Raw genomic sequence first — 72,089 nt, forward strand, 5'->3', positions numbered from 1 at the left:
CACGGCCATCTGCTGACAATTGCCCAAACAGTTAATACTTTACCTGTCCACACTCTGTATGCGTCCCGGCACTGTGCACTGCAGCTTCAGAGCTGCCTGTCTGAGCTCACCGGCCGCCCAGCCAATCACTGGCCGGGATCGCAGTGGCCAGTGATTGGCTGAGGGGCCTGTCGGCTCAGACAGGCTGCTCTGAAGCTGCGGAATGCATACAGGGCACAGCAGACCGGAAGCGTGGACAGGTAAAGTAACCATGTCCGTGCAACCCTTGCTAAACGAGTTTTAACCCGTGTAATAGGCCCAATAATTGAGTGGCAATCTAGCAGATCGGCGCTCATTTACAGTATTGATCGGGCCTTTATTGACCCGTGTAATAGGACCCTCACTAGTAGACATCTATTGAGAGCTTTCAGGCAGGGAAATGGGGGAACACTGCTATAAAAGGTATAGTAAAAAGATTCATATATTCTCTATAACCATTGCAAGTAGAAACAAAGAGAAGTTTTCGTTTTGTTTGGATGCACTGGACTAGGAAAACATGGCAACAACACAGATAATGGGGGGGTACTGCCAGTCCTGAACACATGTTCTTCCATGATCAGTCATGTCTTTGTATTCTGAGCCGACTACCTATATTGTAATGCTGCTAAACTTTACCCTAAAGTCCATCTTCCCCGAAGTACTAATTTGGGAACAGCAGGCCAGAGATACAACAATCCCTTTTATGTCAGACCGGGCAGACGGTTTTCTTTGTGACTCATCTCTGAATATTCCTAGAATACTAGTGATTTAGCCCCTTAAGGACACATATTTGGCTGACATACCGTGGGAGCCGCATCTGAATGGAGTCAAAGCCACAAACATTTACTGGTCAGGGATGAGGCCGTGTAACCTCAGCGGGGCTCATCTTACAGACAAAATAAAAATATTTCTGTGAGGAATTTCTAATGCATCTGTCAGAGCTTCAAATGAATGTTTCTTGCACAGAATTCCTCTTGTAACTGGAGCAGAAGTTTATGCCCCAGAGCTGTTATTTCTGCTACAATCTAGTACAGGAGGATGCAACCACTGTCAGTCATTCTGAAGGTTATAAAAAGTTGTCATACAGTCATGTAAGCACAAACTTTCTCCCTCCTTTAAAGTCATGCTAAGGTGGTTTCCAGTAGCATAGCTATCATGGAGCCAGACCATGCAACTGCTTCGGGGCCCATGCGGCAGGGAGGCCCAGGCTCCTCCGGTGAAACATGGTCTGGCTCCAATGATAGGTTAAAATCCAAAATTTAAAGTTCTGTAGTGTAATTTGCCAAAATAGAGCGTCCGCGCAGGGCCCTTGCGCTGACTAATCTATCAATTGGGATCGTGGCTCACATATAATAGAGTAGGTATCCTTGTAATATTTGGATGTTGTCTTAAGTGTTCCCAAACTCTCTATCCTTTCTTATTTGGGACAGGGTGGTGATAGTTGCAATATTGCAGTATTGTTTCAATATTTTAATAGGACTTGATTTACAGTATATGCCCTTGTCCATTTGAAGGATATACTGTGTCCAACATGTGGGGCTTAGTTCAATAGATCCCACTTTGTGTGCACATATCAAAGTGGTGATTTGTTATATCTCACATATGCAATACGATGCGGTAAATACTTGCATAATATTATAAACAAACTGTGTTGGTGGATATTCCACCTCTCACCAAACATCCAGTGATCAGCAGCCGTATAGGAAAGGGATCAGTTGTATCGCTGTATTGCTTTCCGATCTCCGCTGTTCTCACTTGCCGGGGTGTATAGGAGGCTGTCACTGTGTCCGCATGGTGTAGAGCGCGCGCTCGTTTGATTCTCTAATAACGGTCCCTACGAGTGCAGGGTGGAGGCTGTGAGAGTATGTAGATATGAGCCAGAATATCTTTATCAGCTTAGTTATCCTTTTCAGACATGTTTCTGGAGTATGCTCACTCCTATCCTCAGTGAAGAATGGATAACTGTGGGCTGATTATTTACAGTACACTACTACAAACAACAAGATGGAGGAGGGCTTATTGATGGGAGAGACCAAAAGGAGATAACAGTTCTGAGCCTGTTACTAGAGACAGATTTTCCCTGACAACAGGCAGTGGACAGGAGAGAGAGACACTTAGTAGCACTTAGTTTTACAGTTATTTTTGGCGGGTAAGAAGTCAATTTTGCTTACTGAAGTAATTTAAAAATATGTTAGGAATCACAAGAAGGGACGTTGTTTGAAACTACATTTAGGGGCACGTATATCTTTTTTTTTTTTTTTTTTAATATGCATGCCTCTTGATAAATCCAGTGTGTAGCTGGTGAAATAATCAACGCCACTTCGGAGGCGGTGTAGATTTTTAACCTGTTTTTCCCTTATTCCGGGCAAAAAATGTGATACATTTTCCCATGCTCCCTCTCTGCCCATATGCCACAAAGGGTGCAAAATTAAGAGAAAAAAAGGGGCAGTCTTTGTGCATGGGGGTCCTTGAGCAAAAATTTGCTCTTTAATAAATGTGCCCATTAAAGTGTATCTGTCGTTATAAAAAAAATGTCATTTCATAGAGACCTGTCAAAAGTTTGGATTGTTCAGGGTCTGAGTACTCAGACCCGTACCAATTGGGAAAGAGATTGGGGAGAGGACCGCAGCTGCAGCAAGTTATAAATCTGACGGTACGGGTCTGAGCACATAGACCCAGACCGATCAAAACTTTTGACATGCCTCTATGAAATGTCAAAATTTTTTTATAACGACAGGTACACTTTAATGTTTGTTTTTTTATGGTGCAACTTGGCTGTCACTTATTGAGGGTCTATAATTGTCACTGTTATTCGAGGCCCTGCAACTATAAACTGCAGATGATCATTAAAGCATTTCAATAAATCTAAAGCTGCATACCACTTTTATCGAGTTAAAGGGTTATTCCCATCTGCCCAAAATTCAACTCTGCACCACCACATCACCGCTCACTTTCTGGTTTGGCGCCGGGGGTTCAAGGACGGGAAGTATTGGTGCTGAATCAGCTCGGCATTGCTGTGTCTCACTGTAGTTACACATGACTCCAGGGACAATACAAGCCACGCCAATAGCTGATACCTTGACTTTGCGGTCCTTAAAGATGTAACTCCAGGTGATGGCTGCAATGATCAGCATGTGTACCAGCCATAGGCTCTTACTGTTCCGTGTATTGGCCGTTAGCCGGTCAATAATCATTATGATTTTTTGCGTATGAGTGGATTATAATGATAATGGACCAGTGTATGTGGCAACAATTGGGGTAATGCAGCCTCCTTCTCTATTCTGCCCCATCTGCCAATGGACATGGAGGAACACTGTTGCACACCCGCTGGGATGCAGGGCCTCCTGATAACCCGCAGGTATTGTATGTGTTCTATTTAAAGGGGTATTATGGATACAGATTTTTTTTTTTAAATGTTGCTAGGAATGCACTAAAAATAAAAAAAAATATGCCTCTTGCCACAAGAAGCCACTCTTGTGTGCTTGCAAAGCCCAAAGACAGAGGGAGAAGCCGGATAAGGGCACCGTTGCAGCTGGTGAGTATGATTTTTTCCCCCCTTTTCCGTTTTTACAGTCAGGAAGCCCTGATGGCACTGAAGCCCCTGAGAAGCTTCCTGAACGTAAAATAGGTCACAGAAGTGAGAAGGGGGCCTACAGAAAAAAGGAATGTAATACCACCACCTAGTGTTCATAAGTGGTACTACACTTTTAGATTTAAAAGCAAATTTAGTTATTAAAAACATAACAATCATGATCTGATGCCAGATTTAGCTTATATAACACATATCTTTATTTATTTTCAGGGGTAACAAAAAATAATTTAAAGAGAACATCCTGACAGTTCTCTATCCTCTCCATCCCGTTCAGTGTCATATACCTATCCAACACATTCTTTGTGTCTACAGTAACGTTGCATCGTGATGATGTCATTCTCACTCTCCGGCCAGTCCAGGCTCCACGTCTACAGTCTGGCCGCTTGTTCTCATGCAGGAAATGACACTGTCCTGTACTATACATAGCAATATAAACTCTGTCAGAAGTTATACAAAGATTATCCATGGATACAGAAAAATAATATTTCCAACGACCTGATAGAAAATGAATGGAAAAGTACTGACCGTAGCTTAAAGTGCACACAAATATATCATAACTTAAAGTCATCTGAAGGTCCTGCTTCTGCACGAGCTGGCGGCTACATGGTGGATGCTGGGCAGATTCTGGGTGAAGCCAACTTGCACAACCCGGCTACTGTACAATCTCATGGGCAATGGACTGCTATGTGCAAATGACAGACACAACACTTGAAGGAACACTAAATGTAAAGGACAAAGCTTGTTGAAGTATAGCTTATCCATAAGACTGCTAGTATCATACACAGATATGTATGTAAATGTCTCTAGAGACTCAGTCCTGGAGATATGGGATATACAGTACTTATCATGGGGGCTTCTATACATTAGCTTCAACCAAGGCTTTAGCTTTAGTGTCCCTGTAAAGAGGATTTGTGGCATCTTCAGCTGTCATCATCCCTGTCTCGCTGGTGCTCCAGTAATTTCTGTGTCCCAACCCCCTCTCCCCAAATATCTAACTATCAGTGCCATTATTATTTTCAGCACCCAATTAACTGCTCAGGTCTACACCCTATTGACAACCAAGTCTATGGGCTTGTTGCAGTCTATGGGAACAGTTCTGAAACTGAGAGCTATTCCAACTGAGAATCCAGCAGTGGTGACCGTAACATTTCGTAACTTTGCAGTCCTTAGACTGTTAAGTCTGTGGCCACCATTGCTTGTCAATAGGGCATGAGCCTGAGCCCCCTCCCATTGAGTGGTAGTAACCTCCCGATCAACAGTCTAGGTATGTGCACACTGAGGAAATCGGGATGGATGACCTGCCGCAGATTCTGCAGCTCCCCCCCCCCCGCTCGCATCTCCGCCAGTTTTATAGACTCCATTCTATGGTCAGGCAGATTCCGCTGTCCAACCTGAAGAATAAACAGGTCCATTCCTTGGGCGGATGGCGGGATCTGCTTTGGCTGTCCAGGCATGATGGGAGTTGTGGTTTTGCAACAGCTGGAGGGCCGCAGTTTGCAGACCCATGGTCTAGTGTATAGAGCATTAAACCCATTTTTGACAATCTTTTCCAAACGGGTTACTACAGCCAAGACCAAGCAGAAGATGTATTGAATATATTTATGTATTGAATGAAGTTTAAAGTAAAGTTTAGGTGGTCTACTGCCCCCTATACATAGCTAACAGCTTCTTACTGTCTAGCAGATTGTATGTAAAGGACTTAGTTATAGGGGTTGTCCCTCCATTGCACTATATCCACGAAGGCTACTCTGTAAATAAGTATAAATGTCTGGTTGTGTGGTTCTCCTCGGGATGGCGGTCTTTATTCCTACTGGTCTTCCACTGACGTACCATAAGATCAGCCTATCGTGCATTGCGGAACGTGTGAGAAAGACTCTATGGAAGACTCTATTGCAAGTTGCTTCTTTATCTTATCGTATTACTGTAGTTATGTTAGCAATGGCCTATGTGGAAATGGGATGGGAATGGGAAATGGAGTTGATCTGCCCTTACATGCTGTAATGTAATGTAATGCATTGCTGTGAGTGATGTCGGTGAAGGACCTCAAAAATGAAAATGGTGATCATGTGACCCTGCCCCCTGAAAAAACAGCTAAGAAATGTAAGCCTCAGATAAAGCTTTTGCTTTGGCTGTCCATTATTGGAAATGTAGTTTGGCAACAGTCGGGGGGCCGAAGTTTCCCCATCCCTGTCCTAATTAATGGCACAGATAGCTGGTAAATGGGGGAAGGGATAGGAATTACTGGAGTGCTGTGTAAGGGCGTCCCTCCCCTCACACATCAGGGACTGTATTGGGATGTCTGTTTCAGAAAATTATAGAACCTGTCCTATTTCTGTCTGGAATTCTGTCACGGATCCCCCGATAGACATCTACGGGAGTGTCCGGGAATTCCAGACGCTTTCCTAATGCCAGAATTTTTTCTTCCTAATCAGAAAATCCTGATGGTTTCCTGAACGTAAATAGTGATTACTGTCAGGATATCCTTATGGTTTCCTGAAGTCCCCTGATCAGGATTTCTTTACAGTAAAAACTGTGAAGGAGGCCTAACCTTGGACTTTTTTGAAGACACCACAAGTCTTAATATCTTCAAACACCGGTTTAAAAAACAAATTACACCTTACTTTCCATTAGTAGTGACTAGGGGGGGTGCATTAACTGCTGAACCTATAGAATTCTGAACATTACTGGATAAAGTAGATAATACAGAAATTATCATAATTTAAAAGCTTTTTCTGGAATTAAAGAAAAATATGACTTTTTTTCTTCCAGAGCTGCTCTTTTTACAGCACATCTCTAGTGAAGGTAAAAGGGTTGTCCAGGCTTAGAAAAACATGCCACTTTCTCCCAGAAACAGCACCTTCCCTGTCCTCAGTTTGGGTGTGGGTTTACAGCTCAGTTCTATTTAAGTGAATGAGCTGAATTGCAATACCACTTACAACCTGAGGAAAGGGGTGGGGTTATTTTTGCAAGAAAGTAGCCGTGCTTTTAAAAAAAAATCCTGGATAACCCCTTTCATGGGGCTGAGTTACAATACCACACATAAACTGTGGAAGGGTATGGTGCTATTTTTTTTAAATTTAAATAAAACGATCACCCCAGAATATAACTTACTAATATAGTATTATCAGCAATAGTACTGCCTTCAGTGTGGTTTTGTCTGATTTAACCTTGAAGGAAGTTGTGTAGATCTTTAATTTATGTGTATTGTCTCTAGCTCCTCCCTTTCTCTCGAAACAAAGCATCATTCTCTGCTGTCTCTGAGCTGCCATCTGAGTGATATCATCACCTCTGACCAGTCTCTTTAGCCTACATCACTATCTCCCTGTCATATACATACAACTATATATATCTTTATTGGGATATTTAGGGAAGAATGGGTTGTGTTTATAGGTTGCTGCCTTGAGCTGAACAGTGCCACAAGCAGAGGAGCAGCCAGGGAATTAACACAGCAGGTGCTGATTTACTGACAGGGTTGGAGGACTTCCACTGAGAGCTGAGGGAAAGCATTCTGGGAATTGTAGTACTGAGCAACTGCTCAACTAGGAACTAGTGAGAGGACATGTTAGGAGAGAGGATTACATGCTTGGTGGTTTCAGAACTGGTAAAGACAGGTAAGCAATGCTATATAATTTGAATGTCAGAGTACCCCTTTAATCTTGTGGATCAGTTATATCCCAATGGCCCCATTCAGAATGGCACTGACATCTAGTACTACCAACGTCTTCTTGTCTTGATGCCTCGTCTTGGTTGGGTTGCATGGTAGTGTTAGCGTGAAGTTGCATTGGTTACATAGTTAAGGACTCCATTTGCTAGTGGACCACTTGGATTTCCAGCATCGTGCTGCAGGGACAAGGCTATAGAGGGTGCAAAGGTAGTAGTCAAGGGGGTCCTAACTTCCCTTGGCCACATAAGAAGACACTATTTTTATAAAGCAGGGGCCTTGTTTTAAATTTGCATTGAGACACTGGGAAATGTCAGATTGTGGTGACATGATTTTAGTGGACCTGCTCAGCTGTGTTACAAAAACAAGGCCTAATATCAGAGATTGATTCAATTCATATATAACATGGGTTGTCACCCTTAAAAAATGAGCTACTTGCTTGAGACTATACGGGTCAGATGTATGATAGCCCTACCTATGTACATATATAAATTGCCTATATATAGAGACAACAGGATGTCCCGGACACAAAGGGCCAAAGTTCTCCAGGTCCTCCCTGCAACAAGCTCCATACATAGTTTTCGTACAACCAGATCAGACCAACCCGAAGACTGATCTACAGGTTATGGTGACTTATGGGCAGTAATGTTATACCACAGGCATAGAGCAAGGATCAAAGTTGAGGTTACCAGATGTCAAGGGTCTGAGTAGTGGTGGCATGGGTAGAAGGGAGATGCTTGGTAAGGCTACAGCTGTAGAAGGGTTCACGTAAAACCAGTAATGAATATTCTGCCTATATCTAGGAGAACATTTAGAAGCCACCTGGACAGATCGATGCTCTGTAGAACCAAGGCATGTGGAATCTTTGCAAAAGACCAAGGAAAGTTTTGAGCAGCTGGATAATAAATCCTGGTGACTGTCTGACCTGCCGATTGCGTCTCCTAAAACATCATCTCCAGTCAGTAGTACACAAGGATGAGTGTGATATAATGTCCACCAACTTAGATGTCCACCATAGATGGACTAGACAGTTGCCCCAATCTTTGCTTACACTTATCCTTCAAAAGAGGACCAATTTCTTGTAGCAGTGTTGACTGTATTCAACCAATCTACTTGCAAATCCTTCTTGACAAAAAGGGGCTTCCAAGAATGTCTGAGGGTGTTTTTGGAGGTCTTTCAATATAGTCCCTTACCTTCTTCAATCAACCTCAGGCATGGTTCGTTCTTGAAGCTTATCTGGCCATGCCGATGTTTTTGTACTGACACATAAGGAGATGTTTGAAGGTCTTTTTGAAGGTAGCATTACACAAAGCATAACAAGCTGGGTTTATGGTACTGTTTACATAGCAGAGCCAGTAGCCTATGTACCACACAGTTTCTGGGATACATGTTTCGCAGAAAGTGTTTATCAAGACCATCACATTGTAAGGCGTCCAGGTGAGAATAAAAGCCAGCAGTATAGCAAAGATGGTCCTGGTGACTTTCTTCTCCCTTGCCGCCATCTGTCTTTTTTTCCTCACTTGATTGCGGGCTATGCTAGCAAATTTCCTTGCTACGTTGCCTGGACGAGAGTTGGGCAGGGCTGAGTCTTGGTGCAAAGGTATAGAACATTCAGGAACTATCTCGATGGCTGTCACACACTCATTGCCTGTCTGTTTGGTCACAATTTTAATTTTAGACCACTTGGAAGCAGCACTGACCCTCGGATGCAATTCTTGCAAGCTTTGAGTAGGAGCCAAGACAACCCCGGAAGATGGATCATTCGCTTGCTTTTCCTGTGGGTGGTTGGTCATGCTAGCGGAACTAGACTCATTTGAGGTCTCTTTTTCTTCTACTGATTGAAGGTTGGTCAATGACTTCTCTAGTTTGCCATTTCTCACCCCATTCTCCCCTTCCACCTTTCCTTCTACTGCCTCTGACTTAGGAAGGCTCTTTGTCTGCTTGATGAGGGGGCTTTTCATAGAGCTTATCGGTTTACTCTTCTTCTCCGGTTTGGTTACTGGACAATGTCGACGGACTCTGCTTCTGCTGGCCAATGAAATGTGAATATAGAGAATGGTCATGATAATGACAGGAAGATAGAAGGCAGCAATGGCTGTGCCAAATGTAACTGCAGGGTTGGAAAGAAACTGAATGTAGCATTCTCTATCTTCCACTGTCCTCTCTCCTACAATAAATTGCCAAAACAAGATGGCGGGTGCCCACAGTGCAAAGGAAAGTAGCCAGGCCGCTGCAATCATCAACCCTGCCATCTTGGTGGTTCTTCGAGCTGGGTAGGTCAATGGTTTGGTTACACAGAAATATCGATCAAAGCTGATGATCAGAAGGTTCATCACAGAGGCATTACTGACCACATAATCCAAAGCCAGCCATAAGTCACACACAATGGGCCCAAGTGGCCAGTAGCCCTTTATAATGTACACAGAGTAGAGATTCATGGAGAATACACCAATGATGAGGTCGGCACAGGCCAGGCTAAAGAGAAAATAGTTGTTGACTGTCTGTAGCTGGCGGTTCACTTTGATGGAGAGCATCACCAAGATGTTACCCACCACCGTGACTAAGCTGAGAGAACCCGTCACCGTTGCAATGAAGATCATCTCCATTGTTTGATACTGGCCAAATACTTTCTCAGTGGTATTGGAAGGCTGGGTGGGAAGGCTTGTGGAATTCTCCCAGGTGTCGTTTTCCATTCTGACTGGCCAACGAGGGGTGGATAAGTTGTAGAAAAGCTCTAGAGGAAGAAAAAGAAAGAGAGAAAAGTTATAATAAAATGTCACCAATATCGCTAGTGGGAGATATCTACTCAAAGACACGGAGAATACTGTCAGCAAACTCAATTAGGATGCTGTGGAGAAGGTCCAACATATCCCCTGCTCCTTGTATAATGGCTTTCAGAGATGACGGGGCCGAGCGTCTTGGGTCATTGTTATTAGTTAATTAGTGTGTCATTTTAATGAGCGCCACACAGTAACTTTACTCCCAAACCGCTGAAGCAGAGCTATTTCTGTACAAAGTGGCTGCAAAGCTTCGATCTAGGCAGGCTTTAGATTTATCAAGCTTTCTTAACTTGCCGTCTTTGCAATCGTTCTTTATAGCGCAGCTTATTCATGACAGAAATAGTACAAAGAGACGTGTTCAGCACCAACTTACAATAAGCTGAGGGCTACACAGTGCCTACAGCCATCTGCTCAGAGCCTATCATAACCTTTGCTATTGGGGCATGATGGGAGTTGTAGTTTTGCAATAGCTGGAAACCAACAAAATGGGGAACACTGGTCTACACCGGCTATCGGATGGGAGTGCATATTCAATAATGGCAACGGGAAAGATCTTGTTACTTGACTGACTGTAAAGAATGAGAAAATCATGGCTGCTTTCTTCCAGAAAAAGTTCCACGCCCATCCAAAGTAATACTGAAGCTCGATTGAAGTTAATGCGGTTGAGCTGCAATACCACACACAACCCGTGGGCAGGTGTGGCACTGTTTTTAAAAGAAAATGACCATGTTTTAATAATCCTGAATAACCCCCTTAACTTGGCCATACAGGTTAAAGAGATGTTAAATAAACCCACGGACACTGCTATCTCATGTATACGAAGCCTCCCAGACAGGAAAGAAGAATCAGCAAGTTGGTGGATTAATCTGCGTCCCAGCTGACTATGATGAAGCAGAGAGCCACTGGATCCCTAACCTGGCTGTAGTAGACCTATAGTAGATCTATCTACCTACCACCCTCCCATGTGCCTTGTGTAATACTGGTCTCCTCCGAGGGGTCTTTAGGCCCCTTCATACTCCAGGGCCTGCCTGCTACCTCTGCACCTGCTATAGAGGCTCCTGTCATCAGCAATTGATCAATATGGTGTGTCCCTTTATATAAGTTACATATAAGTTTTTGGTTTCAAAAACTGGTTACAGACAACAAGGCAATTTCCATCCCTGACCCTCACTGGCTTTCGAGTAGCTGCATATTATAATACAATTTTTAAAGCCGTGCCCACCACAAAGCATATTTGCACCATATGTTTGAATCCCTTCATGATGTCCTTTGTTTTTTTGTCATTGTGCATCATCTGCATCGACCATTTTGTGACATTTTAAAGAAACAGAAGTGCCAGTAGTTACGCAATTTCATCAATGAACATGTAACGTGTAGTGTACCAAATAGCCTCCAGGTGGCAGCATAAAACCACTAAAGGAGCAACATTTTAATGAACGTTTTTCTGCAAATTTCTCGCAAATCTTTCTGTGTGATGTCTCATCTATATGCATGCTAGACTTGTTAGACTAAACCATAACATTTCTATTTTCTGGGATTCAATGAATGCGCGCCACATGGCGACTCCTGTTTGCTCAAGAATATATCAGATCCCTCAGGTCTCACAAAATCCATTTAAAGTAACCCTACCAAATAAGATTCACCCCAAGGGGGGACTGGACCGTAATTACAGCAAGAAATAAGTTTAACATGTATTCTTTGGTAACATATATGGCTATATACATGGGGTTGGGTGTTGTCCTTGTATACTGGATGTAGACATCATGTAGTGTCACCATAAGGCACAGTCACGCTATAGATGTGAGAGTCTACCTGTACTGAAGGCTTCTTCTTATAATGTATTAATACTGTACACTGCACATTACACAGCGCTTTACATAATGGGGCAGATAACAGAATTATATTCTAATTACACACAGAAAAAAACTTACCATACTAAAAAATGTGGTAGTAACATCAATTTTCTAAATATTAAATATAAAGATATAGGCTGCTGGATTATGTGGGGAAGTGTCTTATATCTGAGTAACTCGATTTTACAGTACTTTTGCTTAAGCCAGTTTTCAGCTACAGCGGTCCTGGGGGCGCTGTTTCATTACTGTCTATGAAAAGCAATAGCTAATTCAGTGGTCAAAAGTGGTACTGCACAAGCTTGCAATTTAAAGCGCTACAAAAACATGGCCACTTTCCCCCTACTATTGTTCATTGGGGAGGGGACATGTTAGTGTTACTCTTCAGGTCAGTATAATACCCGATTTATAGTCTTTTTGTTTTCTTTTACCAAGGCTTTGAGTAGCCATATTCTGAGCCCCGTAACTAGGTGTCTGGGGGCTCACTTTTTTGTGTGTATTTTTTTTTGTTATCATTTAGTGGTGGATGGGCCTTTTTAGGCCCCCTTCACATATATCTGTATGTCTGCCTCCGTTTACCTCCAGCGCAGTAGCAAAGTGCCAGAGGAAAACTGATTTTTCAACTCATCCCATTCATTTAAATGGCACAGTTCATATGGCATATAAGTCCCTGCGCTTCAATCTGGATGCCGGATCACCAGACAGGACAAGGTGTCTTGCAGTGTACTGTCCTGACCAACAACTGATGGCTTATGAAAAAACGACAGAAAAGCCTGATGACAACCGATGCATTTCTACCAGCAGTTTCTAATAAAACAAGGGAGCCGGGTGCTGCATACATGTGCTCTGGTCATAAGACCTTTAGCTTTGTAGCATTCACTTATGGGATCAAAAAAGTTATATCTTATTTTGTTTATTAGTGGGGGTATTGAATATTTATTAAGTGTACTATGCAATTGCTTAATGGCTTATACTAGGTATGAGGAACCTGTGGCCCTATGATTCCCAACAACGGCAATTGACGTTGTGCAACAGCTGGAGGGCCACAGTAGGTGTGCTCCTATACAGTCTGACCAATCATTGTTGGCAATGTAAGACGGCAGCAGTACACACTAGTAACACTAGTGTAGCACAAAGGTTCAGAGACATTTCCAGGAGGAGTAACAGAGGTATAGCACATCAGCTGAAGGAAGACATGCAAGTGATAGGAAATTCATGCAGTAATTTATACTGCAATATATCTGCACTATAAGGCTATGTTCACACTATGTAAAATAACTGCCGTTGTTTTCACCGGCTGGACTTTTGCGGCCGTAGAATTACGATCGTACAGGCTGGTCGTGAAACTACGGCCGTTGTTTAATTTTGATTCCTAGCATGTTTAGAAACGGGATGAAACAGGTCATTTACTTTAAATACTGCGCCCAGCCCGAGAAACCACTCAGAATTTTTTTTACATCAAAATCAAGTTTAATTCGGCAGACATAAGTTTTACGTTCGTGGCCGCATTTCAATGCGGCCGTTGTTGCAGTATTACCGGCCGGAAATAATTGACATGTTCATTTTTCACAGGGCCATATAAACAACGGCCGTTATCTGATATGTAGTGTGAATTCAACGGCCGTAGTTACATTGCATTGCAGTCATTATAGAGAACCTCAAAACAACGGCCGTAGTTTTTGCGGCGCGGACAATGGACGTTATTTTACGTAGTGTGAACATATCCTAATACAGGGCATCATAAACAAAGAGTATTCAATACAATACCGGATGGGATGCATTATTATAATGTCAGCATGTGGCAGACAATGTATGCCAGACAAAACAGTCACCCTTCTACAATGTATGCCAGACAAAACAGTCACCCTTCTACAATGTATGCCAGACAGAACAATCACCCTTCTACTATGTATGCCAGACAGAACAATCACCCTTCTACTATGTATGCCAGACAGAACAATCACCCTTCTACAATGTATGCCAGACCTGTTCAACTCTAAAATGTATTGGTATAGAGGTCAGAATACCCTTTGTCATACACGGAGCTTTCCTTACGTTAAAGGGGTTATTCACTATTAGCAGGAAGGCCACCTTGTAATTGGATGGCCGAAACGTGTTGCGACAATAAACCTTGCTGACAGAATTACATGCTTGTGGAACTGGTCTGTGTGGACTGATACCGAAGTGGATCCTGTCCCTGTTGTGGATTACATCTGAGCATACCTGCGCCCTGTTTTCACCTGGGTCTCCTATGTTCCGTGAATCCTTTGTGGAACTCATTTTACCCTTTAATAGAACTCTATTCAGCTCTATATCATGCTCGGAGCTGCAGATATGGGCAGATATCTGGTGGGGAGATAAAACAAACGACTCCTGTCTCTTTGATGATGGCTGTGTACAAAGTTATAAAATCATGTTTTTCTTCCAGGCTCCAGAGCTATAGAGGCGAGGCTGAGCTACAGCATGCACACCTCCTCCTTTCTCCTCTGTTGGCTTCCAGCATACATCAATCATGCAGGAAGGGGGTGGGGGGCTTTAATGGAGGAGGGGGGAGGCATGCATGCTGCAGCTCAGCTCCACCCCCTACTCATACTCTTGAGCTTAATTATGTATGGGTGGGTTCAGTCTACGGAATTCGCGCGGATAAATTCTGCAGAATTCCATCGCCTGTACGCGCTCACGGCTGCGTGCCTTTCCGCCGGCTCCATAGACACCATTCTATGGGCCAGCTGATTCCGCATTCCGCCGAAAGAATTGACATGACAATTTTTTGGGCGGATAGTAGAATCAGCCGGCCCATAGAATGGTGTCTATGGAGCCGGCAGAAAGGCGGCCGTGAGCGCATACAGGCGACGGAATTCCACTGAATTTATTTGTGCGAATTTCGTAGTCTGAACCCGCCCTAACTCTGCAAGCAGCCATCAGTTTAGACAAAGGAATCATTACTTTTATCACGCTATTAGCTATCTGCCCACGTCTGAGCATCATATGGAGGTTAAAAATTCCCTTTAACAGGAGTTGTGGTGATGATAGTGTAACATCATGAGCTATGGGAGTTACATAAACAGGATAAAACAGCCGGCTCAGCTGTTTTTACAATCCCAGAGGGACCGGCATCTATCAGACAACTGCGTGTATATGCATTAAATGTCTTGTAGAGTTATGCCAGCTACATACATAATTTCCATAACTCCAAAGAAGATACGCGGTCAACACCTACAAATCGATGAAGCAACCAGGCCCTGGTATCTGGGGACGGGGATCAGACCAATCATGTCTCCCTACCATAAGTGTAGTACCAACTCATTACTTCTACCCATTTTTAGTGCATAAAAAGAACAGAAGTGTCGATGCCACTGGCCCCTGTAATCATGCAATGGGAGGAGCGCCACTTAGGTATTCTCAGTCCTAGCAGATAGACCACATTATGATGACCACCGTTAAATATATATCACAGAGGTCACAAGAGTGGTTGATGGGAGGGCCTACAGTCCCCCCCTAGTGGCGGGCCGGGTCGCAGCGGCAACCCTGGTAGTTACGCCACTGTTTCCAACAATAAGACCATGTAACATGCCACTGTATGACAGTATTATTAATGCACTGTATAGAACAGTATGTTGCTATTTTTAATGTACTATATGGCACTGTTATGCCATTATATTGTCACTTTTTAGTATTGTATGGCGGTTTTATTTAGGTCCTATATGCACTGTTATGTTTCTATTCTACTGCACACTATACGGTATATTATAGAGGCCAGATGTCCCTCTACTTCCCACAATCGTGCGGTTTTGTTACTACTTGAGGCTATAAAGTCAGGTGTCTTCCTCTGCACTGTATCCTTGTCTCATGAGAATTCTCTTGCAGAGTTATAAATATACTCTTTAGAAGGGGGCCGCTCTGATTCAGGGAGCTTTCCGCCATTAAAGCGGTAATGATGCGACCGGGATGAAAATACATGCAGATCTGCGCAAGTGTTTTGTCTCTGTAAGTGAAATAAAACTTTAATCTACTGATTGCATAAAGCTTTTAAGCAGCCTCTCTGATGCCCCAAACCCAATTCTTAGTCAGTGACATGGAGGTTATTCTAGCTGGTGACTGGCTCTGGGGACGCTGCAGACATCAGCCATGGAGGTTCTACCAGCATCGGAGACAGAACAGCCTGTAATTGCAATAAGAACACCAGGAACATGTTCCAGGAAGATTATGTCTCTATATTAAAAATATTAACATGATGCGTGAATTATTCATACTGCTCAAAGATTCCTGGGTAGCAAAGTTTCTTAGAGGGATAATGTATTTTCAATATATACGTTTCCATTTTATGGAAACTATGAAAATTATTTCAAGTACAAACCATAATCTTTTGTGATGTTTTTGCTGCTTAAATGTGAGATTAACCTGCTTCCAATAAAATACTGCCCCAGCGGTTTAACTGTGAGCAAAAAGCGCCAAGAACATTCTAACACAGCAGAAAAAAGCTGCCCAAGCTGAATAGCCACCTTAAAGCGACTCTGTACCCATAATCTGTCCCCCCCCAAACCACTTGTACCTTTGGATAGCTGCTTTTAGTTCAAGATCTGTCCTGGGGTCCGTTCAGCAGGGGATGCAGTTATTGTCCTAAAAACAACTTTTAATCCTGCAGCGCTGTGTCTAACGGCCGGGGTTTACATTTGTATATGCATTAGGCTGGCACCACCTCTCTGTCCTTCCTCCCGACCCTCCTCATCATTAGGAATGATCCAGGAACATTTACTGCTGTTTGAGCTTTGCACAGGTGTATTAACGATCCAGCCCATGTTCATTATACACACAGGTGGGGAATAGGAAGCAATCTGCCTGGAGCATTCCTAATGATGAGGAGGGTGGGGAGGAGGGACAGAGAGGGTGTGCCAGCCTAATGCATATACAAATGTAAGCCCCGGCCGTTAGACAGTGCTGCCGGATTAAAAGTTGTTTTTATGACAGTTCCCCTGCCGAACGGACCCCAGGACAGATCTTGGATTAAAAGCAGCTATCAGAAGGTACAAGTGGTTTGGGGGTGTCAGATTGTGGGTACTATTTAAAACGATTTAAAAAAGATTTCACATGTTTTTATTGAAGTTCAAATGTGTAGAACATAGTGTGAACATAGTCATCAGAGTAAGGTAGCATAACAGGCCCATTATTTTTCTTCTAAACTGCAAGTTTTCCAAGGTTCCAAATAGTTCTAAGATATATGCAGTGTCCCAGAACAGACTTCTCCTCTTGTTGTCTTTCTCAAAAGTGTATTCTTACATCTGAGTCAGTCAGTGTTTTGTTGCCTCTGTTCTGGAAACTATGGTCCACTGCAAACTGTATATTGTGTCACCCCTCTCAGTATTCAGGTCTGTTGTTTTGTCTATTCCTTGTATATTTTCAGTTATCAGTGGTAATGGTGTGGTGATGCAATGGCTTGATGTCACGTGACTGCCCCTGCTGCCATGGTAACCCCAATAGCCGTCGAGCTTTGGCTGGGGATACCATGTGACTTCCTGTCCTACCTCAGTCTTCTCTCCACCTTTAGGGGAGAAGGGTGTGTTGCTCTGTTGTTCCTGATTCCTGTCTCCTACCTTCAAGGGGACAGGTTGTGTGTGTCCTCTTTCCACTGTCAGGAGAGAGACACGTGTGCTCTGCTGCTCCAGCGTTACCAGAAGTGATCCAGTCCAGTCGGGACCTGGCTGTGTTCTTCCTTCTCAAGTCCTAAAGATTCTCATCTCAACCAAAGATCTGGGTGCCGATTCTTCAGTCATTTCTCTCATCATCTCCCATCATCATCCACAGCAAGTATTCGTCTCAGCTTCATTCCGCCTCAGTACTTCTACTCCCATCATTCAGTACGCTACCATCACAGCCTATTGCAGCATCACCCATTACTCTGCCTTATCCAAGTCTGCCTTATACCCGGTTGCATCCGGAGAGACTGTTGCCACTAGTTATCACCGCTTCAATAAATGCACAACTATCGTTGTTTCTGAACCCTGGCATTGGTTTAATTATTTGTGCCCTGACTAAGGACAACGAAGAATTGCTCGGCCTCCGCTTGGTCAGGTTCCCGGTCTACAGCTGCTATACCCCGTGCCCATACCGTGACTACCATCAGGCAAGTGGCTACCTGGGTTCCCACCCAGTACTACCACCACCAGTACTACTACCCTCAGCGGAGTGGCCCAGCGCATATATATTATTGGGTTGTAGAAAAAGTCAGCAAAACGCAGCACTCTTGTCCATTTAGACGGGTTAAAAGGGTTATCCAGTGCTACACAAAAATGGCCACTTTTCCCCCCTCTCTTGTCTCCAGATTGGGTGGGGTTTGAAACGCAGTACCATTGAAGTAAATGGGGCTTAATTGCAAACCACACCTGAACTGGAGACAAGAGTGGGGGAAAAGAGGCCATGTTTTTGTAGCGCTTTTAAGTGAGCCCCGATAGGAAATGACGATCTCTATGAGCTCTTATACAGCTTAGTTATAGTGCAGACTGGGCACAATGATCGATCAATGAATGAATAATCGATGGATCATTCTTGTGGCCCTTTAGTTTCATCATAGTTGGCCGAACATCCTCATTTTAATGCCCGAACAAAAGATGCGATCAGCAATGAACAAGCATTTTGTGGGCTAATCTCTGGCCCGATGATCAGCAGCCAGTGTTCCTGCCAGCCAATAATCGGCCAGTATAAGCAGGCCTTTACGCTTTACGTTGACAATATATTTCCGACTTGTTCAGCCAACAATGATCTCTCTTGACCCTCACATACACATAATTGCTTGGTGGTGCTAACAGCTCATTCCCTTGGGAAGAAAGTATATTAAAGCCCAACATGTATGATCTTTCACTCCTTCAACATCTGCTGTTAGGAGTAAGGAGGCTACTATACACATTAGACGGTTGGTTGATCCTGCTGAAATCATCTGATTCGGAAGACTTCCAGCCTATGGCACTACTTTTTTATTCAAAGGACTTAAAGAACAGGGTCCCCAGTCTCCTAATGTAATGGAGCCGTGGTTTCATGCGTGACCTCCACTTTATTTCAATGACAGATTTGTAACCCTATTCTTGAGATTGTGGGGATGTCCCCTAAATGATAAGTGTGGATAGGAGACAAGTGTTATAGAGTGGAATACCCCTTTAGGCTATGTTCACACTACCTAAGTTTAATAATAATCTCGGCCGTTGTTGCCGATCTGCAACAATGGCCGTGATTACTTTGGAACTTATGTAGTGCTGCCGTCTATGGAATCCCGGCCTGAGTGTATACACATAGTATACACTTCGGCCAGGATCCCTAGCGGCACCGCAAAAAATTGACATGTCAGAGCACGCAATAGAGCTTGTGGCTCCGGCCGCACGCTCCATTGTGTGCAGCGGCGAATTGGGGTCACAGAACAGCCGGTGTCTTACAAAGTGGGAACATGGCTTTAAGGTGTATTACCAACTTAACTCTATCATGCAAGTGTTTGAAAAACTCGCTGGGCACAAGTAACCTCAAAATCCTTGGATGGGATAGTGGTAATGTTATCAGGATACTTTCCTTGGTTCTGCAGGGTACATGGACATGTCTGATAAGCTACCCCAGATCTGACTAACATGCTGTTTATGGATCCTCTTTACTGTCCTTTTGGGATTCTTCTTCAGGCTCCCCTAAGGACCCAACCCAGTTTTATCTCCGCTACATAACAATTTCTATTATAACCAAGTGATCGTGTTTATGTTTTGCCTATATTGATTATTGAAAATTTTATGAACTCAAATTGATCATAAAATATCAATGAAAATCACATGTCCACAAGTCACCACTCATCTATCAATATAGCATGAAATGTCACATGGTATGTGGAACGCATGTTACCCCCGGAACCATGAATAAAACATCATTCTAATGGAGTTTCAGGATGACTGATATGATTTATTAATGTTTACAGGACCGCTATAGAGTTTGTCCTGATGCAAATTTAAAGCTTTTTATACCTTGTATTGTATTTTTAAAGGATTTGGTCAATGGAAGGTTGGTAATGATAGAAAAGGAGGAATTAAGAGAAAACTATAGGATATTAGGCCTTTAAAAAAGTGATGGCCTTTGTTTAATAATAGGCCATGAAGAAGGTGAGACTCCCATCCAACATCCCTGCAGGGGCCACAGCACTCGCTATCTCGGTCGGCTGCAGGAATGCAGACGCTATACTATATGTAGTGGTGGTGCAAGGTGCTGTTGCACTGTCCTGTTCACATGCTACAAATAGTATGTGCAAAATGTCAGTACTGAATAATGTTGCAGATACTTTGCTTTATTTGCATAGTACTAATATGGAGCTGCATTATATTTTCTACCTAAATCACTAAAACATTAGCATGGTATGGCGGTATTATCTAGGAACTGAACTGTAGTGTTATGTGGAAACTATATGGCACATAGTAATACCATTTATCTATATTACCATTTATTAACCTACTTCTTTCTGCCCCAGCTTCCATTTCTGCAAATCTTCTTGTAAGGCTTCACATCATGCCTGAGCTCTTCCATCAGTTGTATAAGTTGGAAATATTGCAAGATTTATATCTCTGACCAAGGGTGTAGCTAAAGGCTCATGGGCTCTGGTGCGAGCAGGGTCATGTGTGCATATGTGTGTAATGTATAGTGCAAGGTCATCATTTCCCATTTAGTGTACACTGCAGAGCTGTGTATGTGATGTAAAGTGCAGAGCTGTGTATGTGATGTAAGGTGCAGAGCTGTGTATGTCTGTTCAGATGCATAGCGGAGCTGGGTGCCTAGGGGAATAGCCAGGAGAGGTCCCTGGCACACTGTGTGCTGTCAGCCCTGATGAGCTGAGGTGGCCTTGGGGCCCTCTTGGCTTAGGGAATCAAATGTGTGTGACCTCCGCAACCCCTATAGCTATGCTATTGCCTCTGACAGAAGGCTCCGCCGTATGTCGCTATACAGGCATACAGGCGTGCATCCTCTACAGCTCCCTAGATAATAAAAAAATATTCTTATTGAGTGAGATACTGACTATACAGTTAAAAAAGACCAGATCTTTGGAGGCCAAATAACCTCCAGTTTGGTGAATGGAGACCTACGCATCAATTTGACATTTACATTAGAGCCTTTCCCACTGTATACACCAAACATGGCTCGAAATGATGTGAACATAGCCGAATATAATAGCTTCTTCTGTTTTGATTATTTTGAGCTTTCATCTGCAAGTATTAAAATTCCCGTACTCCATACGTCCCATGTAGTCATCCATCTCCATCAGTTACGGCTGAAGTCATACGTTTCCAGAAACCGTCAACCCATTCATTACAGCAATTCTTGACATGTAATCCTAGTGTACATTCGGTGGGTGAGCATCACTAGTATTATTTCAAGAATGTGAAATTAAGTGTCTGATGGCAGAAATGCGGAGGATCAGGAGGGTAGAATTTCAACTGCCTGATCCTTTCGGGTGAGGAATCAGAAAAGAAAAGCCAGCTATCAGAATAGTATGGCCAGCTATTCACTCTCAATTGCTCTGACTTGCTCAGTCTTTACTGTAGTTCTAGTATTCTATTCATAAATGAAAAAGCTCCATGACCAATGCTATAGGGCAACCTATGGGGGACTTTGTGACTGATACATAGAACCGGCGAAGTTGTCATTAAGAATAAACTTGTGGTCCGGCACCTTGTAACGTTAGGCAACCGAGATCAGTTAATTATGAGTATAACAAGTGTATCTTCTATCCGGGTAGCACGATCCATGGAGACCTCGCCATCCCTCCCCTTGCTCATTACCAGCCAAATGAATAGGTATTCTCCTTCATGGAAGAGGATAGAAAAGAAAAACACACCTGTCAATGCCGAGAAGGCAGTGTTCTCATAGAAAGGACCACAGATTGAACAACACATCAAAGCTTGCAGTTGCCATGGAAGCATAGAAATTACAAAAAAAAAGAGATAACATAAACCCAATTTGTTTTGCGCTATGCGTAACCAACACCACCAGGGAGGTCTGGAAAGTGCAATTACAATGGATGCCACCTCTAGTGGGTAACAGCAGGGGAAGCGGGTTGGTAAACCAACAACACCCTGTAATGATGGAGTAGTGAAGTCAGCCTGCGAAACGCGTTGTGTGGGCGTTCTGCGAGGGGCCTGATGAATGAAGGCGGCAAAGAGTTAGTTAAAAGGCCTCAACCAGGCAGATATAGCGTCTTAATGCACAATTAAACAGCAGAGGAGGACGGAGAGATGCGATAAAACCGGCAATTACCACCAGGGTTGCGCTATTTTTACTTATATATATTTATTAGAATAATTATATTTGTCTAATCCGTTTCCTTAGGAGCGACGCGTTTTGTGTTCACTTTTTTTCTCTCCCTCACAGGATTTTGCAGCTTTGGCATAAGTGGTTTTTGGATAAGGGTGAGGTGTTATTATTGCCATTATACTCCTATAAAGCAGCGATGTTCGCAGGACTGTCGAGGCACGCTGCCCAGTCAAGCTTAAAATCTATTTTTGGTGTCTGGGGAGAAAGGGATAAGAGAAGTTACTGAGATTTTCATGTGTTGCAGATGTGGGAAGCAAATCAGGACATGTGGCCTTGTGTGCGTTATTTTTTTTTTCATTATTGCTGATCGCAGTCAATATTATGTTCTACCCTGAACAATGGGAATCAAATTCCTGTTTGTTGCTATAGAGAAAAAGGAAACATTTTAGGGGTGGCAAACTGGGTAAATGACAAGGGCTTCTATTTAATTAGGAGCCCCAAAGGACTTAAAGGAGAAGTCTGGAGATTTCTAAAATGGGGCAGCCGGCAGGGGAGAAAATTGATTACAAATAGGAACTTACCTCTCCTTGTTCCCACAGTGAGCGGTGGGACCGACCTCTGGATCTCCGCCGGAAAGGCATTTTCCCCTGAGTTGTGATGACCTCACGACTCGGGGGGAAAAGGCCTGTCAGTGACTGAGCTGTGTCCCACCCCTGTCACTAATAGGCTAAGTAGCAGTCCAGCAGTCATGACGTGTCATGACGAGATCCAGGAGGCCGGCACTCCCCTCGTGGACAGAGGTAAGTACCTACTTGTAATCAATTTCCCCCTTGCCCCTGCCGGCTGCCGCATTTTAGAAATTGTTGGACTTCTCCTTTATGTCCAAAAGCACTATGAGAGAGAAGAATGTATTTATCTACTGCCCTGGGACTTTACATTTACCTCTTTTCAAACACAAAGAGGTGAAGGGACTTTAGAGATGAGGCTGTGTTCACACTACGTTTTTGCAAAAAATGGATTAAAAAAACGGATGGAAAAACTGATGCATTTGATTTTTTTACAGACACAAAAACTTAGTCGACCTCATTTTTGTGTCCGTTAAAGGAGAAGTCCGGCGAAAATTTGTATTGCCCTCCAAAACTTATACAAATCACCAATATACGGTTAATATGGAAAATGCTTATAAAGTGCTTTTTTCCCTGCACTTACTACTGCATTAAGACTTCACTTCCTGGATAACATGGTGATGTCTCATCCCGACTCCCAGAGCTGTGCGGGCTGTGGCTGCTGGAGAGGATGATGGCTGGGGGACACCGAGGGACACAGGGCACTGGAGGGACACTGAGCATTCCTCTGCCATCATCCTCTCCAGTAGCCACAGCCCACACAGCTCTGGGAGTTGGGTTTTGACATCACCATGTTATCCAGGAAGTGACATCACCATTTTATCCAGGAAGTGAAGCCTTGATGCAGTAGTAAGTGCAGGGAAAAAAGCACTTTATGAGCATTTCCCGTAATAAGTGTATATTGGTGATTTGTATAACTTTTTTTTTTTTTTTTGGGGGGGGGGGGGGGGGGGGGCGCAATACAATACAATACAATACAATAATATAATGGTAGGTAAGGGGCTTGTTACAGATTTTGCACTGAGGCCAAGCAGCTTTAAAGGGTTATTGCCAACTGATGACATTATCCCATATTCACAGAATTGGGGATAAGAAGCTGATCGGTGGAGGTCAGGTCACTGGCTCCCCTACTGATCCCATAATTGGTCCCCAGAATGAAAACACTACAAATATGTAGCCAGCGCTCTGTTCATTCTTTATGAAAATTGCAGTTTATCATTTTGGACAATTCTGCATCTGTTCTTGGGATCAGTGGGGGTCCCAGCAGTCATACTCCCACCAATCAGCTTGTTATCTCCTATCCTGTGGGTAGGGGATGACTTATTTTTGTAGGACTACCCCTTTGTTGGCTGAGTATATAACATACCATGGATAACCAGTATGTCCAGTGTATATGAATTGAGAGAACATCCTTGCGTGTTAGGATCCCTTGTTATTATGTTCTCTCATGCAGTGCGGTTTTATAATTTTATTGCATTTCCAGTTATAAAAATTTCCTAGGGCATAAGGGACACATGGCAATTGTAAGTTCATTGCCCCAACACGTGGAAGACAATGAACACTGTTAAAGAAGAGATTATTTGTATCATGATGGGAATTACTGGCATTTACAAGATCCCGTATACAGGATCCAAAAAAAATAGAAGAAAAGGGACCTCATTCATAAGGTTTTTTATAGCGAAAATGGCGACATGTACCCCAGACATAAGTGCAGTGCTTTCTACTCTTTGCGGTCTATGGGGGACATTTATTAAGTCCGACGTTATTTACGCCGGACTTAAAAATGTCCCCGCATCTCCGGCGCTACGAAGATTTATGTAGAGGCGGACTGCCTCTACATAAATCCCGTGCGCGTCGGTGCACACGGCAGAAAACCTACGCCACCTGAAAGGCGGAGTAGGTTTTCGGCGTATCTTTTGCCGGAGCAAAAGATAAATCCCGCGGACTCTGAGTCCGTGCCCCCGTTCCGCCCCCTACACACACACACACACACACCCCGGCGTACCCGGCGGAAAGTGCTGATATGCGCATATATTTTATTCGGCCATTTGCGAATAAAATAATACGCAAATCGGCACTTTCCGCCGATACGCACCTTAATACATGTCCCCCTATGTCTATCAGTCTTGATGCCCTACTGTTTATGTCAACTTAGAAGAAGTGATGTCTTGGCAACTAAAAATATACAAACCTGTGTATCTGTAGGCTTCCTATCTGCAATGCCAGTGCAATATTAGGTTGTAGTGATTGGCTAGGTGGGCATCAGCATGTCACCAGGAAGCAGTGGGCACCTGACCCCCATTAAAATGATTTTTTTAATCCCTTGAATATCTTGTGCCTGACTGTAAAACAAACGATTACAGCAGGGGCCTTCCCATGTGCAATGGGGGGAGGGGGGGTCCTGTTGTTTTCTCACAGGAAGTTAGTCCCTGTGTTGTCGTCAGGATTTTTACAGGACAGTTCATTTCAGGTGGATGCAAAAAAAAAAAAAAACCAAACAAACAAACAAACATCCTGCAGACTAACAAACACTGCAGGCAAAATTAAAGGATTCATATCCAGGCTTAGAAAAACATGGCTGCTTTCTTTAACAGACAGCACAATTCTTGTCCTTGGTTTAGGTGTGGGGTTTACAACTCATTGAATTGAATTGAACAGAGATGAAGGGTCCTATTCCCGGGCCGAGGAGGGCCCCATCAACGATGTAAACGAGGAGCTATCTGCTAGATCGACGCTCGTTTACTGGGCCTATTCCACGGCCCGATGATTGTTGAGCGAGGGCTGCAAGGACATTGTTACCCATGTCCTTACAGCCCTTGCAGCATCATACATTACCTGCAGGTCTTCTCCTCCGCGCTGTCTTCCTCCCCGGGTCCCGCGCGCTCTATCTTCTGAATGGCCGGTCAGCTGACAGGCCACACTCAGCCAATCACAGGCCGTGGCGGTCCCAGCCTGTGATTTGCTGAGCGCTCTGTCAGCTGACCGGCCATTCGGAAGATAGAGCGCGCGGGACCCGGGGAGGAAGACAGCGCGGAGGAGAAGCCTGGACAGGTAATGTATGCTGCTGCGCTTCTGAAAACGTCGGTCGCCCGCCTCGCACCGCTATTCAACCGTAGCGATGCGCGGTGGGGGAACGATAATTTTAGGTCTGGCCCTAAATGAACGATCAGCCGATGATACGATCATCGGCTGATCGTTCTCTCTATTTCACCGAATGATAATCGGCCGAATCGGGCCAAATGGGGCCAATCCGGCCGATTATTGTTACTGTGGAATAGGGCCCTAACTGTAATATCACACATAACCAGAGGGCAGGGATGGCGCTGTGTTTATTCTAGTCCTGGAAAACCTCTTCAGGCAATTTCCTTTTCTAGGTTTAGGGTGCTATTATATGGGAGGATTTTGTGTCGATTAGCGATAAACGGTCTCAAATAACCGCTATGACGAACGATCTTAATCGTTCATCCTATTACACAGGACAATGATCGTTACTTACAGCCGTTCTTGCTCTCGTCCTTTCCTGGCTGACAGACCAGGGAAAAACTGAATGCTGTGTTATTACAACAAACCATGTTCAAACAATTTGCGAACGATTAATGATAAAAATAGGTCCAGATCGTTTAATCGTTTTCTGCTATTACACGTAACAATTATCTTTCAAATCCAAACGATCTAATGATTTTTTGAACGATAATCATGCCATGTAATAAGGCCATTAGAGTTGCAGTGAGCTTTTTCTAGTGCCAACTGCAAGCAGCCAGATTTTGACAATTTAATGCTATAAATATATCCAGGGGATCTGGAGCTTTGCATAAGAAATACAGAACATTTACCAATAACTGATCAGCATAGGTGTGCATTTACTTTATTCTCTTTATTTTTTTTCTCATGATGAAAAGAACTATACAGGTCACTATCAACAGGTCGGAAAAATGTAATTAGGAAGGGAGTATTGTGTCTCCTTAGGGAGAGTCTAAGCCAGGCAATGCCCCCTGGGAAAAAAAATATGCAAATGAACTCTCCCCTAGATCTGGCCGTTTAGTGCCACTTACTGGAGGTTGCGTCAATGCTCGACTAAAAGAGCCTTGAAATATGACTTGAAATTGTAGTCCAAAGATCTTTTCTAAAAGGAAGAGTAAACCATCTGCAGACGGCTTTGGGACTATTGAGTGAAGCTGCATCTGTGCCAGTGATCTATGAGGCCTCAAGGAAAAGCTCTGTAATTTCCCCGTGCATTATCACTGTCACATATTATTAAGCGTGTGAGCTGTGCACGCCTGCGAGTCACACTAATGATATTGTGTGTATTCTCACAGCCCATAATACTGTGCAGATTGAGAATGATCTACTGAGGTTTACCTTATGTTATAAGGAAAAGAGGGAAGCAATGGGGGGGGGGGGGGGGGGAGGGGGTTGATCAAGACACACGACAGGGATATATGATGAAAAGCTCAGGTACCCCCCAATTGCTGCATGTCACTAGAGGACAGCAAGGCAAGTAGAAGATGAAGCTTCCTTTGCGCACTGTGTACACCAGGGACATTTTATGGCGGTATAATGACTCTGTTCTGCCAATTAAACGCTGTTAGACGTCCCCGCATTGCACGAGAAAGAAGAGCGTCTTCTTCATAAAGCCGTCTTATCTGTGGCAGCCCCGTAAAAAGACAAGTATGTCAATACCCGAGTCAGAGTAAGCTGGGAGCAGACAGCAATCATACCCCAATCCTCAACAGTATCCAGCCTGACACCGCCGTGACATATCCTTCTATTAGGCAAATACCAAATTAAACCCAGATGCTTGTCTCCTGGGGTAGAGGAGGAGGGGGCGAGGGATGAGAGGGCCTCACAACAGGATAAATAGACGCGTCTTTTTACATGAGGGGAAAGAAATCTTGATTTATGAAGATGCGAGTAATATGCTCACTCATTCTGACACACAAAAATACTCAGGTTGCACTTGGTGACAGTGATGGAAAGTGACAGGGACCACTTACTGGAATTACCAAAAAAGGGGGCAGCAAAGGCAGAAACGGCTATTTTTGGATCTGTGTCTGCACGTCGCAGACATTATTCAGCCGAGAGCAGATCAGTAGAGAGATACGACTTCTTATATTAGAACTAAACTGATCCTTAAAAGATATTATCCACGGTATAGGATAAATGGAAATTTCTTCATATCGCACCTGACTAATGACAGGTATGGTGCAGATGGTTCTGATATGGTTCTGACTTAAAGCAACTCTGTACCCACAATCAGCCCCGCCAACCGCTTGTAAGGTAGGATAGTTGCTTTTCATCTAAAAAACAACTTTTAAACTTGCAGCCCTGTGTCAAATTGGCGTGGCCTAGAAAGTCTGTGCCCTAGGCCTGCACCGCCTCTCCGTCCCTCCTCCCCGCCCTCTTCACCATTAGGAATGCCCCAGGCAGGATTTCTCCTAATCATCACTTGTCTGAACACTGCATGTGTGTTGAATGGTTAAGGGACCTGTGCAGTGATCGGACATGTGATGATTAGGAAAAATCCTGCTCAGGGGTGTTTCTAATGCATTATACAAGGTTTACAATAAAGCTTATTTGGGTCTGGATTCTAGACATTAGACTCCAATGTTGTCCCAAGGCTTTGTGCCAAATTTCTGTTTGGGATCTCTGTCACAGATTCCGTTAACTGCATAAAAAAGGCACCGCACTGTTCGTTGGATGGTGGGCACCAGTGGATCCTGACGGATCCCATTTACTTTTGTTGAGTCTATCTTTAGCAGGAAATACACAAGCACTGTCACTATCACACAAAGTGGATACACCATCCCACATCAACTAATCCCCATCTATAATAGGGCTCCCCATACTAGCTCACTCCATGTAACTCCATGTAGAATAAGATTGGAATCCCCCACCGCCATGTTACTAACCATACAGAAGCAGCAGCCTGACTAAATATTATAACGTAAAAGGCACACATAAATATAATGTGAGGATAAAGCGCCTTTACGTCATAGTTCTCGCCTTAATCAGCCTCCTTACACCGCTGCTATTCATTAGAATTTCTGAAAAAGATACTTAAAAAAGGGGTTTTGTAAAGCAAACGAGCCCTTTATGTAAAGAAGCATAACAAGAGACCCTGGCTGCTTTATTAACAAGTCGACATATCTTCATCTCTTGTTTTTTTTATTAGTCTGCCAAGAAACTGTGTAAATCACATATCTCTTATTACAGGGATTAATCCTAGCGTGGATGATGTAAAAATTATTACTGCAATTTAGATACTTTAAGAGATTCTCTGCTTTGGACCATTCCTTGTTAAGGGTTCCTTGACAATAACGTGTCCTTCTATAGGGACAATGACGATCTGCTGTAACCTATAGGGAAGATTAGCAGCATACGTTCACCTTGCCTGCAGCGCCAGCACAGGAGAAATAAAGTGTTACACAGTGCCCATTTAAATCAATAGGTTACCTGTGTAATGAAGGACAGGGCAGGTAGCCCAGAGTAAGTGACACTCTTCTGTCTTGCCAAGTGGGTAGGAACTTGAAAAGAGAAAAACATTCGACTGTGTATGAAAATGGATTTTCCAAACTTCAGCTCTCTTAAATCACCTCTTTTCCTTCAAGTCAGTGTTTCACTGCAACTGGGAGTCTTAAAACACAACTGGGGATATATGCCAAGCGGGAAAACTCTCTAGAAGGAACCCCATCTGTAGACAGTTGTTTTGGGGTTATTTCCCTTTGTCAGCACAGTGCAGCCTCTTAAAGGGGAACTATCAGCAGGTTAGACAAATCTAAAATGCTGAAAGCTCCCTAGTGGGAACGGGGCACTGAGGATGAAGGTATGTCTCTTACCTTCATCCTTCTTCGCCGTTCCAATGCTGTTAGCTGTGAAATCTTCTGCCTGGTAAGCTGTTAGGAGCACCGATCTGGCCCACCCCCTCTATTGATAATCATTAGATTTCCCCAGTGCTCCTAATGGCTTACTGGGTAGAAGATTTTACAGCTAACAGCACAGGAATGGCGCTGAGGATGAAGGTAAGAGACCCTGTGCCCACTAGGAAACCGTCAGAAGGTAAGATTCGTCTCACCTGCTGATAGTTCCCCCTTAAGAAACCTATTGTTGTGGTGTAATATTTCTCTGGATCCCATGCGACACTGTTGCCATATGCATAAACCCTAAGAAAATAAATTACATCAAATCCTGAATTTTCATTTAAAAGCTCCAGCTCTTTATACACCATTGTTCCAGAACTGTTGTGTGGAAATAGGAGGAAATGGCTGCAATCGTGCTCTATTAGTGCAGGTGCCAGCTCTCAGCCAAGTGCCACGTGCAGCTGCTTGGACTCTAGAAGTATAAGAACTTCCTCCTCTATAACCTGACAATAAAACCATTATAATGTGGATTTGCCTTCAGCCATGATGAGCTCTGATCCTGGCCTAGTTTCTGCAGGCAGGTCATAGCTACACGGCGTCCTGTCAAGGTGAAGGTGTTTCATTTCAGTGGAGCGGGCAACAAATGAAAGATGTGAATTACAAAGCATCCTGGGATGCGCCCGTACAATCCAGGGTCCTGTCTCTTGGTTGAGAGACAGGTTATTAGCATAGGAGCTGTAAAATGAGTTCAATATTCTATGCAAGAGCACAAAGACTACATGTTTGTATCTTAAATGAAGCTCTATTTCAGATTGCTACACAATGGCGGATGTTTAGAGAAATGCGCCTGCTAGTAAGCCTATGCCTCCATATTTTTAACCTCAAGATAGCAGATGTTTTTCATGAAAAAAGGCTGAAAATTTCTTGTTTTTAAGCTGTTTTTTCCCAGTTTTTGAAACATCTTTTACACTTTTTCATCCATTAATTTTTCGTACAGCAAAAGGTATTATACAAATTGTAAACCTGTAAACCTGTAAATACAAGTAAACCTGTCATTTTTAGGGGGGGGGGGGGGGGAATGCCCCCAAAAGGGTGAAAAATATACAAAAAAATAAAATAAAAAAAGGATATTGGGTTTAGTTTTTGGCTATATTACTTTGGTAAAGTTGTGAATGTGAATTTACAGTCATTTAAGTTGCTGAGTGTTTTATACTCAAGAAATTTTTAGACGCTCTGAAGGTATAAAATCTCAGTTTTACAACTCAAAAATAGCCAAAAGTACTATTTGTGAACATATTGTAAATTTAATACACAATTTCACAATACTGGGAGAATATGCAAAGTAATGTAAAGTAGGGCTGGGCAATTTGGCCAAAAAAATGATATCTTGATTTTTTTTTAAACAATGGGCGATACACAATTTAAGGGTATATCAAAGAAAGAAAGCTATGCCAAAAAGTACCATAGCACACCAAAATAGGTAAAGTTGAATAAAAGTACTTTATTAGAACAGGTACAATGTTAAAGACAAATGATCCCATAAACTTAAAACCAATTAAAAATGATGGACACACATGGAGGTACCCGGTATGGCACCATCCACAATGGCACCCCAATAAAGGTATAACACACACCCTGTATAAGTAAAGTGCAAGATGTAAACCACAATAAAGAAACCAATATATGAATATACAGCCCAAGTAATGTACTTAATCAACAATATCCCAAAAATATACACGCACTGTGACCAATAGTATAAACAATGATGAAAAAAGTGATAAAAAATCAAATCAGACCACAAGATGTCAACATAAGTATAAAGTAACAGGGTGGTGATGGGGTGTCAAGGGAGAGAGCCCCACTTCCTGAGGAAGTCCGGTTGGGCGGACGGAACGCGTGGGGCTCTCTCCCTTGACACCCTTTAACATTGTACCTGTTCTAATAAAGTACTTTTATTCAACTTTACCTATTTTGGTGTGCTATGGTACTTTTTGGCATAGCTTTCTTTCTTTGATACAGCTACAATTGTTTGTATGCCCACCATCTAGCACCCACTATTATTATTTGGTTGTGCATGTCCCAATTTGTGTTTGTTATAGGTTGACACAATTTAAGGGTGCCTTCACACGTACCGGTACTGCAGCGGATTTAACGCTGCGAATTCGCATCAAAATGCGCTGAGGATCCAGTGCCATTCATCCCTATGAAAGCACATACTTTGCATTGAGTATGTGAGTTAACCCGCCGCCGCCCGCCACCGTGAGCATATATTACCTGTTCGGCGCTATGGCTGCATGTGAGGCTCCCAGCTCCTATCAGATACGACATAGAGAGAAAAAGAGCTGTTGCACCTCACACCTATGGCTGACACTAATGCCACTCAGCTACATTTAAAAACCAACGCCAGGATGTTGGTATATAATTTGACCAAACCATATTGCCCCATGTACCACATGCCAGTCTCCTGGTTCACATGGGTCCCTACACTATCTCCACACTGTGGAGGTAAGGGAGGCCCACCGATCCTGCTCAGCCAATCAGTACACAGCCCCACATGCAGCCGCGGCGCAGAACAGGCAATGTATGCTCTCGGCGCCGCCGGGGGGGGGGGGGGGGGGGGGGGGGGGGGGTTAATCGGCCGCGGCACTGGATCCGCATCGTATTTCGCTGTGAATTCGCTGCGAATCCGGTACGTGTGAAGGTACCCTAAGTCTTGAGTTTCTCTTTAATTTTTTTTATAATTAAACTGAACTTTTTTTTTCCTTGCACACAGTTTCTGATACTATTTTAATGGTGTTTGACGCAGCAAGTGTAATAGTGCCCCTTCTTTGTCCCATAAAAGTGGTTATGCCCAATATGTGCTCCTAAATAGTATTCAGGCCGCTCTGTGCCCCTATATAGTAAACTAGCCTCCTTTGTGCCCCCATAGAGTAAAAGAGGTCTATTGTGCATCCAGGGGCGTAGCTAATGTCTCTTGGGCCCTAGTGCAAGAGGTCAACTTGGGCCCCCCCCCCTTTCTCGATGCTATTGGTATATATATATCAAGACTGATATTACCAATAATATTATCACCATACATATTACCGCCATACTGTTACTAACCAAATCCTGTTTACTGAGACCAATATTGACAATATTACCAGTACACAAGGGGAAATATTACAGCCACACCACAACCATCACCACCATATTGTTACAGACCAAATCCAGTATACTAAATCCAATAAAACCCAGTACCAGATAACAAGTAACAAATAATTCCACCACATGCCGACTAAAACCACCACATACTGACTAACACCCTGCTGCTACTGACTAATACCACCACATACTAACACCACCACATACTAACACCACCGCTGCTACTGAATAAAATCCTCTGTACATAGACCAATATCACTTCATACAGTCATATAGAGGTGGATGCACTGTACACAGGATCTATACACCATATATATTACAGTGCAGTTATATCAAGTGACTCACAGGGGACCTCTTCTCTGATCGGAGTTCTTCCCTTTTCATCTTCTCCATCTGTCCTGGGCCATTATGGGAACTTCTCCGAGCCACGAATCCACAGAATCTGTCAGACAGACATATTAGGCTCCTCACACTGACATTATCTTCTTCTCTCTACACACTGCACATCTGTACTGTCCCCTTTACACCCTCATTTTTTAGGTAGCCCTGACACTATGTGACCCCCCCTTACAGTACATGCCCCTCTGTGCATGCCCTATTGTATACACCCCCGTGTGGTCCACCTTATAGATGGCCCCCCAATGTTTCCCCCTTATAGATGGCCCCCGTTTTGTCCCTCTTATAGATTCCCCCCCATGTTATCCCCCATATAGATGGCCCCCCATTTTATCCCCCTTACAGATGCCCCCCATGTTGTCCCCTCCTTCTGCCCCTTCATCACCATACTACTACCCCTTTCATCCTCCTGCCCCATCCATCATCATACTACTACAACTTTCATCCTCCTGCCCCTCCATCATCATACTACTACCCCTTTCATCCTCCTGCCCCTCCATCATCATACTACTACCCCTTTCATCCTCCTGCCCCTCCATCATAATACTACTACCCCTTCATCCTCCTGCCCTTTCATCATCATACCACTACACCCTTCATCATCCTCTTGTTCCTTAATCATCATACCACTACACCCCCATCATCCTTGTGTACCTTCATTATCATACCACTACACCCCTCATCATCCTGTTTCTTCATCATCATACCACTACACCCCATCATCATCCTCTTGTTCCATCATCATACCACTACACCCCTCATCATCCTCTTGTTCCATCATCATACCACTACACCCCTCATCATCCTCTTGTTCCATCATCATCATACCACTACACCCCTCATCATCCTTTTGTTCCATCATCATACCACTACACCCCCCATCATCCTCTTGTTCCATCATACCACTACAGCCCCCCATCATCCTCTTGTTCCCTCATCATCATACCACTACACCCCTCATCATCATCCTCTTGTTCCATCATCATACCACTACACCCCTCATCATCCTCTTGTTCCATCATCATCATACCACTACACCCCTCATCATCCTCTTGTACCATCATCATCATACCACTACACCCCATCATCATCCTCTTGTTCCATCATCATACCACTACACCCCTCATCATCCTCTTGTTCCATCATCATACCACTACATCCCTCATCATCCTCTTGTTCCATCATCATCATACCACTACACCCCTCATCATCCTTTTGTTCCATCATCATACCACTACAGCCCCCCATCATCCTCTTGTTCCCTCATCATCATACCACTACACCCCTCATCATCATCCTCTTGTTCCCTCATCATCATACCACTACACCCCTCATCATCCTCTTGTTCCATCATCATAACACTACACCCCTCATCATCCTCTTGTTCCATCATCATACCACTACACCATTATCATCCTCTTGTTCCATCATCATCATACCACTACACCCCTCATCATCCTCTTGTTCCATCATCATACCACTACACCCCCCATCATCCTCTTGTTCCATCATCATCATACGACTACACCCCTCATCATCCTCTTGTTCCATCATCATACCACTACACCCCCATCATCCTCTTATTCCATCATCATACCACTACACCCCCATCATCCTCTTATTCCATCATCATGCCACTACACCCCCATCATCCTCTTTTTCCATCATCATACCACTACACCCCCATCATCCTCTTTTTCCATCATCATACCACTACACCCCCCATCATGCCCTTTAAAACAAAAAAATATATACTCACCTGAATGGTTTCTCCAGTCTTCTAGTCACACGCGCTGGCGGGCTTACCGCGGCGGGGCGGAGCTTCCACTGAAGGGGCGGGACCTGTTTTTTTGCTCATGAGATGCTCCCAGCCCCGCAAGTCAGCCGGGGGCCCATCCCAGCCTGCCTCTTGTGATCGCAGGCAAAACATTGCTTGCGGTCACAAGAGGGAGTGGGAGGTGAGCGGTGCAGTGGCAATGGGGGGCCTCGCGGGCCCCCGGCCCCCTTGGTAGCGGCCCTGTTGCAACAGCGACCCTTGCGACCGCGGGAGCTATGCCACTGTGTGCATCTATATAGTAGTTAGCCCTCTCTGTGCATCCATGTAGGTAGCCCCCCCTCCTCCCTGGTTGTTATGCTGTCCAGTAAGTAGAATCACCCATGTACCCACCATGTAGGTAGTCCCCCTCCACCCAGTAAATTGTATTGCCCATGTAGTTTATTCCTTTATAACCCCCACCTGTATGTAATCCACCCTGCAGTAATCCCTACTAGGGATGGTCCGAACCAGTAATCCCTACTAGGGATGATCCGAACCGAGTTTGGTTCAGGTTCGTACGAACCCGAACTCTCAGTAATGATTCCTGCTGTCTGCCTGCTCCGTGCAGTGGGCGGATCCAGCAGGAGAACCGCCTGGAAAACTGGGATACAGCCATAGGCTGTATCCCAGTTTTCCAGGTGGTCCTCCCGCTGTATCCACCCGCTCCACGGAGCGGGCAGACAGCGGGAATCAAGTCCCTGACAGGCTTTATCTGAAATGCTTATTTGTAATGGTGGGAGGATTAATCACAGTGAGTTCATTAGCAACTTGACTTCGGTTTAACCCTTCCAGCATTACAAATAAGCTACAATGTTGCAGATAAAGCCAGTCAGGGACTTGTTTATATGGGCTGTCTCAGAAGGGAGAGGGGAAAAGGGGGAGACAGAGAGAAAAGCTAACACATACATTTTTGTGTCTTCAACAGAAAGCAGTAGCTCAGAACTGGGAGAAGGAGAATGAATAGATAATATGTATGGAAGTAAGTTTTAGTCTCACCATGGGCAGCAACATATCAAAAGTTATGTTTGAATGGAATGCATATTGTCAGCAACCCTAACTGCGAATTAATCAAATTAATTCGATGAATCCCCTGCCCTACTGTACAGGTATAAATGATATGCAAAGTACCACCTTTTAATGGTAGGTTTAAGGTAATGTTTGTCTTCTTTAGGAAGCCTTAGAACATGATTAGGGATTGAATAAGCCAAGCCCGAACATCACCCAAAGGGGGAAATCACAAATTTGTAGACAACTTGGTACCCTGCTCTGTATGAGGAGCAACAACTCTGAACTTTCCCATCTGGCCCATTAAATTCCTAATCAGGTTTCAAGGCTTCTTATAGGAGTCAAACAATCACTTGAAGCAAAGCTACCTCCAATTTGTGGTTCCAGGAATCTACTTTGTATATCCTTCTTCCTATAATTCCCAGTGAAGCATGAATGGCCTCTAAGTTTCTACATGGCTTTATGGCCCTCTCCTTAAGGAGAAATGTTACCCTTATGGTCTCAGTACAGGGATGATGCACATAGTGATGTAATAGAAATGGGAATATGCACAGTGATGCCACAGTACAGTAATAATGCACACAATGATGTCACAGAATTGTATTAATATACACAGCGATGTCACAGAATTGGAATAATATACACAGTGATGTCACAGAACAGGAATAATATACAAAGTGATCTCACGTTTTTGGGATAACACATACTGTCATAATGCACACAGTGATGTCACTATTGTGCAGAAGTGCTTTAATAGTTGTTGTATTGCTATGCCTTCTACCCTGGTAGTTGCACCTACATTATCATCTTCATGTCAAATTCACATTATTCTGGTACAGTGGGATGCTGTAGCTGTGATGCTGGCCTTTCACGCTGGTTCACATATGGGTCATCTCCTGTGATGTCCTTAGGCCGAGCTTTGTCAAGGAATGCTACCGTAACCCTGAGGCAAACTCACTTTTCATGGCTTGAGACTTCACCCTTTCTGTCACATGCCACATTATATATTTTACGTTTATTCAACATTAACTATCAAATGACAAATTTCATGATAGAACATTATTTTAGAACTAATCTGAAACCACAAAGAGCCTTGGGCTACTTTGTAAGTACTGAGCCCAGTCCACATAATACAGCTATAGGTGTATACTGTATTAGACTTAGCCCAGCCAGAAATATTTCTTACGCTCCATGACTGCTGGGAAGGTGTTCTCACCACCATTGCTGCCCTCTGAAAATAATTAATTCTAACAGAAACTGCAGCTGCATCCCCCTCCTCCCCTAATTCTGGCTTCTATATACTCTACCACCCTAGATTTATTTTTGTACAACAATCGGATATCTGTGGGGTTGCTTAGGAGCATTGTTTGGCCACATAAAGGTCAGCTATTTTATTTATTCATATGCAACGTGTTTTACAAGTTAACAACTTGCTTCATCAGGTGTCAGATCAGATGCCTGATGAAGAAAGCTGTTCACTTGTGAAATGCGTTGCATGCGAATAAGTAAAATAGTCCTACCTTCAACATCAAGTTGCTGACCTGTATGTGGCTTAAGACTGCTCCCAAGCATGATATCCGATTGTTGCACCTGTAGTGAACCCTTGGTCCTTAAAGTAGAGGGGCGGAGCAATGTCAGCCGAGTCCCGGGCCCTCTTCGATATTGCTGTTATCAGTGTTGTGCCTGCGTTTGCACTCTTCTTTAAGCGGAGATTTATTAGGGGATCGGTTAACATATACCGCACACATCTATGAGATCCCTTTGCTATTGGAGCGCTGCTTCTCGCCTTCTCTTTAGGGGCTGAGGCTGGAAACAAAATCACAGGCTGCTGGAACTTACCCCTCATCCTCATCTTTTCCCATGTACTAAATACAGACCTCTAGGTTTTCTGTAAATGCAGCTGATGATATTCATCCAACACATTGAGCACAAATGTCACTGAAGTGAAAATATTTAATGACAATCGGAGCAGTCACACGGCTACCATATGCACCAGACTTAATGTATATGCCACTGTTTTATAGCATTCTCCCGCTTGCCCTAATGAGGTTGCATCCATCTGCCTGCCCTGTATATTCTTCAGCTTTATATTAACAGGCCTATTCATTTCCTGCTATTTTCACTCCTTTGAGGTCCATTGATATTCACTGCTAGAGACTTCATGATTTTATCTTAAAATAAATTCAATTCATTAACTCGGGATGCATTGCAGGGGTATTCCCATCTCATAACCTGACTCAGTATCACTAGAATACTTTACCACTCCTGGTTTTGGTTGACAAAAATACTTAGCAAAAATAACTTAAACATAGACTTAAAGCGAATGTACCATCAGGTACCTTTGCTTAAAGTTTTGCACATGAATAGAACAGCGGCTGCGCAAGGGAGCCGATGCCGCGGTCCTTTTCTTAAACTGCGGCCCAGTTGCTGCATTGGGCAGGCGCCCCTGACTACACTCTACCTCTCTAATGCTTGGTGCACTTTACTCCATTTCTGATTTTCTTTAGTTTTTATTTGCACCTTTTTACCACCTTTTTACCATTTTGTTCTATGGAGATTACTTGGGCCTTCATAAAATTGACTAAAATCCGCCTCCCACTCACCTGCCACTCAGCTACTTGTCAATCAATATTAAGCCTTCCATCTATGTCTATTTTAATATTAAACTGAATAATTTTGACAGCAAATCTCACTATAGATGCAAATTATGCATAAGCGGCACGTCTCTTTTTGTTGTTCTTGTATACTTAATGGATGTTAGTTCTCCCTAAAATAAAAAAAAACACTGCTAGATAAGTCCATGAGTCATCTGCTGTTGTCAAATCCCGCATCTATGTATTGTAATAGCTAGATGGAAAATAACAGGGTCACCTTTACAGCTTCCCATAGGGGGTGCCATTCTAACATTCCCCAAATATTGCATGAAATGCCACACTGGCCATGACATGGCATGGCCGCTGCTTCCTATCTAAGGTTATATGCACACTAAGCAATTCTCACAGAATTTCGAGCACATTCTGCGTCACAATGTGCACAGAATCCGCTTGAAATACCTCCCGTTAAATTAAAACATTGCTCTTTTCTCTAGATATTAAAGGAGAAGTCCGGAATTTTTTTTTATTAAAGTATTGTATTGCCCCCAAAAGTTATACAAATTACCAATATACACTTATTACGGGAAATGCTTATAAAGTGCTTTTTTCCCTGCACTTACCACTGCATCAAGGCTTCACTTCCTGGATAACTTGGTGATGTCACTTCCTGGATAATATGGTGATGTCACTTCCTGGATAACATGGTGATGTCACGACCCGACTCCCAGAGCTGTGTGGGCTGTGGCTGCTGGAGAGGATGATGGCAGAGGGATGCTCAGTGTCCCCCCAGTGCCCTGTGTCCCTCAGTGTCCCCCTACCATCATCCTCTCCAGCAGCCACAGCCCGCACTGCTCTGGGAGGTGACATCACCATGTTATCCAGGAAGTGACATTACCATGTTATCCAGGAAGTGACATCACCATGTTATCCAGGAAGTGGCATCACCAAGTTATCCAGGAAGTGAAGCCTTGATGCAGTAGTAAGTGCAGGGAAAAAAGCACTTCGGGGGAGATTTATGAAAGGCTGTAAATATACACGTAGTGTAAACTGCCCAATCACAGCTCAGCTTTCAGCTCTGGTTAAATATAAGAAGAGCTGTGATTGGTTTCTGTGGGCAGTTTACACCAGGTGTATATTTAGACCCTTTCATTATTTCCCATAATAAATGTATATTGGTGATTTGTATAACTTTGGGGGGGGGGGGGGGGGGCAATACAATACTATAATAATTTTTTTTTGCTGGACTTCTCCTTTAATGGGCTTTTAACGTATCCGTGCACACAAGGGAATTTCCGCATGGAATTTTCCATCCCGGATCCGCGTTCCACACAAGGAACTGACATGTCAATTCTTTAGGGGGATTGAGAAATCCTATAGATCCTATAGAAATCAATGGGACTTGAATTCTGCTTGCATTTCGCTCCTATTCTGCTTCTATTCTGCCAGAGCAGAAAGAGAGAGGAATTTCAAGCAGAAATTCGCTACGGTTGAATAGCGGTGCGCAGCAAAATACAGATGAAAAAGACGGATAGCAAAAACGCAGTGTGAACCTAGCCTAACATAGATGGGAATCTTGCACAGAGAGGAAGCTGACACCGATGGCAGGATTAAGGTGCTCAGATCCTTACACTTGTCCATTTTTCCTGCTTACAGCATCAGTTTTCAGAGCTGACCCTGCTAACAAAGCGCAGCTCTCTCTCAATCGGGCGTTACATGAGATCTGTTAATTTTTTTTTTTGCAAAGGTTTCTATCAAAGCTTCCTATATATTTATGGTTTGTTCTTCGTTCTTCTTATATAGCTTTATTATGGTAACTGTAACGATAATGTGAGCACATGACACAAGAAGATCATGAGCTGTGATAACGGGTTATGTATGTGCAGGCATATCTATGTGTCGTAGGTTTACCACAATGTACATTACATACGGCCACTTCCTTCTCTGTAATCTGATGAACTAATGTGTAATAATGGAAATAATTATAATTATATATATATATAATGCATAGGATGGGTGATAATAGGTATATGCTGGCACTCCTACTGATTATAAGAAGAAGGGGCATGAGGGCACCAAGGAGCTGTTTGTATGGAGCAGCGGTCCATGTAAAGTCTATAGAGCTGAGCAATGTGGTTAGGATCTAATGATTGGAGGGGGTCCCAAGGATCATACATTTACCTATATGCGCACTGTCAGAAAATAATGTTAAAGGGATAGTTCAGCAAAAAAAAAAAAAAAGACTTTGAAATCAACTGGTGCCAGAAAGTTCCAGAAACTTGTAAATTATGTCTTCTAAAAAATCTCCAGTCTTCCAGTACTTATCAGCTGATATATGTCCTGCAGTAAGTAGTGTATTCTTTCAAGTTAAACACAGTACTCTGTGCTGCCACCTCTATCCATGTCAGGAACTGTCCAGAACAGTAGCAAATCCCCATAGAAAACTTCTACTGCTCTCAAGACTGGAAAGAATACACCACTTGCAGGACATACAGCAGCTGATAAGTACTGGACTTGAGATTTTTTTAATCACTTTCTGGCACCAGTTCATTTGAAAGGATTTTTTTGCTGAAGTACCCCTTTAAAGCGAATTTACCATCAGGTACAGCAATTTAAAAAAAAATACTCTGTTGGCACAGCGTGGTGATCCCAGTGGCACGGTCTTTTTTTTTAAATGCTGCAAGCCTCCATCAATAGGGCCATGTCATCAAGAGGAGAGGCAGTTGGGGGTCTCCGGGCCCGCCTCCAGTGCATAGAGCCGGCCGGTGAACAAAAACAAAGATGGTGTTCAGTACGGGTACGGGGCGGCATTTTGAAAAAAGGACTGTGACACCGGGATCATCATACTGGCAGCGACAGGGTACTGTAAAAAAAAAAATGCTGTGCCTGATGGTACATTTGCTTTAAATCGCCAGGGGAGGTGATATACTACATCTACACACGCTCAGTCCATTTGGTCTTTAGTAACAGCAACAAAGGAGACCAAATGCAGGAAGTGATGTCCGCTGTCCCTTTGCCCTGCACAGACTGGCCCAGTGAAGATGAATGCTGATTGGCCCAGCAGGCGTGCATGCGCCTGTACACTGCTGCAACGAAGTAAACTAATGGTACTTTTACACGGTGCGATAATTCGCCCGATCGCACGATTAACGATTTTGAATGAACAATGTTTTTTTTATAACGATCAGCGTTTAGACGGAACGATACATCGTACGGAAAATTCGCTATGCAATCGTTTTGCGATCGTTTAAGCCTATCTCACACATAGGGGAAATCGTTGAAAGAATGTTTACACTGAACAATCTGCGATTTTTTTGCGAACGATCAACGATGATTTGTGAACATGTTGAAAGATCAAAATGAACGATTTTATGCTCGTCGTTTGCTCGTTCGCTGCGTTTACACGTACGATTATCGTTCGAATTTGACCGTTATCGTGCAAAAACGAACGATCAATCGTCCCATGTAAAAGTACCATAACTGATGATAAAGGCCCAGACAGTGAAATGGAGAAGCACAAGGAGCACCAAATGGACCGCTACAATGGCGAAATTTAAATAAAAAACAACAGAATACAAACGACACGCATCAACTATATATTTGCTCTGTTTTTTTTTGTTTGTTTGTTTTTATGGTCACTGTTGTTCAAACTTTGCATAAATAAATAGTACAAATGAAGGAGAAGCTTTGTAATATATCTTATCAGAGAAAATAGCTCTTTTCTCCTCTTACCAGACTATTCCTCCTAAACTTTCATTCACTCTGAAAAGACAGCTCATTTCCATCCTGAATTTATAAGACAGACTACTAGCTCAAGAGATCAAGTTACATTCAGCCCATACAGGTTTATGGAGAGGGGCAAGTAGTAAGTTGGGTGGGGGAGTTAGGGCTCTATTCCATCGGACGATTATCGTTCAGATTATCGTTAAATCATTCAAATCTAAACGATAATCGGTCGGTTGAAATGCAGTTAACGATTAACGACCGAACAAGAAATCGTTGATCGTTTTATAAGACCTGGACCTATTTTTATCGTTGCTCGTTCGCAAAATGTTCGCAAATCGTTCGCATTGAATAAGATGTTGTTTGGTCGTTCGCAGTAGATACGAACGCAATAGCGAAGAAAAAACAAATATGATCATAAGTAACGATTATCATTTTATGGAAATGAGTGAACATTTTCAGGTCTTTCGCAATAGCGGTCGTTTGAGATTGTTAATCGTTAACAATTATGCGAACAATAATCGTCCGGTGGAATAGGGCCCTTAGAGACTGCAAAAAGACAACACAATAGCTTGCTTATAAGTATTGGATCTCACCCCAGGGACTGATTTAGAGCTTGATTGCCGAGGGCCCTTCTTACAAGTAGGGATTGTCCGAGTGCACTCCCTAGGTTGAGCTGATCAAATTTACAAGTAGATACTTATGTTATTGTCTGTATGGCTATGAAGTGCGGCGTTCCTTTAAGAAGCAGATGCCGTACAATGTGATGCTGATCAGGGCATGCTCTGATAAATTCAATTTGTTCCTGTAGTTTGTCTGTATTTATAGTGCTGACATAATGTATAAACCGAGGGCTGCCTGATAACTAATCATTATGTGTAATTATATTTTATACCACTGCAAACTGCACGAACCATAGCACCCAAAATTACCCCTCATTCACACACACGCTTCATTCCCAGCCTAATTTACCAGCTATTTTCTTGTTGCAGTAATCTGGGATTAATTCACTTGTTCATGTTGAACAACAGGATACAACAAGCTGGCCGGCCTTAAAGGGGACCCGTCAGAAGGTCCCTTATTTTCACAGGAACTGAATATAAACCTGACAGCATTACTCTTTTCCAAATGGGCATCCACTTCCCCTGCAGAGAACTGAAGAGAGGCAGACGCCCAGGATCAGGTGAACGCACTGAATGGAAGAACCCCATTTTGGCTTTGCAGTCAAGGTTTAATGCCTTTTATTGGAAAAAAAAAAAAACAACAGGTATTTTTTTAGGATAAGCAGTCACATGTGTCTGTACATTAGGGGTAGCACTATTTCTGACCAGTATATAACCAGTACATGGAGTTTTTCAACAGTTTTCTCCATAACAGGCTTCATCTTTAGTTCTCAGTTTTCCCTACCTAGTGAGTGTAGACTAGCTGCTCCTATACACTTCACACAATAGAAGAGATGATCCTGCTCCCCTATATGTCCACACCACACTGTCAGGAGGAGCAGCAGCATGGAGGACATTAGAAAGCAGTACTAAGCAGTGTAAGCTGTGAATCCAGCATTGGATGAGATATAACATTAACTACAAGCTTCTGTAGTCTCTCATTTTGTCTCTATTTGCTTCTGCCTCTAGCTACTCCGCCTCCACTTTCCATAGAATTCAATGGGCAACTGCAACCTAATCACTAATCTGCCTAATGTTCGGGAGGGTAAGAAGGAGCCTGATAATGTAGCCATGGCTGCCCAGTTATCACTTGCATTCCAGGTCACATCCACAGTGATTATACCCAATGGCACCTGTGTCTTAGTCCTGTTCTTTACATGATGCCAATATAGCTACAGGATATACAGTTTAATAAACTAAAAGTGCAGGGCTGCAAAGTGCCAAGTCTACTGACTACTGGAGCTCCCAGCTCCTGGGGTCCTGCTGGTAATATGCCATAGTAGTGCAGACGACAGATTTGTACTAGTAACTGACTCTATAATAGAAGCTTATTAGTCTAATGAAGTACTAGCCCCGTAATGTCACTTCAAATGAGCATAACTGAGGGGCTTTTCACAGAAATGTGAATGAATAAATGATACATACTTAAAGGGAACCTGCCATCACTTTCATGCTGCCTGAACCACCATTATCTAGGGGATCCCCAGTGTCTTCTTCTTGCCCCACAAGCCTTAATTAATAGATCTATTCCTGTGAAGGTATAGAGAGCGATCTATCAAGACCAGTGGGGTAGGAAAAGACACCAGGGACCACCAAGATAACTCGGGGTTCAGGCAGCATGAAGGTGATGACACATTGTATAGATAGGACAATCCCTACAAACTCTCTATTATGGTAATAATTGGTGGATTCTCATTATAGGAACACCTCTAGTAGTCTGAGCAACCAGACGCTGCAAAAAGTACTCCATGTAGTATGCATGCCTGTACATTTCTCCCAAGAGGCAGTTTGTCTTTGTGGATAGCCGCCAGTAGGTACTGTCCCTTGTAGATAACCCCCCCCCCTTCCCGTAGGTAATTCCCCACCTGTAGAGAACCCCAGTAGGTGGTTTCCCCCTATAGATAGCCCCCAGTAGGTAGTTTCCCCTGTAGATAGGTATTCCCCCATAGATAGTCCCCAGTAGGTAGTTTCCCCCCATAGATAGCCCTGAGTAAGTAGTTATCCCCCTACTAGGTAGCCTTGCTCTGTAGATAGCCCCTAGTAAGAAGTTTCAACCTGTAGATAGCCCTCAGTAGGTAGTGGTAGTAGTAGGTAGTAGCCCATAATAGGTTGTTACCTACCTGTAAATAACTTTTAGTAGGTAGTTTTTCACCTTATAGATAGCATCCAGTAGGTATTTTACACCCCCCCCCCCCATATAGCCCTCAGTAGGTAGTTTCCCCCTGTAGATAGACCCTAGTAGATAGCTTTCCACTGTATATAGCCTCTAGTAGGCAGTTTCCCCCTGCAGGTAGCCCTCAGTAGGTAGTTTCACCTTGTGGATAGCTCCTCCTTAGGTAGTTTCCCCCTGTATATAGCCCCTCCTTAGGTAGCTTCCCCCTGTATATAGCCCCAGTAGATAGTTTTCCCCTGTACATAGCCCCCAGTAAGTAATTTGCCATTGTAGATAGCCTCCCGTAGTTAGTTCCCCCTTGTAGATAGCCCCAAGTAGGTTGTTCCCCCTGTAGATAGCATAGTTGGCAATTTCCCCCTGTAGCCCCCTGTAGGTAGTGTCCCCTCTGTGATAACTCTCATTAGGTGCGCTTGAGCGCTTTCACTAGCAGCCGGCAGTGTTGTCGTTTGGCTGGTCTCCCTGAGTTCAGCAATCTGTTTCTTTCATGGCTCTATTAGGCATTGCTCCCACCTAGCCAGAATCCTGCTCCAGACTGATGAGGGGCAACACCCCGAAACAGCTGTATGTGGATGGTTACCTAGCCTTGGTTTATCCCTTGTCATTACATTGACTTATAGGGCCACTTAATATGGTGGTTTTGGTGGTTTCCTAACAGGAGCTGCCCCTTGGCCGGGTCCTTCCCGGAGAGATATCTGGCTAGTCCTGTGTTTTGAGACTCTTCAATAAGGTCCATAGGCTCTTCTTTTGCATATTCACGTTTCCCAGGGGGCAATGCACCTAGGACTTCACTGCATTGAGCTCTTTCACTAGCAGCCGGCAGTGTTGTCGTTTGGCTGGTCTCCCTGAGTTCAGCAATCTGTTTCTTTCATAACCCCCATTAGGTAATATCCCCCTGTGCATAGCCCTTAGTAGGTAATTTCCCTGTGCAGATAGCTCTTAGTAGGTAGTTTCCCCCTGTAAAAGTGCCCTTGATTTCAGAGCGCTATACAAGCGATAGGGTTAAACAAACAGGAACATTACAAGATCAAAAAGACATAGCCCCTAGTAGGTAGTTACCCCTGTAGATAGCCCTAGTAGGTAGTTTTCCCCTGTAGATAGCTATTAGTAAGTAGTGTCTCCATGTAGATAGGTATTTGTAGGTAGTTTTTCCATTTAGATAGCTATTAGTAGGTAGTTTCTCCATGTAGATAGCTATTAGTAGGTAGTTTCTCCATGTAGATAGCTATTAGTAGGTAGTTTCTCCATGTAGATAGCTATTAGTAGGTAGTTTCTCCATGTAGATAGGTATAAGTAGGTAGTTTCTCCATGTAGATAGCTATTAGTAGGTAGTGTCTCCATGTAGATAGCTATTAGTAGGTAGTTTCTCCATGTAGATAGCTATTAGTAGGTAGTTTCTCCATGTAGATAGCTATTAGTAGGTAGTTTTTCCATTTAGATAGCTATTAGTAGGTAGTTTCTCCATTTAGATAGCTATTAGTAGGTAGTTTCTCCATGTAGATAGCTATTAGTAGGTAGTTTCTCCATGTAGATAGCTATTAGTAGGTAGTTTTTCCATTTAGATAGCTATTAGTAGGTAGTTTCTCCATGTAGATAGCTATTAGTAGGTAGTTTCTCCATGTAGATAGCTATTAGTAGGTAGTTTCTCCATGTAGATAGGTATAAGTAGGTAGTTTCTCCATGTAGATAGCTATTAGTAGGTAGTGTCTCCATGTAGATAGCTATTAGTAGGTAGTTTCTCCATGTAGATAGCTATTAGTAGGTAGTTTCTCTATGTAGATAGGTATTAGTAGGTAGTTTCTCTATGTAGATAGCTATTAGTAGGTAGTTTCTCCATTTAGATAGCTATTAGTAGGTAGTGTCTCCATTTAGATAGCTATTAGTAGGTAGTTTCTCTATGTAGATAGCTATTAGTAGGTAGTTTCTCTATGTAGATAGCTATTAGTAGGTAGTGTCTCCATGTAGATAGGTATTAGTAGGTAGTTTCTCTATGTAGATAGGTATTAGTAGGTAGTTTCTCCATTTAGATAGCTATTAGTAGGTAGTTTCTCCATTTAGATAGCTATTAGTAGGTAGTTTCTCTATGTAGATAGGTATTAGTAGGTAGTTTCTCCATTTAGATAGCTATTAGTAGGTAGTGTCTCCATGTAGATAGGTATTAGTAGGTAGTTTCTCCATGTAGATAGCTATTAGTAGGTAGTTTCTCCATGTAGATAGCTATTAGTAGGTAGTTTTCCCCTGTAGATGATGCTAAAAAAAACCACCAACATTTGCGATAAGCACGCCCTCCAAGTGCCCCAATGTGTAGAGCACAGCTGGTCCATTAATAACTGATCCTTTTAGTATGAGAGAAGTAAACCATGAGGCACGAGGACATCGGGCTCGCTGTCTAGACCAAATGCAATTGGCTTTAAAGTAGATGGACCTCTTCATACTAATGACCAATGACACTTTATTAGGCAGCCCTGTGTGTATTATGTATATGCCCCTTGTATCCTAAACCTTTAGTGTGCACCTCCCCGGCTGACCGCATAGGAATGTAATCCGTCTTCACTTGCAGATTGCCACAAATAATGCGATTGCCATGCACGCTGCGCTGTCAGGAGACATGTAATGCAATTCCCCTGCACTTCATGTAAGGTCTGTCCACATGTAATGAAATTATTCTGTACTCTCTCAGTCAGCCCACATATAATGCAATTCTCCTTCACCATCTCAGATGTCTTCACATATAATGCAATTCCATAACTATTTAACCTATGTTAACACGTTATGCTACACTGCCTTATCCTCACCCACAGACAATGTCTTGTACGCCTAGCCACATATAGGGCAAGTGTCTGCATTGTCTTATATCTGAGTTACTGCAAAACTACACCATCTTCTCATACCTGTCCATATCCAGCTCTGCTACATCCTCTCATATCAGTCCATAACCAGCTCTGCTACATCATCCAGCTCTGCTACATCCTCTCAGACCTGTCCATATCCAGCTCTGCTACATCTTCTCAGATCTTTCCATAACCAGCTCTGCTACATCTTCTCAGATCTGTCCATATCCAGCTCTGCTACATCTTCTCAGATCTGTCCATATCCAGCTCTACTACATCCTCTCATATCAATCCATAACCAGCTCTGCTACATCATCCAGCTTTGCTACATCCTCTCAGACCTGTCCATATCCAGCTCTGCTACATCTTCTCAGATCTTTCCATAACCAGCTCTGCTACATCTTCTCAGATCTGTCCATATCCAGCTCTGCTACATCTTCTCAGATCTGTCCATATCCAGCTCTACTACATCCTCTCATATCAGTCCATATCCAGCTCTACTACATCCTCTCATATCAATCCATAACCAGCTCTGCTACATCATCCAGCTTTGCTACATCCTCTCAGACCTGTCCCTGTCCAGCTCTGCTACATCTTCTCAGATCTGTTCATAACCAGCTCTGCTACATCCTCTCAGAAATGTCTATATCCAGCTCTTCCACATCTTCTCAGATCTGTCCACAAGCTCTGCTGCATCTTCCGAGATCTCTTTATAACCAGCTCTGCTACATCTCCTCAGACCTGTTCATAGCTAACTTCTTGTTACATCCTCTCAGATTTGTCTTTAACCAACTCTGCTATATATTCTCAAACCTGTTAACAGCCAGCTCTGCTACATCTTCTCAGATCTGTCCATAACCAGCTCTGCTACATCTTCTCAGATCTGTCCATAACCAGCTCTGCTACATCTTCTCAGATCTGTCCATAACCAGCTCTGCTACATCTTCTCAGATCTATTCATAACCAGCTCTGCTACATCTTCTCAAATCTGTCCATAACCAGCTCTGCTACATCTTCTCAGATCTGTCCATAACCAACTCTGTCACATCTTCTGAGACCTGTCCATATCCAGCTCTGTCACATCTTCTTAGACCTGTCCATTACCAGCTCTGCTACATCTTCTTAGATCTGTTCATAACCAGCTCTGCTACATCTTCTCAGATCTGTTCATAACCAGCTCTGCTACATCTTCTGAGACCTGTCCATATCCAGCTCTGTCACATCTTCTGAGACCTGTCCATAACCAGCTCTGCTACATCTTCTGAGACCTGTACATATCCAGCTCTGTCACATCTTCTGAGACCTGTCCATAACCAGCCCTGCACATCTTCTCAGATCTGTTCATAACCAGCTCTGCTACATCTTCTGAGACCTGTCCATAACCAGCTCTGTCACATCTTCTGAGACCTGTCCATAACCAGCTCTGTCACATCTTCTCAGATCTGTTCATAACCAGCTCTGCTACATCTTCTGAGACCTGTCCATAACCAACTCTGTCACATCTTCTGAGACCTGTCCATAACCAGCTCTGCTACATATTCTGAGACCTGTACATAACCAGCTCTGCTACATCGTTTTAGTGCTATGTTTACACACCAGATCGTTCAATAAAAACGTCTGTCATTCTCATGATGTGTGACCATAGGCTGCAACTGTACACATATAACGGACGTATATATAAGAGTCTTCATCAACTTAATTCCCCCCCAAAACCTTCCAAGACAGGATTCTATAAATGCATTGTACTCCATGCTCCAGAACTCCACCTGTAAGGCCTTGCTCCCAGTGCAGTTTTGGGGTTGGCTTATAATATGTACGCCAAAACTGCACTGTGTGAACAGACGTTTATCCCAGGTCTCCTGCACCTTCTAACACTTGTCCACATATCACACAGACAGGCGTCATCTCCTCATTCCTCACATCATTTACTTCTTCCCAGCTTTTCTTATATGGACTAAGATTTTCCAAACTCTTTAGCGTTCTTACTAACTAAAGCACGACTCTCCGGAATGTTCTAAGAACATATTACATATTACATATTGTCTGATAATATATAGTATATACACCCACCATCTTCTCTATCACTGCACAATCCTATAGCATCTTCCCTTACTATATGTATCTCTTCTCCAGCTACTCCTATGTGTTCCTTATCCTCTTACTCCTATATGTGATATAATTCTCCAGGCTCTCCTCTTACATTCCTATAGGTGACCCCTGGCCCCTTACCTCTATATGTGATACAATTCTCCAGGCTCTCCTCTTACCTCCCTATAGGTGACCCCTGGCCCCTTACCCCTATATGTGATATAATTCTCCAGGCTCTCCTCTTACCTCCCTATAGGTGACCCCTGGCCCCTTACCCCTATATGTGATATCATTATCCAGGCTCTCCTCTTACCTTCCTATATGTGACCCCTGGCCCTTACCCCTATATGTGATATAATTCTCCAGGCTCTCCTCTTACCTTCCTATAGGTGACCCCTGGCCCCTTACCTCTACATGTGATATAATTCTCCAGGCTCTCCTTCCTATAGGTGACCCCTGGCCCCTTACTCCTATATGTGATATCATTCTCCAGGCTCTCCTTCCTATAGGTGACCCCCTGGCCCCTTACCTCTACATGTGATATAATTCTCCAGGCTCTCCTTCCTATAGGTGACCCCTGGCCCCTTACTCCTATATGTGATATCATTCTCCAGGCTCTCCTCTTACCTCCCTATAGGTGACCCCTGGCCCCTTACTCCTATGTGATATAATTCTCCAGGCTCTCCTCTTACCTTCCTATAGGTGACCCCCTAGCCCCTTACCCCTATATGTGATATCATTCTCCAGGTTCTCCTTCCTATAGATGACCCCCTAGCCCCTTACCCCTATAAGTGATATAATTCTCCAGGCTCTCCTTCCTATAGATGACCCCCTAGCCCCTTACCCCTATAAGTGATATAATTCTCCAGGCTCTCCTTCCTATAGGTGACCCCCTAGCCCCTTACCCCTATATGTGATATAATTTTCCAGGCTCTCCTCTTACCTTCTTATAGGTGACCCCTGGCCCCTTACTACTATATATGATATAATTCTCCAGGCTCTCCTCTTACCTCCCTATAGGTGACCCCTGGCCCCTTACCCCTATATGTGATACAATTCTCAATGATCTCCTCTTACCTTCCTATAGGTGACCCCTGGCCCCTTACCCCTATATGTGATACAATTCTCCAGGCTCTCCTCTTACCTCCCTATATGTGACCCCTGGCCCCTTACCCCTATATGTGATATAATTCTCCAGGCTCTCCTTCCTATAGGTGACCCCTAGCCCCTTACCTCTATATGTGATATAATTCTCCAGGCTCTCCTCTTACCTTCCTATAGGTGACCCCTGGCCCCTTACCCCTATATGTGATATAATTCTCCAGGCTCTCCTCTTACCTTCCTATAGGTGACCCCTGGCCCCTTACCTCTACATGTGATATAATTCTCCAGGCTCTCCTTCCTATAGGTGACCCCTGGCCCCTTACTCCTATATGTGATATCATTCTCCAGGCTCTCTTTCCTATAGGTGACCCCCCTAGCCCCTTACCCCTATATGTGATATAATTCTCCAGGCTCTCTTTCCTATAGGTGACCCCCTAGCCCCTTACCCCTATATGTGATATAATTCTCCAGGCTCTCTTTCCTATAGGTGACCCCTGGCCCCTTACCCCTATATGTGATATAATTCTTCAGGCTCTCCTCCCTATAGGTGACCCCTAGCCCCTTACCTCTATATGTGATATTCTCCAGGCTCTCCTTCCTATAGGTCACCCCTGGCCCCTTACCCCTATATGTGATATCATTCTCCAGGCTCTCCTCTTACCTCCCTATAGGTCACCCCTGGCCCCTTACTCCTATATGTGATATAATTCTCCAGGCTCTTCTCTTACCTTCCTATAGGTGACCCCTGGCCCTTACCCCTATATGTGATATAATTCTCCAGGCTCTCCTCTTACCTTCTTATAGGTGACCCCTGGCCCCTTACCCCTATATGTGATATAATTCTCCAGGCTCTCCTCTTACCTTCCTATAGGTGACCCCTGGCCCTTACCCCTATATGTGATATAATTCTCCAGGCTCTCCTCTTACCTTCCTATAGGTGACCCCTGGCCCCTTACCCCTATATGTGATATAATTCTCCAGGCTCTCCTCTTACCTTCCTATAGGTCACCCCTGGCCCCTTACCTCTACATGTGATATAATTCTCCAGGCTCTCCTTCCTATAGGTCACCCCTGGCCCCTTACTCCTATATGTTATATAATTCTCCAGGCTCTCCTCTTACCTTCCTATAGGTGACCCCTGGCCCTTACCCCTATATGTGATATAATTCTCCAGGCTCTCCTCTTACCTTCCTATAGGTGACCCCTGGCCCTTACCCCTATATGTGATATAATTCTCCAGGCTCTCCTTCCTATAGGTGACCCCTAGCCCCTTACCTCTATATGTGATATAATTCTCCAGGCTCTCCTCTTACCTTCCTATAGATGACCCCTGGCCCCTTACCCCTATATGTGATATAATTCTCCAGGCTCTCCTCTTGGGATCCTATTACACTGAGTGATTTTTAACGATTAACAACTAACGATAAACGAATGCAAACAAGATTGTTTATCGTTCAACATATTACACAGAACGATAATTGTTAGCTACGATCGTTACTATGATCGTTTATTCCTTCTGATCCCAGCAAAACAATGAACACTGAACGATTAGTGAAAAAACGTGGAACTTTAGCGAACGAATGTGGAATTACAGCGAACGGTTAACTATAATTTTAGGTTCAGATCTAAATAAACGATGAACAACATACAAACGATTTTTCGATCGTTGCCTGCAATTGCACGGAACGATTATGGTTAAATTCGAGCGATTTTTCGCACGATAATCATCCCGTGTAATATGGCCCTTACCTTCTTATAGGTGACCTCTGGCCCCTTACTCCTATATGTGATATTCTCCAGGCTCTCCTCCCTATAGGTGACCCCTGGCCCCTTACCCCTATATGTGATATAATTCTCCAGGCTCTCCTCTTACCTTCCTATAGGTGACCCCTGGCCCCTTACGGCTGTGATCACATATTATTATCCCAATGTTATCACTTCCGGCACAACTTCCCTCCTATATGTCATTTCCCAGTGGTCGCTATATAGATTATTTCTTCTGAACTAGTCCCCATATAACTCCAGACCCTGCTGTATATTAGACATATCTCTCTATAACACTATGTTCTTTATCAGGGACACTTCTCTATAACACTATGCTCTGTATCAGGGATACCTCTCTATATAACACTGTGCTCTGTATCAGGGATACCTCTCTATAACACCATGCTCTGTATCAGGGATACCTCTCTATATAACACTGTGCTCTGTATCAGGGTTACCTCTCTATAACACCATGCTCTGTATCAGGGATACCTCTCTATAACACTGTGCTCTGTATCAGGGATACCTCTCTATAACACCATGCTCTGTATCAGGGATACCTCTCTATATAACACTGTGCTCTGTATCAGGGTTACCTCTCTATAACACCATGCTCTGTATCAGGGATACCCTTTCTATACCACTGTGCTCTGTATCAGGGATACCTCTCTATAACACTGGGCTCTGTATATTAGGGATACCTCTCTATATAACACCATGCTCTGTATCAGGGATACCTCTCTATATAACACTGTGCTCTGTATCAGGGATATCTCTCTATAACACTATGCTCTGTGTCAGGGATACCTCTCTATATAACACTGTGCTCTGTATCAGGGATACCTCTCTATAACACCATGCTCTGTATCAGGGATACCTCTCTATATAACACTGTGCTCTGTATCAGGGATACCTCTCTATAACACCATGCTCTGTATCAGGGATACCTCTCTATATAACACTGTGCTCTGTATCAGGGATACCTCTCTATAACACCATGCTCTGTATCAGGGATACCCTTTCTATACCACTGTGCTCTGTATCAGGGATACCTCTCTATAACACTGGGCTCTGTATATTAGGGATACCTCTCTATAACACTATGCTCTGTATCAGGGATACCTCTCTATAACACCATGCTCTGTATCAGGGATACCTCTCTATATAACACCATGCTCTGTATCAGGGATACCTCTCTATATAACACCATGCTCTGTATCAGGGATACCTCTCTATAACACTATGCTCTGTGTCAGGGATACCTCTCTATAACACTATGCTCTGTATCAGGGATACCTCTCTATAACACTATGCTCTGTATCAGGGATACCTCTCTATAACACTGTGCTCTGTATCAGGGATACCTCTCTATAACACTATGCTCTGTATCAGGGATACCTCTCTATAACACCATGCTCTGTATCAGGGATACCTCTCTATACCACTGTGCTCTGTATCAGGGAAATCTCTCTATACCACTGTGCTCTGTATCAGGGATACCTCTCTATAACACCATGCTCTGTATCAGGGATACCTCTCTATAACAACATGCTCTGTATCAGGGATACCTCTCTATAACACCATGCTCTGTATCAGGGATACCTCTCTATAACACTGTGCTCTGTATCAGGGATACCTCTCTATATAACACTGTGCTCTGTATCAGGGATACCTCTCTATATAACACTGTGCTCTGTATCAGGGATACCTCTCTATAACGTTGTGCTCTGTATCAGGGATACCTCTCTATAACACCATACTCTGTATCAGGGATACCTCTCTATAACACTGTGCTCTGTATCAGGGATAACTCTCTATAACACTGTGCTCTGTATCAGGGATACCTCTCTATAACACTGTGCTCTGTATCAGGGATACCTCTCTATAACAATATGCTCTGTATCAGGGATACCTCTCTATACCACTGTGCTCTGTATCAGGGATACCTCTCTCTCTATAACAATATGCTCTGTATCAGGGACATCTCTCTATAACACTGTGCTCTGTATCAGGGATACCTCTCTATAAAACTATGCTCTGTATCAGGGACACCTCTCTATAACACTGTGCTCTGTATCAGGGACACCTCTCTATAACACGGTGCTCTGTATCAGGGATACCTCTCTATAACACTGGGCTCTGTATCAGGGATACCTCTCTATAACACTGTGCTCTGCATCAGGGATACCTCTCTATAACACTGGGCTCTGTATCAGGGAAACCTCTCTATACCACTGTGCTGTATATCAGGGATACCTCTCTATAACAATATGCTCTGTATCAGGGATACCTCTCTATAACAATATGCTCTGTATCAAGGATACCTCTCTATACCACTGTGCTCTGTATCAGGGATACCTCTCTATAACACCATGCTCAGTATCAGGGATACCTCTCTATATAACACTGTGCTCTGTATCAGGGATACCTCTCTATAACACCATGCTCTGTATCAGGAATACCTCTATATAACACTGTGCTCTGTATCAGGGATACCTCTCTATAACACTGTGCTCTGTATCAGGGATACCTCTCTATTACACACTATGCTCTGCATCAGGGATACCTCTCTATATAACACTGTGCTCTGCATCAAGGACACCTCTCTATAACACACTATGCTCTGTATCAGGGATACCTCTCTATAACACTGTGCTCTGTATCAGGGACACCTCTCTAACACACTATGCTCTGTATCAGGGATACCTCTCTATAACACTATGCTCTGGATCTGGGATACCTCTCTATAACACCATGCTCTGTATCAGGGATACCTCTCTATTACACCATGCTCTGTATCAGGGATACCTCTCTATTACACTGTGCAATGTATCAGGGATACCTCTCTATTACACTGTGCACTGTATCAGGGATATCTCTCTATATAACACTGTGCTCTGTATCAGGGATACCTCTCTATAACACCATGCTCTGTATCAGGGATACCTCTCACTATAACACTGTGCTCTGTATCAGGGATACCTCTCTATACCACTGTGCTCCGTATCAGGGACACCTCTCTATAACACACTGTGCTTTGTATCAGGGATAACTCTCTATAACACTGTGCTCTGTATCAGGGATACCTCTCTATAACACTATGCACTGTATCAGGGATACCTCTCTATAACACTTTGCTCTGTATCAGGGATACCTCTCTATAACACCATGCTCTGTATCAGGGATACCTCTCTATAACACTGTGCTCTGTATCAGGGATACCTCTCTATAACGCTGTGCTCTGTATCAGGGATACCTCTCTATAACACTGTGCTCTGTATCAGGGATACCTCTCTATAACACTGTGCTCTGTATCAGGGGCACCTCTCTATAACACTGTGCTCTGTATCAGGGATACCTCTCTATAACAATATGCTCTGTATCAGGGATACCTCTCTATATAACACTGTGCTCTGTATCAGGGATACCTCTCTATAACACTGTGCTCTGTATCAGGGATACCTCTCTATAACACCATGCTCTGTATCAGGGATACCTCTCTATAACACTGTGCTCTGTATCAGGGATACCTCTCTATAACGCTGTGCTCTGTATCAGGGATACCTCTCTATAACACTGTGCTCTGTATTAGGGATACCTCTTTATAACACCATGCTCTGTATCAGGGATACCTCTCTATAACGCTGTGCTCTGTATCAGGGATACCTCTCTATAACACTGTGCTCTGTATCAGGGATACCTCTCTATAACACTGGGCTCTGTATCAGGGATATCTCTCTATAACACTGTGCTCTGTATCAGGGATACCTCTTTATAACACCATGCTCTGTATCAGGGATACCTCTCTATAACACCATGCTCTGTATCAGGGATACCTCTCTATAACGCTGTGCTCTGTATCAGGGATATCTCTCTATAACACTGTGCTCTGTATCAGGGATACCTCTTTATAACACTGTGCTCTGTATCAGGGACACCTCTCTATAACACTGTGCTCTGTTTTAGGGATACCTCTCTATAACACTGTGCTCCGTATCAGGGATACCTCTCTATAACACTGTGCTCTGTATCAGGGATACCTCTCTATAATACCATGCTCTGTATCAGGGATACCTCTCTATACCACTGTGCTCTGTATCAGGGATACCTCTTTATATACCACTGTGCTCTGTATCAGGGATACCTCTCTATAACACTATGCTCTGTATCAGGGATACCTCTCTATAACACTATGCTCTGTATCAGGGATACCTCTCTATTACACCATGCTCTGTATCAGGGATACCTCTGTATAACAGTTTGCTCTGTATCAGGGATACCTCTCTATAACACTGTGCTCTGTATCAGGGATACCTCTCTATAACACTGTTCTCTGTATCAGGGATACCTCTGTATATAACACTGTGCTCTGTATCAGGGATACCTCTCTATAACACCATGCTCTGTGTCAGGGATACCTCTCTATAACACTGTGCTCTGTATCAGGGTTACCTCTCTATAACACCATGCTCTGTATCAGGGATACCCTTTCTATACCACTGTGCTCTGTATCAGGGATACCTCTCTATAACACTGGGCTCTGTATATTAGGGATACCTCTCTATATAACACCATGCTCTGTATCAGGGATACCTCTCTATATAACACTGTGCTCTGTATCAGGGATACCTCTCTATAACACCATGCTCTGTATCAGGGATACCCTTTCTATACCACTGTGCTCTGTATCAGGGATACCTCTCTATAACACCATGCTCTGTATCAGGGATACCTCTCTATATAACACTGTGCTCTGTATCAGGGTTACCTCTCTATAACACCATGCTCTGTATCAGGGATACCTCTCATTATAACACTGTGCTCTGTATCAGGGATACCTCTCTATAACACTGTGCTCTGTATCAGGGATACCTTTCTATATAACACCATGCTCTGTATCAGGGATACCTCTCTATAACACCATGCTCTGTATCAGGGATACCTCTCTATAACACTGTGCTCTGTATCAGGGATACCTCTCTATAACACTGTGCTCTGTATCAGGGATACCTCTCTATATAACACTGTGCTCTGTATCAGGGATACCTCTCTATAACACCATGCTCTGTATCAGGGATACCTCTATATACCACTGTGCTCTGTATCAGGGATACCTCTATATACCACTGTGCTCTGTATCAGGGATACCTCTCTATAACACCATGCTCTGTATCAGGGATACCTCTCTATAACACCATGCTCTGTATCAGGGATACCTTTCTATATAACACCATGCTCTATATCCGGGATACCTCTCTCATACAGATGTAGCAGAGCTGAGTATCTTCCTCACACTATGAGGTTGCAGCATGTGTATTATTTCGGAGACCTCAGCCTATAATACCCACAGATAACACATGGTCCTGTCTGGTGCCAAGCGACAAACTCAGCCCTGCTATTCTAATACCTCTGTAGTCATGTGACCTTCCACGCCGATTACTTACAATCAATACCAACATCCCCCTTATGTTCCGGGATATGTGTGGCGTCTCTTTCTCCATCGCCTTGGCTTCCATTGAGACTCATTGCGTGAGCCCCCCGCCGTATCTTAGCACAGCCCCCCCTTATATCACACCAACTTCTCACTTTACTGTAGCTACAGATTAAGTGTTAGAAAATCCCCCACTTACCGTCTGAGCTCCTACAGGGCGCCCCTTACACTGGCAGCATCATATACTGGTGTAGCAGAGCTGGGCACAATGATATCACCCATAAGGCAGTCGTTTACCTTGCTATGTGGGATGACAAACTCAGCTCTGCTGCACCTGCCCCTCCGCTAACACAGTTCCCTTCACCCAGGGCAAGGATTCATTGTGCAGCCTTGTTGGCGTCCCCCCTCCATACGCCATGGACCTCCACCCCTGCACGCCATGTTCTGGGATCAGGAGATGCTGACCTGGTATGCCCACCTACAGCTGCCCACCCCCATGCTATAGAAACAAGGCATCTATTCCAGTCCTCTTATGAATCATTACAATCATGAGCGCAGCTCTGGGGTACATCTAAGTATAGCATGCAGCTCCCCTGTGCATTGATACCCCAACCAGGAGAGAGGCGGTGTGTACGGCATCCATGTGGCAGGGGCTACGACTGTCTAACACGTCCCCCAATGTCCCCGAATGTCCCCAAATGGGGGTACTATTAAGCATTTAGTGCACTGTAACCTGGTATCACCCCAATCATGGCTGATATGGGGACTGGGCTTCATTTTCTCCAGGTGGGGGGGCTGCAGCGCCTGTCCTTCATATGCCAATGGCTATGATCATTGGGGTCACCATGGCGATCACTGGGGGTCACCATGACGATCACTGGGGTCATCATAGCCATCACTGGGGTCACCATAGCCATCACTGGGGTCACCATGGCGATCATCACAGTCACCATGGCAATTATGGGGGTCACCATGGCGATCCATAGGGTCATCACAAAGATCATCGGGATCATCATGCCGATTTATCGGGGTCACTGGCGTCCGTACGTCCCATAGCTTGTCAGATTTTCCATAATGCCATGGGATTATCGGCCATGATGGCGGCTATCCCAGTGACTACCGCTGGGGTCTGGGTCAGTGGTATCTGCACAGGTCAGAAACTTTAGCGGAGATTTTATTATTTTGTGCCCCTCTAAACACCAAGCCAATTGGTTGCAAACTTCCCATTGGGGGACATGCAGATAACATGCAGATAATCCCATTAGTGAGGAGACCCCCTTTGGTGTAGGGGCCCCTATAACTCTAGCAGTGCACTTACCTGTGTCCTCCCAGGGGACGGCCCCTCCCTCGGAGCTCATGGTGCCTCTCTAAGCCGAGTGTGCTCGCAGTGCAGCCCCCTCCTCATTCCTCCTCAGTCCGGACATCCCGCATCGTGTTCGGAGAACTCCCGGCTCCCACCCGCTCCCCCCGAGCTCCGCGCGCAGACTGTCCCCCACCCCCGGCCGGCCGGGGCTAAGCATCCGTGACGTCACAGCCAGCCCACCAATCACGGCGCGGTCCCCGGCTCAGCATCCACCTGGCTGCATCTGGCGGCGGGGCGCGACACCCCTTCACTGCCGGAGCGGCGCGATGTACTGGGGGCTGAGCCTCCTCCACAGGTGAAGGAATGTGAGGGAGCCACGGCGGCTGCTTAGTTATATACAACACTGAACACGTATTATAGGTGCAAACCCATTGTATGGGGAGGGTGAGAACGCTAGGGCTCTAGTCACACACGGCTTGTGGAACGTTCCTCACATTTTTTAGTCAAAATATGTTCACACAGACAAAAATCAGCCTCAATATCTGCAGTTTTCACCTCCCATTAACTTTAATAGGAGCCTCACATTAAAGGGGTTATCCAGCGCTACAAAAACATGGCCACTTTTCCCCCTCTCTTGTCTCCAGATTGGGTGCGGTTTCAAACTCAACTGAAGACAAGAGGGGAAAAGTGGCCATGTTTTGGAAGCTGGATAACCCTTTTAAGTGCAACTTTCTTCCATGGAAGTTAAAGGGACTCTCCACTTTGGACAGTCCCTTGATAGCAAGCATATTACCAAGGGACTTTATGTTGGGACCCCTGAGGATCAGCTGTAATCTGTGGAGAATCCTGGCAGTGTCTCTGCAGCGCCACCACTGGGCAATGGAAACATTACACGACGTCCATTCATACCAATGGGCTGTGTGTAAACTGCAGGACAGGTCAGGTCCTCCAGAGAGGGAGACGCTCTTTATATCTGCTGTTTAAGGCCCTATTTCACGGGTTGTTTAGAGGAGCAAACGAGCGCTCTTAGCGCTCGTTTGCTCCTCGTTCCCCGCTCGCTGCCGCAGCTATTCAACGCGGCTGCAGCGAGCGGGTGAGTGCGGGAGGGGCGGCGGGGAGCTGCGGGGGGAATGCCCGGGTGATCGCTGATCGTCCGGGCAGCCCATAGGATACAGCAGCGTCTGCTGCCGATGCTCCTATTCAACGGAGCGACGGCAGCAGATTGTTGCTGTATCAGTCGCTTGTTTTTCAACATGTTGAAAAACAAGCGACTGCAACGATCAGCCGACATGAACGATGTCGGCTGATCGTTGCACTCTATTCCACGGGACGATTATCGTCTGCAGTGTCCGATATCGGCCGAATACGGACAATAATCGTTCTGTGGAATAAGGCCTTCAGTCTGGCCAGGAGACGAGAATCCGGAACAGGGGACCCTCCTTTAATGCAGAATTTCCTGGGATGTCTATACTAAGGGCCCTGTTCCACCGGACGATTATCGTTCAGATTATCGTTAAATCGTTCAAATCTAAACGATAATCGTTTGGTTGAAATGCAGTTAACGATTAACGACCGAACGAGAAATCGTTGATCGTATTTTTATCGTTGCTCGTTCGCAAAACGTTCGCAAATAGTTCGCATTGAATAAGACATTGTTCAGTCGTTCGCAATAGATACGAACGCAATAGCGAAGAAATAGCAAAGAAAAACGATCTCAAATACGATCATAAGTAACGATTATCGTTCCATGGAAATGAGTGAACGTTATCAGGTCTTTCGCAATAGCGGTCGTTTGAGATCGTTAATCGTTAACGATTATGCAAACGATAATCGTCTGGTGAAATAGGGCCATAAGACAATCCCTTTAAGGAGGGAGAGACAGCTAAATCTCTGCACAGCCACCTGAACTGTTAAACTTAGAGGGATTTTTTTAAATATGGGGGTGCCAGAGCCAGCTCGGTGCCATACACAGCCGTGAAAGTGCAGGTGCTGTATACCAAGAGATGATGGAACAATGAGGTGCCATCTTATAGTCCTATGACATGTCGTAGATGCAACGTTGCTATGCGACATTGTGATCTTCATGTCACAAGACCAAAGTCTGTATCAAAGACGTCTTCCTCTGCTTTTTTCATTCATTATTTTCCCGTCCATTCTCGATTCCCCGATATGTCACCGTTTTCTAGATCCATCCATATCTTTCTTGCAGTGTCTCTGTGGTGTAGCAGAGCCGAGTTTGACATTTGCACCTAGCGACGTTCCCCCGTCTCACCCTTGATTTTTCTAGGGGTCGCAAGGTCAGCCGCCGGCGGAAGAGCATCAATGTGCGTTGCCTCCTCCTAGTAATGAATTTTCTTAAGCTGCTTCAGGGATTTCTTATAATTGAGCGCTCCGTAAAGAGTTAAACATTTCCAGCACGCTCAGCCCTCCAAGGATTACACAGACGCATGTGAGAAATACAAAATTCCTCTGGAAAGAAAAAATTATAAAATTATCTTTTTTTTTCCCTGCCAGATGTAATCCCAGAAGCTGTGACCACCGTCGTTACTGCGGCTCCCCCCGTCTCTGCAGGAAAACTAGCAGCAAAGCATCTGCTGAGAGAGTCTATAGATATCCGTCACTGCCAAGCCCCATGTATACAGACCAGCTTATTTACACTGGCGGGAGGGGGGGGGGGCGCCTTTAAATGGCAGCACCTTTACCAAAGGAGAAGACAGAGGAGGCAGGAATAGACACACCATGAGTGACTGGTATCATCACATGAGATGAATCATCCCTGGTTTCTTATATTTATACCAGCAGGCAATCGAAACCAAATAATAATCCCAGGAGAACGTCTAGAGACCCTTCTTCTCAAGTCTTCTCCAAAGTCGTAGATGTGTATCCTTCCAGCACCCATCTATGAAGATGTAGTCCTAAAGGTTACTTGGGGTCTCGGAATCATGTTCCATAGGTTCAATGAGGTGTTGGATAACCCAGGCCTTGCCCTGTGAGACTATATAGATAGAATAGAGGGTAGGGGGTCTTACACAATAAATAACAGATGGGGGAGTCCACGATTGTTTCCTACAATAGGGAAGCCCAGTAGCAAAATAAAATCATCCAGTATTATTTGCATTGTATGGCAGTATTATTTGGGAATTGTAGTATTAGGGTATGTGCACACTACAGAACCCGATCACCCACCACAGATTCCGCAGCTCGCCCCCGCTCACAGCCGCACGCATCTCCACCTGGGCCATAAACTCCATTCTATGATCAGGCAGATTCCATCATCCGCCCAAATAATGAACCCGTTCAATTTGTGCGGATGGCGGAATCTACCTGACCATAGAATGGAGTCTATAGCACAGGCCAAGAGTGAAGTTGGAGCGCGCAGGGACGAGCGGCAGAATCCACCGAATGTCCTCACGTGTTTTCCTCAGTGTGCACATACCCTTATTTTGGAACTATTATGTAGGAATGTGCACACTACGGAATCCGGGTGAATAACCCGCCACTCGCACCCGCTCATGCACATTTCCACCTATGCCATAGACTCCATTCTACGAACAGGTTCATTCTTTGGGCAGACGGCGGAATCTGCCTGTGCATAAAATGGAGTCTATGGGACGGGTGGAGATGTGTGCGAGCGGCGGAATCCGTGGCGGGTGATCCTCCCGGATTCCTTAGTGTGTACTTACCCTAAGGTAGTATTTGTAGGAAACTCCAGGTGGTCCAGGTGTCCGTAAAAGTTTTTACAAGCAATTATAATGGCCTGTAAAATATTGTGGGTGATCGCTAGCAACAGGATATCCAGGACACATACTTTGGATCTTGGAGAGAGGAAATGATTCTTTTTAGCTTTATTAAGCGTATTCTTAGGATACTCCTTGCCTCATCACTTACTAGAATAAGCATGCACAGTAGTGTAACTCTTTGCTGGTCTCCACCAGAATGGAATAGATTGAAGAAGGTCCAGCTGCACTGTGTGGCTGTAAGGGAATGGGAGAAGGGGAGCTTGATTTTTTTTGGCACAATTAATGGGGAACTTACTTGGGGCAAACTACCTAATAGAGGAACTAACTACTGTGAGGGACATAACTACCTAATAGTTGGCATACTTACCTACTTAGACAACCTACCACCTACTAGGGAGACATACCTACAGAATGGGAGGCCTGTCTAGTGGGAATCTGCATGCCTATGGGGGGGTGGGGGTGGAGATGTACCTACCTAACGGGGAACAAAACATACCTACATATAGGAGATATACCTACCTACTGGAATACACACCTACCTAGTGGGACCTGCCAACTTACTGGGGTATGTACATATCTTAAGGGGGAAAAACTTGCCTGTTAGAGGGACCTACCTTCTTGGGAAATCTACCTATTAGGGAACATACCTTCCCCATGGGGGAACTCACTTCCAAATAGGGCAACTTCCTACCTAATGAAGGACCCACCTATCTAATGGGGGACCTACTAAGCAACTTGGGGCAACCTGTCTACTTGGAACATGAATATACCTAATGGGAAAACAATCTGCCTACTGTGGGGGACATATCTTCATAATAGGGACCTATGTATTTACTGGGTGACCTACCTACTGGAAAGGACCTACCTATTTACTGGTGGAATCTGCTTACATAACTACTTTTACTGTGTGGCGCACCAAGGTGGCATATAACAATTTGGAGTACTATAAAATTGATCTGAGCATAGTGGTTTTAATTCAGTACTAGTATAATGTAATAGTCAATAATATGTGTTCCTGGAGTGGTGGGATTATTTCATCCTGTTATTTGGCCTTAGGCATCCATGACCCTGTCACTGAATTATCGGTTCGGCCACTGTTGGTAGATACTAACCTAAGATGGCAGCATAAAATGCTGTGACCTAGTCAGATAGTCATCACAATTTGGTCAAAGTCGCTCGGATCCTTTCACTCGCCCATTTCTCCTGCTTCTAACAACTGACTGATCACTTGATATATCCCAACGCTGACAGGCCATATTGTCACACGATAATCAATGTTATTGATTGCTATGGCTGATGTGTGCAAAGTGTGTGTATGTAACAGGAGCCCTTAGGTCGCTGTGACACGCTGTGAGAAAGAAAAACACATAAACATAAAAAATCAGAATCTTCTGGATCGCTGTAAATATTTTTTCCTAAAATATATTCTGTATATGTACTTTGCAGAGGGATCTGACGGTGTGGCTTCCAGGACATGGATATATGTGGATTTATTCGCACAGAATGACACAATGGGGGAGATTTATCAAACATGGTGTAAAGTGAAACTGGTTCAGTTGCCCCTAGCAACCAATCAGATTCCACCTTTCATTCCTCAGACTCTTTGTAAAATAAAAGGTGGAATCTGATTGGTTGCTAGGGGCAACTGAGCCAGTTTCACTTTGCACCATGTTTATTAAATCTCCCCCAATATGTTCTATAGGTGCAATACTAAAAAAAAAGGGTCTCTATTATGATGCATTAAAGGGTGTCTGTATCCCCTTTCATATTAATCCTGCGTCTTTGGAGGCCACTACGTAGAGGTTGAACAGTACGTCCCACATACTGAAGACTACAACTACAGTTGTACATACCCCAGCAGAATTTTTTCTTTCTTGTCTCTTTTGCAGAGAATATGAATTATAACAATAACTTTTTCCCCACTCATGGTTAGTGATCGGGTGAACTGAAGCCATTTATTGTCAAACTACTGTGTGTTCTCTTTTTAAACTAGATTTGCATTTCCAGGGAAATACATAGTGCTTGAAAAGAGCGCCCCTTTACCAGTGACTTCCAGAGCGCCCCTTTACCAGTGACTTCCAGAGCGCCCCTTTACCAGTGACTTCCAGAGCGCCCCTTTACCAGTGACTTCCAGAGCGCCCCTTTACCAGTGACTTCCAGAGCGCCCCTTTACCAGTGACTTCCAGAGCGCCCCTTTACCAGTGACTTCCAGAGCGCCCCTTTACCAATGACTTCCTTTTAACATAAATGCTGGGTGCTGTCCCTTTAAGAGCGACTTGGGTCCCATCCCTTTAAGAGCAACTTGGCTCCCGTCCCTTTAAGAGCGACATGGGTCCCTTTAGGAGCGACGGGGGTCCCTTCGCTCTTAAAGGGACCCAGGTCGCTCTTAACGGAACCCAGGTCGCTCTTAAAGAGACCCATTTCGTTCTTAAAGGGACCCATTTCGCTCTTAAAGGGACCCAGGTCGTTCTTAAAGGGACCCAGGTCGCTCTTAAAGGGAACCAGGTCGCTCTTAATGGGACCCATTTCACTCTTAAAGGGACCCAAGTTACTCTTAAAGGGACCCAGGTCGCTCTTAAAGGGACCCAGGTCGCTCTTAAAGGGACCCAGGTCGCTCTTAGAGGGACCCAGGTCGCTCTTAAAGGGACCCATTTCACTTTTAAAGGGGCTAAGGTCGATCTTAAAGGAACCCATTTGCTTTTAAATGGACCCAGTTCGCTCTTAAAGGGACACAGTTCGCTCTTAAAGGGACACAGGTCGCTCTTAAAGGGACCCAGGTCGCTCTTAAAGGGACCAATTTCACTCTTAAAGGGACTAATTTCACGCTTAAAGGGACCCATTTCGCTCTTAAAGGGACCCAGGTCGCTCTTAAAGGGACCCAGGTTGCTCTTAAAAGGACCCATTTTGCTGTTAAAGGGACATATTTCGCTTTTAAAGGGACCAAGGTCGCTCTTAAAGGGACCAATTTCACTCTTAAAGGGACCAATTCACGCTAAAAGGGACCCATTTCGCTCTTAAAAGGGACATATTTAGCTCTTAAAGGGACATATTTTGCTCTTAAAGGGACCCAGGTCGCTCTTAGGGGGACCCAGGTCGCTCTAAAAAGGGACCAATTTCACGCTTAAAGTGACCCATTTCGCTCTTAAAGGGACCCAGGTCGCTCTTAAAAGAACCCATTTTGCTCTTAAAGGGACATATTTTGCTCTTAAAGGGACATATTTTGCTCTTAAAGAGACATATTTTGCTCTTAAAGGGACCCAGGTCGCTCTTAAAGGGACCCATTTTGCTCTTAAAGGGACATATTTTGCTCTTAAAGGGACCCAGGTCGCTCTTAAAGGGACCCATTTCGCTCTTAAAGGGACCCATTTCGCTCTTAAAGGGACCTAGGTCGCTCTTAAAGGGACCCATTTTGCTCTTAAAGGGACAAATTTTGCTCTTAAAGGGACCCAGGTCGCTCTTAAAGGGACCCAGGTCGCTCTTAAAGGGACCCATTTAGCTCTTAAAGGGACCTATTTCGCTCTTAAAGGGACCCAGGTCGCTCTTAAAGAAACCTATTTCGCTCATAAAGGGACATATTTCGCTCTTTAAGGGACCCAGGTAACCCTAAAGGGACCAATTTCACTCATAAAGGGACCAATTTCACGCTTAAAGGGACCCATTTCGCTCTTAAAGGGACCCAGGTCGCTCTTAAAGGGACCCAGGTCGCTCTTAAAAGGACCCATTTCACTCTTAAAGGGACCTAGGTCGCTCTTAAAGGGACCCATTTCACTCTTAAAGGGACCCAAGTTACTCTTAAAGGGACCCAGGTCGCTCTTAAAGGGACCCAGCTCGCTCTTAAAGGGACCCAGGTCGCTCTTAGAGGGACCCAGGTCGCTCTTAAAGGGACCCATTTAACTTTTAAAGGGGCTAAGGTCGATCTTAAAGGAACCCATTCGCTTTTAAATGGACCCAGTTCGCTCTTAAAGGGACACAGTTCGCTCTTAAAGGGACACAGGTCGCTCTTAAAGGGACCCAGGTCGCTCTTAAAGGGACCAATTTCACTCTTAAAGGGACTAATTTCACGCTTAAAGGGACCCATTTCGCTCTTAAAGGGACCCAGGTCGCTCTTAAAGGGACCCAGGTTGCTCTTAAAAGGACCCATTTTGCTGTTAAAGGGACATATTTCGCTTTTAAAGGGACCAAGGTCGCTCTTAAAGGGACCAATTTCACTCTTAAAGGGACCAATTCACGCTAAAAGGGACCCATTTCGCTCTTAAAAGGGACATATTTAGCTCTTAAAGGGACATATTTTGCTCTTAAAGGGACCCAGGTCGCTCTTAGGGGGACCCAGGTCGCTCTAAAAAGGGACCAATTTCACGCTTAAAGTGACCCATTTCGCTCTTAAAGGGACCCAGGTCGCTCTTAAAAGAACCCATTTTGCTCTTAAAGGGACATATTTTGCTCTTAAAGGGACATATTTTGCTCTTAAAGAGACATATTTTGCTCTTAAAGGGACCCAGGTCGCTCTTAAAGGGACCCATTTTGCTCTTAAAGGGACATATTTTGCTCTTAAAGGGACCCAGGTCGCTCTTAAAGGGACCCATTTCGCTCTTAAAGGGACCCATTTCGCTCTTAAAGGGACCTAGGTCGCTCTTAAAGGGACCCATTTTGCTCTTAAAGGGACAAATTTTGCTCTTAAAGGGACCCAGGTCGCTCTTAAAGGGACCCAGGTCGCTCTTAAAGGGACCCATTTCGCTCTTAAAGGGACCTATTTCGCTCTTAAAGGGACCCAGGTCGCTCTTAAAGAAACCTATTTCGCTCATAAAGGGACATATTTCGCTCTTTAAGGGACCCAGGTAACCCTAAAGGGACCAATTTCACTCATAAAGGGACCAATTTCACGCTTAAAGGGACCCATTTCGCTCTTAAAGGGACCCAGGTCGCTCTTAAAGGGACCCAGGTCGCTCTTAAAAGGACCCATTTCACTCTTAAAGGGACCTAGGTCGCTCTTAAAGGGACCCAGGTCGCTCTTAAAGGGACCCATTTCGCTCTTAAAGGGACCCATTTTGCTCTTAAAGGGACCTAGGTCGCTCTTAAAGGGACCCATTTTGCTCTTAAAGGGACATATTTCGCTCTTAAAGGGACCCAGGTCGCTCTTAAAGGGACCAATTTCACGATTAAAGGGACCCATTTCGCTCTTAAAGGGACATATTTCGCTCTTAAAGGGACATATTTCGCTCTTAAAGGGACATATTTTGCTCTTAAAGGGACCCATTTTGCTCTTGAAGGGACATATTTCGCTCTTAAAGGGACCCAGGTCGCTCTTAAAGGGACCAATTTCACGATTAAAGGGACCCATTTCGCTCTTAAAGGGACATATTTCGCTCTTAAAGGGACATATTTCGCTCTTAAAGGGACATATTTTGCTCTTAAAGGGACATATTTTGCTCTTAAAGGGACCCAGGTCGCTCTTAAAGGGACCCATTTCGCTCTTAAAGGGACCCATTTCTCTCTTAAAGGGACCCAGGTCGCTCTTAAAGGGACCCATTTTCCTCTTAAAGGGACATATTTCGCTCTTAAAGGGACCCAGGTCGCTCTTAAAGGGACATATTTCGCTCTTAAAGGGACATATTTTGCTCTTAAAGGGACCCATGTCGCTCTTAAAGGGACCCAGGTCGCTCTTAAAGGGACCCATTTTGCTCTTAAAGGGACATATTTTGCTCTTAAAGGGACCCAGGTCGCTCTTAAAGGGACCAACTTCACCCATAAAGGGACCAAATTCACGCTTAAAGGGACCCATTTCGCTCTTAAAGGGACATATTTTGCCCTTAAAGGGACATATTTTGCTCTTAAAGGGACATATTTTGCTCTGAAAGGGACCCAGGTCGCTCTTAAAGGGACCCATTTTGCTCTTAAAGGGACATATTTTGCTCTAAAAGGGACCCAGGTCGCTCTTAAAGGGACCCAGGTCGCTCTTAAAAGGGACCCATTTCGCTCTTAAAGGGACCCATTTCGCTCTTAAAGAGACCCATTTTGCTCTTAAAGGGATCTAGGTCGCTCTTAAAGGGACCCATTTTGCTCTTAAATGGACATATTTTGCTCTTAAAGGGACCCAGGTCGCTCTTAAAGGGACCCAGGTTTCTCCTAAAGGGACCCAGGTCGCTCTTAAAGGGACCCATTTCACTCTTAAAGGGACCTATTTCGCTCTTAAAGGGACCCAGGTCACCCTTAAAGGGACTAATTTCACTCATAAAGGGACCAATTTCACGCTTAAAGGGACCCATTTCGCTCTTAAAGGGAACCAGGTCGCTCTTAAAGGGACCCATTTAGCTCTTAAAGGGACCCAGGTCGCTCTTAAAGGGACCCATTTTGCTCTTAAAGGGACATATTTCGCTCTTAAAGGGACCCAGGTCGCTCTTAAAGGGACCAATTTCACTCATAAAGGGACCAATTTCACGCTTAAAGGGACCCATTTCGCTCTTAAAGGGACCCAGGTCGCTCTTAAATGGGGCCCAGATCGATCTTAAAGGGACCCAGATCGCACTTAAAGGGACCCAGATCGCACTTAAATGGACCCAGTTTGCTCTTAAAGGGACCCATTTTACTCTTAAAGGGACATATTTTGCTCTTAAAGGGACATATTTTGCTCTTAAAGGGACCCAGGTCGCTCTTAAGGGGACCCAGGTAGCTGTTAATGGGACCCAGGTCGCTCTTAAAGGGACCCATTTCGCTCTTAAAGGGACCCAGATTGCATTTAAAGGGACCCAGTTTGCTCTTAAAGGGACCCAGATCGCTCTTAAAGGGACCCAGATCGCTCTTAAAGGGACCCAGGTCACTCTTAAAGGGACCCAGGTCGCTCTTAAAGGGACCAATTTCACTCTTAAAGGGACCAATTTCAAGCTTAAAGGGACCCAGGTCGCTCTTAAAGGGACCCATTTTTCTCTTAAAGGGACATATTTCGCTCTTAAAGGGACATATTTTGTTCTTAAAGGGACCCAGGTTGCTCTTAAAGGGACCCAGGTCGCTCTTAAAGGGACCCATTTTGCTCTTAAAGGGACATATTTCGCTCTTAAAGGGACCCAGGTTGCTCTTAAAGGGACCCAGGTCGCTCTTAAAGGGACCAATTTCACGCTTAAAGGGATATATTTTGCTCTTAAAGGGACCCATTTCGCTCTTAAAGGGACCCATTTCGCTCTTAAAGGGGCCCATTTCGCTCTTAAAGGGACCCAGGTCGCTCTTAAAGGGACATATTTTGCTCTTAAAGGGACCCAGGTCGCTCTTAAAGGGACCTATTTTGCTCTTAAAGGGACATATTTCCCTTTTGAAAGGGACCCAGGTCGCTCTTAAAGGGACCAATTTCACTCTTAAAGGGACCAATTTCACGCTTAAAGGGACATATTTTGCTCTTAAAGGGACCCAGGACGCACTTAAAGGGGCCCAAGACGCTCTTAAAGGGACCCAGGTCGCTCTTAAAGGGACCCAGGTCGCTCTTAACCCCTTAACGACATCGGGCCGCGGCGGTCCCGGGTGCCACTTGTAGCCCGGGACCGCTGGTATTAGCGGGCACGGTCCGATCGCCGTGCCCGCTAATACAGTAATCAGATGCAGCTGTCAAACATGACAGCTGCATCCGATTACCGGACACAGCGTTATCCCTGGTGTCTAGTGGGGAGATCGCTCCTTCGGGATGTTATCCCGGAGGAGCGATCTCCGTAACTGAAGCCGGCCAGGGACTGCTCCAAGATGGCGCCGTCCCCGACTCGGCACTCGTTTGTTTCCGGCTGCAGCAGCCGAAAGCAAACGAGCGCCGATCTCATGGATCTCTGCAGCATATCTATGCTGCAGAGATCTCTATGAGAGATCAGAGTATATATACTAGAAGTCCCCCAGGGGGGCTTCTAGTATAAGTGTAAAAGTAAAAAAAAAGTGTCATTATTAGTAAAAAGCCCCCTCCCCTAATAAAAGTCTGAATCACCCCCCTTTTCCCAGGTTATAAATAAAAGTAAATAAATAAATAAACATGTTTGCTATCGCCGCGTGCGTAATCGCCCGAACTATTAATTAATCACATTCCTGATCTCGCACGGTAAACGGCATCAGCGCAAAAAAATCACAAAGTGCAAAATTGCGCATTTTTGGTCGCATCAAATCCAGAAAAATTGTAATAAAAAGCGATCAAAAAATCGTATATGCGCAATCAAGGTACCGATAGAAAGAACACATCATGGCGCAAAAAATGACACCTCACACAGCCCCATAGACCTAAGGATAAAAGCGCTATAAGCCTGGGAATGGAGCGGTTTTAAGTGACGTATATTTGTTGACAATGGTTTAAATTTTTTACAGGCCATCAGATACAATATAAGTTATACATGTTATATATCGTTTTAATCGTAACGACTTGAGGAACATATATAACAAGTCAGTTTTACCCCAGGGCGAATGGTGTAAAAACACATTTCCCCCAAATAAACAAAATGCGTTTTTTTTTTTCAATTTCACCACACTTTGAATTTTTTCCTGGTTTCGCAGTGTACTTTATGCAAAAATTCAGCCTGTCATTGCAAAGTAAAATTAGTGACGCAAAAAATAAGGGCTCATGTGGGTCTCTAGGTGGAAAAATGCAAGTGCTATGGCCTTTTAAGCACAAGGAGGAAAAACCGAAAACACAAAAATCAAAATTGGCTCTGTCCTTAAG

General features: G+C 44.2%; 1 protein-coding gene across 2 annotated transcripts; it reads right to left on the reverse strand.

Annotated features, from left to right (window-relative positions):
- Positions 1-3,824: 3,824 nt before the first annotated feature.
- CHRM4 (cholinergic receptor muscarinic 4) lies at positions 3,825-59,785 on the reverse strand. Of its 2 annotated transcripts, none has more exons than XM_069965350.1 (2): positions 59,688-59,785; positions 3,825-10,005 (listed from the first exon to the last, which is right to left on the reverse strand). In XM_069965350.1, exons 1-2 carry the CDS (start codon positions 59,725-59,727, stop codon positions 8,504-8,506), a joined length of 1,542 nt encoding a protein of 513 aa, XP_069821451.1. In that variant the 5' UTR covers positions 59,728-59,785; the 3' UTR covers positions 3,825-8,503. The 2 variants fall into 2 exon arrangements, with proteins under 2 accessions (XP_069821451.1, XP_069821452.1); XM_069965351.1 differs by lacking the exon at positions 59,688-59,785 and adding an exon at positions 59,103-59,178.
- Positions 59,786-72,089: the final 12,304 nt, after the last annotated feature.

Source organism: Dendropsophus ebraccatus, chromosome 4 (genome assembly GCF_027789765.1).
Source record: "Dendropsophus ebraccatus isolate aDenEbr1 chromosome 4, aDenEbr1.pat, whole genome shotgun sequence".
Lineage (NCBI taxonomy): Eukaryota > Metazoa > Chordata > Amphibia > Anura > Hylidae > Dendropsophus > Dendropsophus ebraccatus.

Excerpts from the sequence above, each read along its gene's own strand:
- CHRM4 (XM_069965350.1), bottom strand. The coding sequence starts at position 59,727 with ATGAGCTCCGAGGGAGGGGCCGTCCCCTGGGAGGACACAG. Across the intron at positions 10,006-59,687 it reads CGTCCCCTGGGAGGACACAG|AGCTTTTCTACAACTTATCC; the intron begins GTAAGTGCACTG and ends TTCTTCCTCTAG.